Source organism: Mugil cephalus, chromosome 2, assembly GCF_022458985.1.
Source record: "Mugil cephalus isolate CIBA_MC_2020 chromosome 2, CIBA_Mcephalus_1.1, whole genome shotgun sequence".
In the NCBI taxonomy this organism is placed as follows: domain Eukaryota; kingdom Metazoa; phylum Chordata; class Actinopteri; order Mugiliformes; family Mugilidae; genus Mugil; species Mugil cephalus.
The window spans coordinates 10,936,918-11,009,006 of NC_061771.1; the positions used below are offsets into that span (position 1 = coordinate 10,936,918).

The 72,089-nt window shown below is 40.9% G+C and overlaps 3 protein-coding genes and 3 pseudogenes across 3 annotated transcripts; all 6 read right to left on the reverse strand.

Moving 5' to 3' along the window:
* Positions 1–7,810: 7,810 nt before the first annotated feature.
* Positions 7,811–13,883, reverse strand: LOC125003405 (perforin-1-like). Its single transcript, XM_047577349.1, has 3 exons — positions 13,831–13,883; positions 9,448–9,999; positions 7,811–9,314 (listed from the first exon to the last, which is right to left on the reverse strand). Exons 1-3 carry the CDS (start codon positions 13,881–13,883, stop codon positions 8,138–8,140), a joined length of 1,782 nt encoding a protein of 593 aa, XP_047433305.1. The 3' UTR covers positions 7,811–8,137.
* Positions 13,884–20,120: 6,237 nt separating this feature from the next.
* LOC125004518 (perforin-1-like) lies at positions 20,121–21,981 on the reverse strand. The gene is made up of 2 exons (XM_047579164.1): positions 21,431–21,981; positions 20,121–21,297 (listed from the first exon to the last, which is right to left on the reverse strand). Exons 1-2 carry the CDS (start codon positions 21,964–21,966, stop codon positions 20,121–20,123), a joined length of 1,713 nt encoding a protein of 570 aa, XP_047435120.1. The 5' UTR covers positions 21,967–21,981.
* Positions 21,982–23,894: 1,913 nt separating this feature from the next.
* Positions 23,895–25,972, reverse strand: LOC125003417 (annotated as a pseudogene).
* Positions 25,973–39,782: 13,810 nt separating this feature from the next.
* On the reverse strand, positions 39,783–42,172 carry LOC125004519 (annotated as a pseudogene).
* A 3,104-nt stretch (positions 42,173–45,276) lies between these two features.
* On the reverse strand, positions 45,277–47,501 carry LOC125004520 (annotated as a pseudogene).
* Positions 47,502–59,279: 11,778 nt separating this feature from the next.
* On the reverse strand, positions 59,280–62,370 carry LOC125004330 (perforin-1-like). Its single transcript, XM_047578859.1, has 3 exons — positions 61,464–62,370; positions 60,782–61,317; positions 59,280–60,648 (listed from the first exon to the last, which is right to left on the reverse strand). The coding sequence occupies exons 1-3, from the start codon at positions 61,620–61,622 to the stop codon at positions 59,484–59,486; spliced, it is 1,860 nt and encodes a 619-aa protein (XP_047434815.1). The 5' UTR covers positions 61,623–62,370; the 3' UTR covers positions 59,280–59,483.
* Positions 62,371–72,089: the final 9,719 nt, after the last annotated feature.

Here is a 72,089-nt window from a genome sequence, read left to right on the forward strand (position 1 = left end):
TAGAAAAGAAATTTATACTCTACATGGGCTATACAGTAAACATATGTGCTAAGGACAGTTTATACTGAATGCAGCCTTCATTAGAACAGACACATCAAACTGGGAACCAAAGTCATCTGTGTTGTGGTCTGAGCTAAAAGGTCAAAACGTTGCACTTGAACATATCACAAAGACTGCAGCCAATGACCAGGTGGTATGGCTGCTACCACATACGTTCTGCTTCTAAGTGGAAATAACTCTTCATACCAGTAGGTGGCAGTAGGAGAGCTACAAATACTCATAAGAGTTCGCACATTCACATTCAAATGCACAAAGATTTCCATTTCAACATAATCATCTAGAATGAATAAACTGTAGACCAACTGAATAGGTATAATAATGATGACCCACATATTCTTTGACTACATCCTGTTTAATTTCAGTAATATTATAGCAATATTCAATATTGTAGTGTATATACCTCCTATTCATTGATAATTGCCAGGTTGCCTCTGTACTTCCTGGTCGAGCACTCTGACTCTTTCTTACTATTCTGAGTTTGCCTGGCCCCTAGCAAGTTTGCCAGTTGTACATTTTTGTGGACTGCTTTTTGGATTTGTCTTTCTGCCTGCCACTTTTCTGTCTCATTTGTCTGATGCACTGGCAAACACCACAGATCTTCCACATTGTTTTCGTCTGGTGTCTGCAACTGAGACCTCACTAACTGTGTGAAGATTTTTCACCATGCAACAAAAGCAGGTGGACTCTTTTCATTACTGTCCAGTGGATGGTGCTGTTGACTTATACAAAAACATGGACCCAGCCCTCCTGCTGCTATGAAACTGGGTATAAAGTGCATTAAAAGACATTGCATATATTAACAGTATAAAATGTGAGTTTTGGCACCTTGATAGCAACAGAGTTGGAAAGTACCTTTGACTAAAGTGAAGTAAAGAAAAGCAATCTAATCATTTCTGCCGTTGTTAGATTACAGACACATCTGCCTTCCCAGTAACGACAAGACACAGGGTCTTGAGCTCTTGAGCTTGATGACAACGTTGGTGTTTATGCAGCATTGAAAGAGTTAATGCTATTTTATCTTGCACTCATAGTCTTTGCATGTTCTTTCTAAGAGGAGCAAATGAACGCACACATATATGAAAATAGTGCACGTATTAGTTTAGTCATGTCTAATGTTTGTACCTGTTTGTTGTGCAACACAATCTTGAACTGTGTTTCTAGTACAAGTATCATGTCTGATAGTAGAACTGTGCTTGAGGGTGTTGAAATGAAAATGGATGAGACTGTACACCATGACACCCTCTATGTGTAAGTTTGAAAAGGGTCACAAAGGGAGCTACCACAGCTTCCAGCACCACATCGAGCCCAAGGTGCTCAACTTGACCCCAGAGAATAGGGTCGTCTTTAAATGATTCGATTCTGCAGGGCCACATTTCTTACAGCTTGAACAGTTGGTGAAAGTGTTTCAAATCCCTCTGTGGTTGTAGCCGTTAAGTTTTATAAATCAGTAAATTGATTGTTTACCAAATCTGTCTTGTGTCTGCATGTACAAACGTTATGTGTGACAGTACAACTATACTTACGGGTGATGAAAAGAAGAAGAAAGTGAATCCTTGTGCACAGGACTTTGTGTATATACAGTATGTTCGTCTTGCATGTGCATTCTGCAACTACACTTCACATGCATGACTATTAAAACTCTACTACATGCTGACCCTGTACACTGCGGTAAAGCTTCGATGACTACTCTAAATGACACTATCTACTGGCTTCATGCACACCACAAAAAAAAAAAAAAAAAAAATCTCACTTCTTCCCACTCACTTCATGACTCAGCTGGTTGTTGTACATTTTCTAAATAAAAGTCTTAAATGTACTACATATACTGTTATTAGTACAGTTCACCTATGCAGACACATGTGTGACTTCTAATTCCCAGGGACTATTGCATTTATGCATGTATTCAATGTGCATCCTGCAACTGTACTTCACATGCATGTACGTGAGCAGTCATGGCTATTTACAAGCAGCGTCGTCTAAACCAAGAAAACCAAGTGTGAATGCATTTGTGGGTGTTCATATCCTTGTATCAATGTTCATTTTGTTTTTGCATGTTCTCTTGCTTAGATAGACATATGAATGCATACATACAGTATATATAAAATGTATAGATATTAGTGAACTGTATTCAATGACACTGTCTGTGTTGAAGTTTGAAAAGGGTCACAGAGGGAGAGACACTTGTACATAAATTAATTATTTACTGATAGTCTCTCATGTTTGTATGTACGAGCATTATGTGTGACAGTACAACTATGTTTACAGGTGGTGAAAAGAAGAAGAAAGTGAGTCCTTATACACAGGGCTTTGTGCAAAAATAGTTTGTTCGTCTTGCATGTGTATCCTGCAACTGCACTTCACGTGCATGACTATTAGTATTCAAAGTCATCTAAACTCTCCATCTCAGAAAACTAGGTTTTAATCTAAATGTGGACCATGTTCATAGTTCAGCATCAAATATTTTGTCATACATACATAAAACTGTATAGATATTAGCTTAATAGTGTCTTGAAAAGAAATGTATACTCTACATGGGCTATACAGTAAACATATGTGCTAAAGACAGTTTGTACTGAATGCAACCTTCATTCGAACAGACACATCAAACTGGGAACCAAAGTCATCTGTGTTGTGGTCTTACTCCACCTCTGAGTCAAAACGTTGCACTTGAACATACCACAAAGACTGCAGCCAATGACCAGGTGGTATGGCTGCTACCACATACGTTCTGCTTCTAAGTGGAAATAACTCTTCATACCAGTAGGTGGCAGTAGGACAGCTACAAATACTCATAACAGTTCGCACATTCACATTCAAATGCACAAAGATTTCCATTTCAACATAATCATCTAGAATGAATAAACTGTAGACCAACTGAAGAGGTATAACTATGATGACCCACATATTCTTTGACTACATCCTGTTTAATTTCAGTAATATTATAGCAATATTCAATATTGTAGTGTATATACCTCCTATTCATTGATAATTGCCAGGTTGCCTCTGTACTTCCTGGTCGAGCACTCTGACTCTTTCTTACTATTCTGAGTTTGCCTGGCCCCTAGCAAGTTTGCCAGTTGTACATTTTTGTGGACTGCTTTTTGGATTTGTCTTTCTGCCTGCCACTTTTCTGTCTCATTTGTCTGATGCACTGGCAAACACCACAGATCTTCCACATTGTTTTCGTCTGGTGTCTGCAACTGAGACCTCACTAACTGTGTGAAGATTTTTCACCATGCAACAAAAGCGGGTGGACTCTTTTCATTACTGTCCAGTGGATGGTGCTGTTGACTTATACAAAAACATGGACCCAGCCCTCCTGCTGCTATGAAACTGGGTATAAAGTGCATTAAAAGACATTGCATATATTAACAGTATAAAATGTGAGTTTTGGCACCTTGATAGCAACAGAGTTGGAAAGTACCTTTGACTAAAGTGAAGTAAAGAAAAGCAATCTAATCATTTCTGCCGTTGTTAGATTACAGACACATCTGCCTTCCCAGTAACGACAAGACACAGGGTCTTGAGCTCTTGAGCTTGATGACAACGTTGGTGTTTATGCAGCATTGAAAGAGTTAATGCTATTTTATCTTGCACTCATAGTCTTTGCATGTTCTTTCTAAGAGGAGCAAATGAACGCACACATATATGAAAATAGTGCACGTATTAGTTTAGTCATGTCTAATGTTTGTACCTGTTTGTTGTGCAACACAATCTTGAACTGTGTTTCTAGTACAAGTATCATGTCTGATAGTAGAACTGTGCTTGAGGGTGTTGAAATGAAAATGGATGAGACTGTACACCATGACACCCTCTATGTGTAAGTTTGAAAAGGGTCACAAAGGGAGCTACCACAGCTTCCAGCACCACATCGAGCCCAAGGTGCTCAACTTGACCCCAGAGAATAGGGTCGTCTTTAAATGATTCGATTCTGCAGGGCCACATTTCTTACAGCTTGAACAGTTGGTGAAAGTGTTTCAAATCCCTCTGTGGTTGTAGCCGTTAAGTTTTATAAATCAGTAAATTGATTGTTTTACCAAATCTGTCTTGTGTCTGCATGTACAAACGTTATGTGTGACAGTACAACTATACTTACGGGTGATGAAAAGAAGAAGAAAGTGAATCCTTGTGCACAGGACTTTGTGTATATACAGTATGTTCGTCTTGCATGTGCATTCTGCAACTACACTTCACATGCATGACTATTAAAACTCTACTACATGCTGACCCTGTACACTGCGGTAAAGCTTCGATGACTACTCTAAATGACACTATCTACTAGCTTCATGCACACCACAAAAAAAAAAAAAAAAAAAATCTCACTTCTTCCCACTCACTTCATGACTCAGCTGGTTGTTGTACATTTTCTAAATAAAAGTCTTAAATGTACTACATATACTGTTATTAGTACAGTTCACCTATGCAGACACATGTGTGACTTCTAATTCCCAGGGACTATTGCATTTATGCATGTATTCAATGTGCATCCTGCAACTGTACTTCACATGCATGTACGTGAGCAGTCATGGCTATTTACAAGCAGCGTCGTCTAAACCAAGAAAACCAAGTGTGAATGCATTTGTGGGTGTTCATATCCTTGTATCAATGTTCATTTTGTTTTTGCATGTTCTCTTGCTTAGATAGACATATGAATGCATACATACAGTATATATAAAATGTATAGATATTAGTGAACTGTATTCAATGACACTGTCTGTGTTGAAGTTTGAAAAGGGTCACAGAGGGAGAGACACTTGTACATAAATTAATTATTTACTGATAGTCTCTCATGTTTGTATGTACGAGCATTATGTGTGACAGTACAACTATGTTTACAGGTGGTGAAAAGAAGAAGAAAGTGAGTCCTTATACACAGGGCTTTGTGCAAAAATAGTTTGTTCGTCTTGCATGTGTATCCTGCAACTGCACTTCACGTGCATGACTATTTAGTAGTCAAAGTCATCTAAACTCTCCATCTCAGAAAACTAGGTTTTAATCTAAATGTGGACCATGTTCATAGTTCAGCATCAAATATTTTGTCATACATACATAAAACTGTATAGATATTAGCTTAATAGTGTCTTGAAAAGAAATGTATACTCTACATGGGCTATACAGTAAACATATGTGCTAAAGACAGTTTGTACTGAATGCAACCTTCATTCGAACAGACACATCAAACTGGGAACCAAAGTCATCTGTGTTGTGGTCTTACTCCACCTCTGAGTCAAAACGTTGCACTTGAACATACCACAAAGACTGCAGCCAATGACCAGGTGGTATGGCTGCTACCACATACGTTCTGCTTCTAAGTGGAAATAACTCTTCATACCAGTAGGTGGCAGTAGGACAGCTACAAATACTCATAACAGTTCGCACATTCACATTCAAATGCACAAAGATTTCCATTTCAACATAATCATCTAGAATGAATAAACTGTAGACAAACTGAAGAGGTATAACTATGATGACCCACATATTCTCTGACTACGTCCTGTTTTATTTCAGCAATATTATAGCAATATTGAATATTATATTGTATATACCTCCTATTCATTGATAATTGCCAGGTTGCCTCTGTACTTCCTGGTCGAGCACTCTGACTCTTTCTTACTATTCTGAGTTTGCCTGGCCCCTAGCAAGTTTGCCAGTTGTATATTTTTGTGGACTGCTTTTTGGATTTGTCTTTCTGCCTGCCACTTTTCTGTCTCATTTGTCTGATGCACTGGCAAACACCACAGATCTTCCACATTGTTTTCGTCTGGTGTCTGCAACTGAGACCTCACTAACTGTGTGAAGATTTTTCCCCATGCAACAAAAGCAGGTGGGCTCTTTTCATTACTGTCCAGTGGATGGTGCTGTTGACTTATACAAAAACATGGACCCAGCCCTCCTGCTGCTATGAAACTGGGTATAAAGTGCATTAAAAGACATTGCATATATTAACAGTATGAAATGTGAGTTTTGGCGCCTTGATAGCAACAGAGTTGGAAAGTACCTTTGACTTAGGGAAGTAAAGAAAAGCAATCTAATCATTTCTGCCGTTGTTAGATCACAGACACATCTGCCTTCCCTGTAACGACAAGACACAGGGTCTTGAGCTCTTGAGCTCGATGACAACGTTGGTGTTTATGCAGCATTGAAAGAGTTAATGCTATTTTATCTTGCACTCATAGTCTTTGCATGTTCTTTCTAAGAGGAGCAAATGAACGCACACATATATGAAAATAGTGCACGTATTAGTTTAGTCATGTCTAATGTTTGTACCTGTTTGTTGTGCAACACAATCTTGAACTGTGTTTCAAGTACAAGTATCATGTCTGATAGTAGAACTGTGCTTGAGGGTGTTGAAATGAAAATGGATGAGACTGTACATCATGACACCCTCTATGTGTAAGTTTGAAAAGGGTCACAAAGGGAGCTACCACAGCTTCCAGCACCACATCGAGCCCAAAGTTCTCAACCTGACCCCAGAGGATAGGGTCGTCTTTAAATGATTCGATTCTGCAGGGCCACATTTCTTACAGCTTGAACAGTTGGTGAAAGTGTTTCAAATTCCTCTGTGGTTGTAGTCGTTAAGTTTTATAAATCAGTAAATTGATTGTTTGCCAAATCTGTCTTGTGTCTGCATGTACAAACGTTATGTGTGACAGTACAACTATACTTACGGGTGATGAAAAGAAGAAGAAAGTGAATCCTTGTGCACAGGACTTTGTGTATATACAGTATGTTCGTCATGCATGTGCATCCTGCAACTACACTTCACATCCATGACTATTAATAGTCAATTTCATCTAAACTCTCCATCTAAGAAAACTAAACTACTCTAAATAACACTATCTAAAGAGATTTTCTTCAAATCTCTTTATCCTAACTTTATTAGGTTTCACTTCTTCCCACTCACTTTATGACCTCCTCTGGATGTTGTACAGTTTTCTGATGAAAACTCTTAGATGTTTGTGTGTCTACTGTGTTATTATATACATATATTGCATGTGCATGTGCATCCTGCAACGGCTTCACTTCACATGTATATGCATGAGCAATTGTGGCTATTAATAAGCAGCTTCAACTAAACCAAGAAAACCAAGTGCTAATGCAGATGTGGGTGTTGATATCCTGGTATCTATGTTCATTTATCTTGCACTTATTGATTTTGCATGTTGTCTTTCTTAGATGGACAAATGAATGCATACAAACAGTACAGATAAAAAAAAATTGCTGTTCACTCTGCTTTTCAGTGGCTCCTTCCATCTGAATGGCTGTGTAATGGAGCAACTTAAATTGTACGTTTGTGTAAAATTGCCTGTAATCCTGTCTGCTGGTAATTATAATTATAATAATAATGTAAAACAATCATTCTTCCAACCTCTCTTTCTCTCACTGCGTAGATACATGTTGCCACTGCACACTGTAGGAAAGTTTTGATGACTGCTCTACAAAAAAAAAAAAATCTTGACACATTAGTTTAGTTTATGGTGTCAACTTATGTTGTCACCATAACCCTTTGCCCACCCTTTATTTTAGGTTTTGTTGTCAGTTAGTTCCTCCCACTCATTATTTGCCTCGTGTTGTGGATTTCTTTAGATGTCGGTTATAATACAATTGTTCATTGTTACATACAAATGACTATTTTTTGCCCATTTTTTCTAAACTTTATTTCTAAAAGATATCTTATCCCTGTAGGGCACCTTGTTTAGGAAAGACACTTGAGAAAATTAAATGTATTTAATCCATTCAGACACTCGACTGCAGTGGCTTCAAAGGTTGGATCATCAGCTTTTCTACTTATGAATATTTATATACATGTTACACATAGACCACAAACGTACACACGCACACACAAATGAGACAAACACATGTATTGTCTTTGCTGATGCTTTATTGCCATATTTTGTAAGAAGGAAGAAGGAAGCATAAAACAGTGGATTAGAATTCTAGGTTCCACCAAATGAACATTTTGGGGAACCTAATTATATTTGCAGAAAAAGGTCAGAGAAAGAATGCTATGAACTACAAGTAAATATTTACTGTTAAATCAAATCCTTATTCACCTCATCTGACATCAACAGCTGTCTCAACCTGACTCACTGACTGATTTGGCAGATGAAGTGCCAGTACCTCCAGCAAGGACCCCATTTCTGGTGTAGAAGACCTTGGCCAAGAGTGCATTCATGGGAGAGGGATCATAATCCTGACACTGGTCACCACTAAGACTTGGTGCACACTCCACTATGTAGGAGAAGAAGAAGGTACCATGATTTAACATGCAGCTATCCGTATTGTTCCCACTATACAGATCAAATGAACACTTACCAAGCAGCTTTCTGATCCAAAAAATGTCCTCATCATAAACATGAAAACTGAGTTTGTTTTTCATGTTAATAGTAACTGGTCCAAACTGAAACTTCTCATGCCATGTAGGATTATCATTATTCGAGATAATAGCAGTACGCTTTGTCTGGTCACCATATTTAACCTCCACTGAACCATCTGTCTGACCAAAAATGTCACCATGCAAATCCTCTGCATAAAGATTGAATACCGTTAATGTAGCCAGACCTTTCTTAGCAGGACAGCAGTTTGACTTCACAGTCTGGCTACCAGTACAGACACAAGCACAAGGATCTCTTTTGTCAGACCTGTGACCAATCTTACAACTTTCTGAACATTTTTTCAACACTGCATTCTTCTTGATGTACTTCTCCACCTCTTGCTTCAGTCCAGACCTGGCAGGATGACTACTTGGTAGTATGGTGTGGAGAGGCTTTAAGTTATATCGAACAACATCAGGAATGGATTTCAGAGAATTAATCCAGTTGTTATAGACTGAGGGGTCTGATTGTCCCTGAAAGAGGACATCGGTCCCATCAATGTGTCCACCAATCACCTCTGTGCTCCGCTCATTAAATGTGTTGCTGAAACTTTGGTCATGGCCTAACTTTTTCTTATCTTGCTGACAGTGTTTGGTCATGGCCTTAACGCTGGCAGTGCTGGCAAAGCTAGCGGAGGCCTCAACTTCAAGACAATCCTTGACCTCTGTTTCCGACAGTCCTTTGAGGGTGGCTGCACAGGTTTTCACAGAAGTGATGGCCTTGATTTCTCCTCCTAGAGACACTTGTGTGATATAATGTGTACCGTATGTGTCAATCAAATCGTGATACAATTGCACAGTTGTAGGGGAATAGGAGGGAAGGGACTTCACAGCTGATTCAAACTCATGGCTCAATGGAGGATTTGTTGCCAGTCTGTAGCTGTGGAGTACAGAGAGTTATTAAATAAGTTACTATTTATCACAGATAATTTAATTTATATGAAAATAGCTGCCATTGTGGCCAACTTTCCAGAGCAGATCCAAATAAAACATATATTTGTCCATTTACTCACCCATAGTAGCTACAGTGGACTGAATGACGAAAGAAGGAGTAGCGGTCTTGTTTGGATTTCTGCATGGCAAACGTTGATTCTCTGGAGTGGGACCCTCCCAAACTAACCCCAACAGTGGCAGAAGGATCTACAGGGATGTCAAGGCCAACTTTCCAGTCATTGGACACAGACGATGTGGAATCATTGACAAGGGTCTCAACAGAATCATAGGCTGTGCTGGAGACTGTTAAACTGCATTTGGGGAGGACTCTCCAATCCACCACAGTGACCGGGACCTTCTGTTTCGCTTGATTCATGTAGGTGTTTGTGTACAACCTACAAGTGCCGTTTCTAAGTTTCCATGATTCAGTGTTGATGACATAAGCGCCTTTCCTCTCCATTGTGACGATGTCAAAGCCTTCTCCACCCAGATTGTAACCAGGGACAAAGGGAGCCTTTTCACACTCCTGTGGTGTACCAATGTAGCTAACAGTGGACGGAAGACACTGAGGGCTCCATGCCCAGTACAGAAAAATTAAAATCCATAGCCTCAACATCTGTATGAAAGTGTAAGAGACAGTGAGAGATGAACAAATGGCATCGAGAAAAGAAACAACAGTTTAACACTGCCAGCATTTAACTACAGTTTACCCATACGCTGAAGTAAATGATATTATGAGAATGGATGACTTCAGGGTCTTACCTTGGCTGTCAACAGCACACTCTGTTCTGTAGATTTCAGTCTCTGATCTTTATTAGGTGGAGGTGGAGTCTTGATTTCTAAGGTGATTACACATCTCAAACTGACTATATTTAACAACCACTGTAACACCCACAAAAAGTCTGTCATTTTTATTCTCTTCACACCAGTCTGTTGTTTTATAGCGACACTTAGAGTAAGCGAGTACTGTAAACATTCACAGTATTTTAAATATAGAATAAAGATTCAAATGCATCATACTTAAACGAGAACATTCACCCCAAATTTGTTCTGTACACTGTATACTATTTGTAAATATCAACCATTATGTAGTGTACTTTACTAAAGTTTGCCCAGGTCACTAACAAGCTAGAACCACCTCTTGGCAAAAATGTCCTCAAAGAAGTGTCCCTTGTCCTTCAAGTAGAGGTGGACCACAGAATCATTTCCTGATGAGATGATTTCTAATATTAGTAGTCTGTACATTCCTCATTGCACTAACTCTTGTAAATGAGATTGCTTTGTTTTATCTTGGGTGTTTTGTATCAAGTGTGGACAAGTTTCTGTCTCAGTGTGTGTGACGTGTCAAGAGTAATAAGTTAAAAATATAAATAAGTCGGGACAGTTAAAAATGTTAATCTGATTAGTTGGAAATATTTGATAAAAATGTTAAAATGTTACTCAAAAAAAAAGAAGTTGGAGAGTAAAAGGCTCAATCCATTTTAGATCTGTAATCGACCTTGATGGCTTTATAATCTGGGCTCTATTACTGCCGCCTGACCCCCACTCAAGGGAGAAAAACGCAGTAACTTCCTCACTGCGGATAAAGACCTGATGAGGAAAGACCATAAATCTCTTGTGGTTATTTCTTCTTGGTCAGGGCTGGATCATTTGGAGGCACCGCTGGGATGGTTGGCTTGAGGTTTATCCCTACACTGTGAGTGGAACCCTTGTGTTAATCATCCCTCAAAACTACCCGGCAGCAGAGGAAGCTCCGCAGCAAGGTGTATGGTCATGGGACAGTTGCTGGCGACTCGCATCCTGAAGTGCGCAGAACAACCACTAGGGAGAGCAGCAAACATCAGATAAGTCAGACTGACTTCCCCCTCTTCATTTTTTGTTGACACGCTTTCACTGCTAGATAAGATGGAGTCTGAATTGGAAAAGCTTCAGCTGGAAGTTCAAGAAAAATTATATGGCCTGGCCTCTCTGGACCAGTCAAAGAACATGTCATTAATAAAACCCGTACACAGCTCATTTCTCATATTGTAAAACATATTGAAAGGGAAGAACTAGCCAGGTTGGAGGATGAGGGTATGTCAGACCTACTCAGTGTAAAAGACATGCTAGAGAAGATGCAAATGGCCCAGGAAGTACAGGAAAGTGAGATTCAGAACCAATCACAACAGGAAAATCTCCATAAAGAGATGGAAGCACTTAGGCTTTCATTACAGGCAAAAGAGAAAGCAATGCAGGATTTAATGAACCAAAATCTGATGCCCCCTGTGCAACCTAGCACCCCTTTAAAGACTCTGGTTGCGATGCCCCATGATAGTTCAGTATGGTGTAAAGACTTTAAGATCCCTGGCCAAATCTGTGAGCCAGGTCCAAGGGATAAGTTAACATTTTCTAGTTTGGCCAGACAGAGAGTGGGCTTAGCAGAGGCTACCCAGGTCTAGATATTATTGATGCTGTGATTTGATATATCCCACCAGGTTTGCAACTGCGCAGTTATCTTGAGGAGAAGGAAAAACTTACACTCCCTGCCCTTCGTAAAATATTCAGGTATCACTACCAAGAGTGGGGCACTACAGATTTATACAAACAGCTAACAACTGTGCAGAATAGCGAAGAATCTCCCAAAAGAAGGTGAGTCAGGCTTAAAATATGATCCAGCCCTAGCTCAGAGTCTGTTCATGCACACTGTTTTAACTGGGCTTCAAAATGACAACATTAAAAGTGATTTGCAGCCCTGTCTCCTACAAACCAACACCTCAGATGAGCTCTTATTGGAGAAACTCAATATTGCATGTGCCAATGAGAAGGAAAGACAAGATAAAAAGAGACACAGAGTCCCAGCAGAGATTTGCCCCTCAGCATCACTACCCAGCACCCAGTCCACAACGCCGGTATTTTGCTTGTATTCAGGCAGGTGAAGGGTATTGCCAACATTGTTTTAGGTGTGGAAGTTCTGACCATTTCAAGGCAGGTTGTAGGGCAGAGAGGGTAGTTAAACCAACTAATCAGGGCCCTTTAAACTAGGTAGGGTTGCTCTCGTGGGACAAGGGGCACCCCAGAATGTAACAATGTCCCAGTCTGGTGCAGCATGTGGACAAGGAAAGGGAAGACAGGGGTTAAAGTGCTGTTCAGTTTGCAAGACTATTTTGTATTGTTCTAAGCAGTGCCAGGGAGCTCATTGGCCTGTCCATAAAAGAGACCGTAAACCATATGAATGTCCAAGTGTTAGGAAACAGGTGATGTAGCCACATGAGAAGAGTGCACAGGGAATACTGCAAAGGGGAAAACAAAGTCAGTGAGACAGTAGGGAAAAAGTGTCTGATTAAATGTTTTATGCATAGACAGAGAACAGAAACTCTTTGGGACACAGGCTCGCAGGTTTGTGCTATAGATGTGAGGTGGAAAGAGAGCTACTTACCCCGTACAGCTGAGGGACATAACAGAATTGCTAGATCCACTCCAACTCTTACAGCTTGAAGCAGCTAATGGGACAAGTATGCCTTATGTTGGCTGGCTGGAAGTGCAAAGGTAGGTTGTCAGTCAAATGCTGAGGGAGGAGTCAGAGTCTTTTTCTAGGTCTGATGACGACATCGGCTGCGTGCCCAGTTTGCAAATGAACATTTCATTAAAAGGTAATGAGCCACCTCTCTGTGCCAAAGACTTTGTATAAGGAAATGAAAGACTACTTAAAGGACTTGATTGCACAAGGATGGGTTGAAAAGTCCACTTCATCCTACTCTTCCCCAGTTGTTGGTGTAAGAAAAAAAGATGGAACCCTACGGTTGTGTATTGATTACAGAGAATTCAACAGAAAGACACATCCAGATCGTCATCCCATACCCAGAGTACAGGATATTATGGATAATCTGGCGGGGAACACCTGCTGCTTGACCAGGGTAAGGCATACCACCAGGGCAAGGACAGCAGACACCTAATAGCATTCATGACCCCCTGGGGGCTTTATGAGTGGGTGTGAATTCCATTTGGGCTCATGAATACACCTGCAGCATTCCAGCGATGTATGGAAGAGCGCCTGATGAAATGTGTGTGCCTTACCTTGATGACATTCTTTTGTTCAGCAGGACGTTAGAAGACCATGTTAACCACATCAGACTAGTGCTACAGCGACTTAGAGACCATGGGATAAAACTGAAGAAATGTGACCTGTTCAAAGCCGAAGTGCGAGATCTGGGACGGGTCGTGTCTGCTGAGGGAAACCGAATGGACCCTGCAGATATGGCTGCAGTACAGTCACTGAAGGACCGACAGCCCAAAAGCATGGGTGTGTTAAGAGCAATCTATTAAGCTATTATCGGCAGTACATTAAGGATTTTTCATATATTGCCAGCCCCTTCTATGACCTGCTCCAGGCCCCTTCGGAAACACCGCCACAGCCAAACAGAACAGATCAGACATGATCAGAGGACTGATCCAAATGTGGAGGCAATCATTCAGCACAAACTGACAGGACAGAGACCAACAGGCCCACAAATAAAATAACTTGGCCCCCAAGCATCATGTTTGTTAAGGGAGTGGGAAAAACTGGAACTTGAGGAAAATGGAGTCTCGTACAGTACAACAGCAACCAGGAAACAGTTGGTGCTCCTAAAAAAGCACATATCCACAGTGTTAAAGGAGTTTCATGATGGAATGGGTCGCCAAGGTGGGGACTGGACCACCTCACTAGTAAGAGACAGGTTTTATTGGCACCGTATGCAGAGAGAGATAGAGGATTGTGTTGCGATAAAATGTGTGTGTCTCAAACAGAAGAAGCCACAGCATGAGCAGAGTGCCAATAACAAACATTGTCACCACTCAACCCTTTGAGCAGGTCTCCATTGATTTCCTGCATCTCCATAAATGCTCAGGTGGCTATGAGTATATTCTTGTTGTCATTGACCATGTCATATGCTACGACTTCTAAATCAGGCAAAACAGCTGCAGACAAAATCTTTAATGATCATGCTTTGAGATATGGATTCCCCTCAAGAATACTACTAGATTAGGGCGGGGAAGTACTGTGGAGTCGCAGGGTCCAGAACCACCGCCTACCACTCCCAGAGGATGGAGAGGTTGAGCAGTTCACCGGACTTTGCTCCAAATGCTCACACTCACAGATAGACAAAAGAGTAGACAAAAAGAGTAATTAAAAAGAGTAATTAAAAAGACTCATTAAACAAACTGATTTACGCATACAACTGCACCCGCAACGAAGAAACCAGCTTTTCACCATTTTTCTTGTTGTTTGGACACTCTCCATAACTGCCAATGGACATGTTGTTTGGTCTGAACCCAGAGAAGGGGGACTGTAATCACCATGGTTACATGGAGAAATGGAAACAGGGCATGGAAGAGGCATATAAAATTGCGAGGGTAAATGCCCAAAAAGCTGGATTAAGGAGTAGGTGCCAGTAATAGTAACCTCAAAAGCTCAGGGAACAGTGGTACGTCAAGTGAATGAGGAGATCCCTGTGTATGAGATTAGACCTGAAACAGGGAAAAAGAGATCGAGGATCTTACATCGCAATCTCCTCCTCCCATGTGACTTTCTACCAGTGGAAGCCTCAGCACTGCCACAGAAAAGGAAAAGCAGTGTGAGCAAAAATGAGAAAGTAGAGGAGCGAGAGGAAGAGGATGCTGACGAGGATGGGTATCACCTTGTGTCACTCCCTCTCCATCTGAGGCTGAGAGTCCTGTATATACTGACACACTAGTGATGGAATGCACACAGTCAGTAGAGAATGAGGCATCTGAGGTAGAGGATGAACCAGGAGCGACAGCTGAGATGGAGCATCCTTTAGAGGCAGATGGCAGTTCTGTTGTGAGTTACCCTGTGGAAAATGTGCACTCACTTGCTCAAAGTGACTCCAGCAGAGACGGATATTGGCGTCCTCAAAGACCACACCGGCGTTCCAAAATGTTCACATATGATGGACTTGGCACACCCACATGTTACAAACTGAGTACCTGTCCCCACCACACAAACTTTAATGTGTCATGGACACATGCTGTGTATTCACACCACTTTCCTCAACACTATTGGCACATTTCCACTAGCACGGTACGGCACGCGATGGCACGGTTCGGGTTTCCATTACAACTGAGTACCATAGAGTACCTCCTCGACGTGGGCGTGTTTCCTAACACTGGAAACTGCCATGACGCCACTTACACCGCGCCAAGCCACACACAAAACTGGAAGACCAGAACAACAACAACAACATCAGTAACACAACAATGGAGGACGTCTGGACCTCCTCGACCGACCATGGCGTGGATTTCTTCTGTGTAGTCATTCTCTCATGTTTGAAGCAGTGTTGTCAAAGAGCAGCGGGGCTTTAAAAAGTGGTGGGGTCGAGTCTTGTGTTGACTTAAAATATGGTTGGTTGTCGCGCGCTTATGTGACACTCAGTGACGACACTCATCGGCCAACCAGTGGAAGGCAGTTGGCTGACGTCACGTTTTTTTATCGCTTCGGCTCACTTGGAATCAGGGTTGAGGCAATACCAAAATAGTACCTGGTACCAGGTACTACATGCTAGTGGAAACACGCAAATACCGTGCCATGCTGTGCCGTGTTGTACCGTGCTGGTGGAAACGCGCCATATGTGTATTGAACTGAGTAAATATACGTACAGTTCACTCCATATGGGTGGTGAACAATGGACAATCAAGACTGTGACAACATGGACACTGGAAAAAGTTAAGACAGACAATGGACAGGTGTTCTTTGTTTTCTCAGGTGAAAATGTACATATATATATGTATGAAAAGACTTTACAGTCTGTAACCACATGATGTTTGAATGTCACGTACCTCTGAAGCGTTACAGATGGTGTTATGCTACCTGTCTTGTGATCATTTGATCTGTTGACCTTTTGCACTTGTTGCAAGGTTTAAATGTTGAGGACAGCATTTTTTTTTCGCAGGGGAGTATGTGACGTGTTAAGAGTACTAAGATAAAAATATAAATAAGTTAAAAATATAAATAAGTTGGGACAGTTGAAAAATGTTAATCTGATTAGCTGGAAATATTTGATAAAAATGTTTAAATGTTGCTTAAAAAAAAGAAGTTGGAGAGTAAAAGGCTCAATCGACCTTGATGGCCTTACAATCTGGGCTCTATTACTTCAGCCTGACCCCCACTCAACGGAGAAAAACGTGGTAACTTCCTCACTGCGGATAAAGACTTGATGAGGAAAGACCATAAATCTCTTGTGGTTATTTCTTCTTGGTCAGGCCTGCAACTTCCATTGCTGTCATTGCTAGGTAAGCTAGCACAGGCCTCAGTGTCAGGACAATCCTTGACCTCTGTTTCCAACAGGCCATTGATGGTGGCTTAAATCCTGAGTGTAACTCTGAACATAACTTTATGAGGTAGTAAGAAGAAGGGGCCTAAAATTGTCTAATATGATAATGCGTTGACAAGTGCTTGAATCAGAACTTCATGTTCGAATAGTCCAAATACATGTTTACATTCGCTTACCACCTAAGGGCAAGGAGTCACATATGTTAAGTTCATAGATCTTGATTTCTTCATGAAAATGAAAATTTTTCAGTTTAGTCTTTCCTAATCTGGCCACAGCCACATTAAAATCAATTCACTGGCTCCCAGTATGTTTCTGGATTCTCTCTCTCTCCTTTTTTTTTTTTTTTTTTAAATGTATTCATTTTTAAACGTGTTCATGACTTTGCCCCACACTATCTGTCCGACCAGCTCCAGCCATCTCACGCTGTCTCAGGTTGGCAGATTAGTCATTGTTGGTTGCCACTAAGACAAAGAGGAAGTGAATATACACTAGGCAGGCTGACCCACTTCTTCTTTTTAAATCCTCTCTTAAAGACATTTTTTTTTCTCTTTCCCTTTTTAATCAGTTTGAGATGCTGGTTGTTATTGTTTTTATTGTTTAATTATTTCACAAGTTTAATTTTTTTTCTAAATATTTTATGTGTTTTATCTATTCTCATGTCTGTGTACCGCACTTTGGCCAACTGTGTTGTTTTATAAATAAAGACTGATTGATGTCTCACAGTCTGTACATGAGTCGCTGGTGTACATTTTGTTCATGTGAGTTGCCTGAATTATTGTTGAGGTGTTTCCTATGAATGTGTACAGACATTAACAATAGATCTCTGACTCACTGCTAGTAATCTTGCCATCTCAACACAGGATGCAAGTTCTGTGGGTGTGATAATGAGCTGTAAACCATAACTACCAAGCTTAACCGCTTGTTAACACTTAAGGTTGCAGGCAAAGATCTTTTCAGAAAATGAGCGCAGCCTTTAGCAAATCACACGCACACACACACACCAAAAGTTGTTGATGAGGCAACAGGCCTGAGGCAAGGAGAATGCTACCTTTTGGAGCGGCCTGTCCACACCGAGGGGTCCCAGGCCCTTGACCATAGATGTGCTGCTGCAAAGATCACCCCGACGCAGGTGCAGAGCATCCAACAACCCAGGCCGAAGGGACTCAATGGACAGCACCCCAGCGGGTAGACAGGAACTGCCCCCAGTGTGAGAGGTCCCCCACAAGGAAACACTGGAGAACTAAAAGGCTAAAACTGTAAAATGTGGTAAAAAAGAAAAGAAAGAAAGTAAAGAAAAGAACAATAATTTCAAAGGTAAATAAATAGGTTAAAGCAACCTTGATCCAGTAAAAACAGGTTATTTAAAATATTCTAAAACAGTGGAATAAAGTTATTAAAATATATGGCCCTGAGACTCTCCAGCAGACTGTTCTGCAGTCAGGGGCCATAATAACTCCTTTGTGTTCAACTTAGGTGAATCTAAGGCAATAATCATTTTTGGCAGTAGATGTCAGTAAAAGCTTTGAAATGGGAAGTGTTACAATCCTTCAGTGTGAGGTGCTGCTGTCATCACAACAGGATGAGAGTCAGGAAACCAGGTGGCTACAAGTCTCTCAACTGCATCAGAGGTGCTGATTTTTGGATGCTTCAGTCCTCCTGGTGGTGGTGGAAGGAGATAGAACAGTAACAACAGGGAGGCCATATCTTGATCAGAGGCTATGGACAAAGAGTCACAAGACGAAATTAACTGCAAATACTTCAAAATGTATTCCTTTACCAAAACACAACAAGTTTCAATGAAAACTATAAAGAAAAAGATCCTTTTCAGTGACCAAACATGGCATTGGTGTGTCAATGAAACACCACACCACACCAGTGAAAGACTGTGGTTAATGGTTCCAGCCAAAACTAGTTTTGACAGAGTTACAAACACTTCAAGCATGCATGAGACTTGGTAAATTGCAATGGATAATGCAGGAAACCGTTTTTCAGCGTGTTAATGTTTAATTGTGAGCTAGCCTTACAATCCCATCAGTGACAACAAAGCATAGAAAAGTAGTGTATATATTCTCCGTAGATATTTCATTTATACACCACGTTTCATTTAATATTATTCTTCCCGTAAGTTTGACTTACACTTACCGTCTGCGTTAAACTCTCCTTACAACACATCATTGATCAGTGGTGAAACCAACAGAAGCAGGAGTGGTGTTGTTTCATTTTTCCAATATTACTAGTCTGTACATTCCTTAACGTACTGACTTTCGTAAATGAGATTGCTTTGTTTTCTCTTGGGTATTTTGTATTTAGTGTGTGTGTGCTACCAGGTTTGTAGTGAACAGGAAGTGGTTCTCCGGCCTCATAGAGCATGATAGTGTTTGTCTTGTATTTCTCCTCCTCTCGGTCCAATCTGGGATATTTTTTCTTGTGCTTTTCATAAAAGGTCAGTTTGGATATCCACATGTTAGGTACACTCTGCTTTGATGCTGTAAGGTTTTGATGATGCCCAAGTTTGTGTGCAAGAGGATGGTGAGAATCAACTAATAGAAACTGGTCTTTGTGTGTGTTTCCTTTATCCTTTATAAACATGTTGCACAAGTGTAACTCAAACTATTTCCACTGATGTCTCTACACTTGCTATTAGTGTGTTTTTTAATTGGAAGAAGAATGGCAATTGGCGTTCATTAAATGTGTCAGTTAAACTGTGAGGCTGGACACTGGTCTCTTCACTGGGAGCATTTTTATTTGCTCAGTATTTCATATGGTCTGTTCTTGACACAGTTTCTCCATTCCTCCTTTGACCACTATCTTTTATTGAAATAACTTTCACTTCCTTAATCTTAGGTTGTGTTGTCAGTAAGTTCCTCCCACTCATTTTATGAAGTCAGCGAGAAGTTGGTTATAATACAATTGTTCATTGTTATATACAAATGACTATTTTTTGTCCATTTGTTCATTTTGTTCTAAACTTTAATTCTAAAAATATATCATATCCCTGTAGGGCACCTTCTTTAGGAAAGACACTTGAGAAAATTAAATGTATTTAATCCATTCAGACACTCGACTGCAGTGGCTTCAAAGGTTGGATCATCAGCTTTTCTACTTATGAATATTTATATACATGTTAGACATAGACCACAAAAGTACACACACACACACACACACACACACACACACACACACACACACACACACACACCACACAAATGAGACGATATGTTATGTCGATATGTTATCTTTGCTGATGCTTTATTGCCATATTTTGTAAGAAAGAAGAAGGAAGCATAAAACAGTGGATTAGAATTCTAGGTTCCACCAAATGAACATTTTGGGGAACCTAATTATATTTTGCAGAAAAAGGTCAGAGAAAGAATGCTATGAACTACAAGTAAATATTTACTGTTAAATCAAATCCTTATTCACCTCATCTGACATCAACAGCTGTCTCAACCTGACTCACTGACTGATTTGGCAGATGATTTGCCAGTACCTCCAGCAAGGACCCCATTTCTGGTGTAGAAGACCTTGGCCAAGAGTGCGTTCATGGGAGAGGGATCATAATCCTGACACTGGTCACCACCAAGACTTGGTGCACACTCCACTATGTAGGAGAAGAAGAAGGTACCATGATTTAACATGCAGCTATTTGTCCTTGTCCCACTATACAGATCAAATGAACACTCACCAAGCAGGTCTCTGTTCCAGTAAGTGTCCTCATCATAAATACGGAACCTGAGTTTGTTTTTCATGTCAATAGTAACTGGTCCAAACTGAAACTTCTCATGCCATGTAGGATTGTCATTATTCAAGATAATAGCAGTACGCTTTATCTGGTCACCATATTTAACCTCCACTGAACCATCTGTCTGAGTAATTCTGTCACCATACAAACCCTCTGCATAAAGATTGAATACTGTTAATGTAGCCAGACCTTTCTTAGCAGGACAGCAGTTTGACTTCACAGTCTGGCTACCAGTACAGACACAAGCACACGGATCTCTTTGGTTAGACCTGTGACCAATCTTACAACTTTCTGAACATTTTTTCAACACTGCATTCTTCTTGATGTACTTCTCCACCTCTTGCTTCAGTCCAGACCTGGCAGGATGATCACTTGGTAGTATGGTGTGGAGAGGCTTTAAGTTATATCGAACAACATCAGGGATTGATTTCAGAGATTTAATCCAGTTGTTATAGACTGAGGGGTCCGATTGTCCCTGAAAAAGGACATCGGTCCCATCAATCTGTCCACCAATCACCTCTGTGCTCCGCTCATTAAATGTGTTGCTGAAACTTTGGTTATGGCCTAAATTTTTCTTATCTTGCTGACAGTGTTTGGTCATGGAGTTAACCCTGGCAGTGCTGGCAAAGCTAGCGGAGGCCTCAACTTCAAGACAATCCTTGACCTCTGTTTCTGACAGTCCATTGATGGTGGCTGCGCAGGTTTTTACAGAAGTGATGGCCTTGATTTCTCCTCCTAGAGACACTTGTGTGATATAATGTGTACCATATGTGTCAATCAAATCGTAATACAATTGCACAGTTGCAGGGGAATAGGAGGGAAGGGACTTCACAGCTGATTCAAACTCATGGCTCAATGGAGGATTTGTTGCCAGTCTGTAGCTGTGGATTACAGAGAGTTATTAAATAAGTTACGATTTATCACAGATAATTTATTTTAGGAAAAAATAGCTGCCATTGTGGGTAACCTTCCAGAGCAGATCCAAATAAAAGATATATTTGTCCATTTACTCACCCATAGTAGCTGCAGTGGACTGAATGACGAAAGAAGGAGTAGCGGTCTTGTTTAGACTTTTTCATGGCAAACTTTGATTCTCTGGAGTGGGAACCTCCCAAATTAACCCCAACAGTGACAGAAGGATTTACAGAGATGTTAAGGCCAACTTTCCAGTCATTGGACACAGATGATGTGGAATCATTGACAAGGGTCTCAACAGAATCATAGGCTGTGCTGGAGACTGTTAAACTGCATTTGGGGAGGACTCTCCAATCCACCACAGCGACCGGGACCTTCTGTTTCGCTTGATTCATGTAGGTGTTTGCGTACAACCTACAAGTGCCGTTTCCAAGTTTCCACGATTCAGTGTCAATGACATAGGCGCCTTTCCTCTTCATTGTGACGATGTCAAAGCCTTCTCCACCCAGATTGTAACCAGGGACAAAGGGAGCCTTTTCACACTCCTGTGGTGTACCAATGTAGCTAACAGTGGACGGAAGACACTGAGGGCTCCATGCCCAGTACAGAAAAATGAAAAGCCACAGCCTCGACATCTGTATGAAAGTGTAAGAGATAGTAAGAGATGAACAAATGGCATCGAGAAAAGAAACAAAAGTTCTACACTGCAAACATTTAACTAAAATTTACCCATACACTGAAGTAAATGATATTAAGTGAATGGATGACTTCAGGGTCTTACCTTGGCTCTCAACATCACACTCTGTTCAGAAGATTTCAGTCTCTGATCTTTATTAGGTGGAGGTGGAGTCTTGATTGCCAAGCTGATCCTCGCAATATTACACATCTACCTTAATTTAACAACATTTAACCACTATAACACCCACAAAAAAATCTGTTACTTTTACTCTCTTCACACCAGTCTGTTGTTTTACACTTAGAGGAACCAAGACATGCTGCACGAGTGCAAATGTCAAACTATTCTGACTGATGTCTCTACACTTGTCAATTTATTAGTGTGTTTTTTAATTGGAAGAAGAATGGCAATTGGCGTTCATTAAATTTGACAGTTGAATTGTGAGGCTGGACACTGGTCTCTTCACTGGGAGCATTTTTATTTGCTCAGTATTACATATGGTCTGTTCTTGACACGGTTTCTCCATTCCCCCTTTAACCACAGTCTTTTATTGAAATGACTTTCACTTCCTTCCTCTTAGGTTTTGTTGTCAGTTAGTTCCTCCCACTCATTTTATGACTCGTGTTGTGGATTTCTTTAGAAGTTGGTTATAATACAATTGTTCATTGTTACATACAAATGACTATTTTTTGCCCATTTTTTCTAAACTTTATTTCTAAAAAGATATATTATCCCTGTAGGGCATCTTGTTTAGGAAAGACACTTGAGAGAACTAAATGTATTTACTCCATTCAGATGCTCGACTGCAGTGGCTTCAAAGGTTGGATCATCAGCTTTTCTACTTATGAATATTCATATACATGTTACACCTAGACCACAAAATTACACACAAACCCACAAATGAGACAAACACATGTATTGTCTCTTCTGATGCTTTATTGCCATATTTTGTAAGAAAGAAGAAGGAAGCATAAAACAGTGGATTAGAATTCTAGGTTCCACCAAATGAACATTTTGGGGAACCTAATTATATTTGCAGAAACAGGTCAGAGACAGAATGCTATGAACTACAAGTAAATATTTACTGTTAAATCAAATCCTTATTCACCTCATCTCATATCAACAGCTGTCTCAACCTGACAAACTGATTGATTTGGCAGATGATATTCCAGCAGCTCCGTTTAGCTTCTTCTTCTTCTGCGACTGACTTTCTTGGATGTTTTTGCTCCGGGGTCACACGCCAGCACAGTGGTTGTGGAGCATGGGCACATGCATTATCTGATTGGAAAACTGCAGTTACCACATACATACCGGAGAAAATCGAATTCCAATCGCATAATCTGTGTGTCCCATTTGGATAATGAGAATTTTAATTTCAAGTTAATGAGAATTTTAATCTGAGTAACGCGTTTACATGCACATTGGGAAGGCGAAGAGATGTGTAGGAAGAGAACAGAAGGAGTGTAACTACCCAAAAAATTGTTAAAAGGAAGATATATCTGCCATGGGTGGAGAAAGAAAGTCAAAGGGAATCAGAGTGGGTGAACTTAGTCAGCCTTTGTACTCTGGAGCCATGGGGCCTCTGAACATTGAAACAAACAACATTGAAATAACATTGAAATTGATTTGTTGTGCTGTGGGGCCTTGGACATGTATGTAACTGTTGGGACTGTTGAGGTCTTTATCTGTGGGAATTAATTCATGTTTTTAATTGATTGGAACATGATTAGCACATAACTGATAGTTTGACCTTCATTTCTTCTGTAGCGGACTCATTTCCTTTAGACCTTAAATATGTTTCTTCTACCCTATTATTTGAAATGATAGACTTGATTGTCTGTGTGGCGCCCAAATAAATTCAAACATTTGACCTATTTCGGCCTTTAGTTACACTACAATGTAAACGCACTGACTGTCCTCATCGTAAACATGGAACCTGAGTTTGTTTTTCATGTTAATAGTAACTGGTCCAAACTGAAACTTCTCATGCCATTTAGGATTGTCATTATTCGAGATTATAGCAGTACGCTTTGTCTGGTCACCATATTCAATCTTCACTGAACCATCTGTCTGAGTGATTCTGTCACCATACAAACCCTCTGCATAAAGATCGAATACCGTTAATGTAGCCAGACCTTTCTTAGCGGGACAGCAGTTTGACTTCACAGTCTGGCTACCAGTACAGACACAAGCACAAGGATCTCTCCTGCTGGAGCTGTGACCAATGTTACAATTTTCTGAACATTTTTTTCAACACTGCATTCTTCTTGATGTACTTCTCCACCTCTTGCTTCAGTCCAGACCTGGCAGGATGACTACTTGGTAGTATGGTGTGGAGGCTTTAAGTTATATCGAACAACATCAGGAATTGATTTCAGAGACTTAATCCAGTTGTTATAGACTGAGGGGTCTGATTGTCCCTGAAAGAGGACATCGGCTCCATCAATGTGTCCACCAATCACCTCTGTGCTCCGCTCATTAAATGTGTTGCTGAAATTTTGGTCATGGCCTAACTTTTTCTTATCTTGCTGACAGTGTTTGGTCATGGCCTTAACGCTGGCACTGCTGGCAAAGCTAGCGGAGGCTTCAACTTCAAGACAGTCCTTGACCTCTGTTTCCAACAGTCCATTGATGGTGGCTGCGCAGGTTTTTACAGAAGTGATGGCCTTGATTTCTCCTCCTAGAGACACTTGTGTGATGTAATGTGTACCATATATGTCAATCAAATCGTGATATAATTGCACAGTTGCAAGGGAATAGGATGGAAGGGACTTCACAGCTGATTCAAACTCATGGCTCAATGGAGGATTTGTTGCCAGTCTGTAGCTGTGGAAAAGAGAAAGTTATTAAATAAGTTACCATTTATCACAGATAATTTATTTTAGGAAAAAATAGCTGCCATTGTGGGCAATTTTCCAGAGCAGATCCAAATAAAACATATATCTGTCCATTTACTCACCCATAGTAGCTACAGTGGACTGAATGATGACAGAAGGAGTAGCGGTCTTGTTTAGACTTTTTCATGGTAAACATTGATTCTCTGGAGTGGGAACCTCCCAAACTAACCCTAACAGTGACAGAAGGATTGTTGGAGCCAGATCACGTTCTAAATTTATTTTTATATTTATAATTTCAAAATACGTAAACTTGTTTTCAGTTAAGTGGTATTTCTATTCATAAAAGAAATGATTATTTAGGAAATTATCGAGCCAGCGTGCGTCAAGATACTTATTTGTTCGTTCAATTTCAATGGAACGTGACGTGACGAATCCAATGCGCCTCCCACGGACAGTTGGCTATTTAATCTTTATGAATATATGTTTTGAAATGGTTAGGTGGCGGATCGTTAAAGTTTTCCGACCACACACTCTTTGTTTTGGAATCTTGTGTATTCAGTTTGTTTAATTTTGTTACGTTTTTGATTTATGTTCAATAAAAATTCAAACGCGGATGAGCGTCGTCTCTGCGCGTGCTTTCTGAAAAGAGTGACGGTAACTCTCCACCTAACATCAGTCAGCCAAAAGGAGATAAAATAAGGATTGGCCACTTCAAGGATCTACAAGGATGTCAAGGCCAACTTTCCAGTCATTGGACACAGATGATGTGGAATCATTGACAAGGGTCTCAACAGAATCATAGGCTGTGCTGGAGACTGTTAAACTGCATTTGGGGAGGACTCTCCAATCCACCACAGCGACTGGGACCTTCTGTTTCTGTCTATTCATATAGGTGTTTCTGTACAACCTACAATTGCCGTTTCCAAGTTTCCACGATTCAGTGTCGATGACATAGGCACCTTTCCTCTCCATTGTGACGATGTCAAAGCCTTCTCCACCCAGATTGTAACCAGGGACAAAGGGAGCCTTTTCACACTCCTGTGGTGTACCAATGTAGCTAACAGTGGACGGAAGACACTGAGGGCTCCATGCCCAGTACAGAAAGATGAAAATCCACAGCCTCGACATCTGTACGAAAGTGTAAGAGATAGTAAGATGAACAACATCTGTTACCAACAAAAGAAGCAAAGTAGAAAATGATATTAAGAGAATGGATGACTTCAGGGCCTTACCTTAGCTGTCGACAACAGGCTCTGTTCAGAAGATTTCAGTCTCTGATCTTTATTAGGTTGAGGTGGAGTCTTGATTGCTGAGGTGACTCTCGCAAATATTATACATCAATCTCAGTTTGACTACATTTGACAACCACTGTAACGCCCACAAAAAGTCTGTCATTTTTACTCCCTTCACACCAGTCTGTTGTTTTATGGTGACACTTAGAGGAACCAAGTACTGTAAACATTCACAGTATTTTAAATATAGAATAAAGATTCAAATGCATCATACTTAAACGAGAACATTCATTCCAAATTTGTACTGTATACTATTTGCTAAACAATGCCACAATATTTTTTATGTGGTGACACAATAGAGCAAGTCATATTAACAATAAGCATCAACAGTACTGGAGATTTAAAAATAAAGGTGAACCACATCTTCCTATTAAATACAAGACCATTTACCATTTACTCTTCAGTTCTGAACTGAGAACTAAAGAACTTGGGGGAGTGTCTTTTTTGGATATACTATCACTTGGACTTCAGAGAGGGGGTTTCCAGTTTCACTCCTTCTCCATACCAACTTTCTTGTTTGGCTAAGAGAGGCCGATTTCGATCAGGGCCAATGAGGAGGGCAGCGGGACAGAGGGGTGATCTTTCGCAGACCTCTACAGCAGAGTACTATGTCACTGTGAGAAATCTGTCAAATAAACCACAATTGACCCTTGACTGATGGGCAATGTAATGATTCTCAACTGCCAAATTAACACCATGGAGAAGAGGCCAAGGACATCAGTTTAGGAAAAAGAGAAAAAAAGGGGAGGGAAAACATCCAAGAGATAAAGGTATGCTGCTGTCATCTATTAGGGTTTGTACCAACTATTCCATATTACTGCTTTAACGCTCAACTGCTTAACACAGAGGAAGACAACTAGTCGCAGATTGCATCACACAGAATATGTAAGTCAGTCCTGAAATACAACAAATGTACTACTGCATTACAGACATCCTGTGGTAACAGAGAGAGTGAGAGTTTGCCAAGCCAAAAGTCACACAACATACAACATTAGTTGATCGCAGTAAAGTAAGGCCAAGGAGTCTGACAGTAAGGGCTACAGTCGACAGTAGGCCACGTTCAAGTTTCAGTTACCTTGCAAAAAAGCCTCCGTAGTTTCCTTTGTGTGACTTGCTACAAAGTGTATTCAGACTAAGAATTCAGATTTCATTACTGCAAAGCATTACTTTCTGCTGAGTTTTTAATGTGTGACATCATCAACTAGTCGGCTAGTTGTCAACTCGACTTTCATCACATATTAGTCGAGTTGAAGTTGTTCAAGCCTTACTATTTATGAATATGATGATGATGATGATTATGTATGTAATAATTAAATAGGGTAAATACTATAAATAGTATATACTATATAGGCCTACTACCATGTTAGCCTGTTGATGTGTCACTTGCTTGCTACACTCTTACATAGGGCGCCAGTTTTTGATGTCTGTCCAACCAGCACCCAAAACTGGATATAAATCTGTAAAATCTGTAAAATCTTCACGCCAAATTATTGCCTTAATCGGACTATAACAGGAGAACTTAAGTGCATGTAAACACGTTACTCCGATTAAAATCGGAGTTCTCATTATCCGATTGAGACACCCAGATAATGCGATTGAAATGGACTTTTCAATCGGTTAATGCGACCGCTGCGCTGGCGTGTGACCCCGGAACAAAAACGTCTAAGAAAGCCGGTCACAGAGGAAGAAGAAGAGAAACGGAGCCGTCTGAGGGATAGCGTGGATTTTACCTGCACCAGAAGTAGCGCGAACATTACGTACAAGATTAGAAAATGTACTAATATCCATCTGGTTGTTGTTTGAAATGCCGGTCTGCCGCATGAACGACTCTAGTTTATTATATCACGTAATAGGTCAACCGGAAATCGGGCCGTATTAACGTGGTATTAATCCGCTGAAAAGATACGTATCGCCACCTAGTGTGGAAGAAGAGAACATTTATTCGATTTTCTTGCCCTCCAGTAAACTAGGACAAGGACTGTGGCGAGAAAGTCAAATTTTGAGCATAGCTCAATTAAGCTTTGCATGTAAACGCACTGAATGGCAGTCCCACTCCCTCCTCCCCCATGTTAACGTGCTTTTTCAGTGTGAAAACAGATCAAATAAGCCATCTGGACAGTTTTTTGTTTTTTCTTTTTGGTTGATCAGACCGGTACAGAGTGTTGACTTTGGCACTGACATCTGACATCTCATCTTTTTCATCTATTGAGATACTCAACTGCACTGGCTCCAAATGTTGGAATGTCAGCTTTTCCACTCATGAATATTCAAATACATGTTTCACCTAGACCACAAAATTACACCTTACGCTGCCCCTCGATTTGAAATATTTTTTAAGAACCTGTTAATATTTCATTAATTATCTGTTAAAACCGCTGCATTAGTTGTCTGCATATAACAGGGGTCGGCAACCCGCGGCTCCGGAGCTGCATGCGGCTTTTTCGTTCCTCTGTTGCGGCTCTCTGCAGCGAGCGGTGCGGAGCAAGGATGCTGATCAAAGCCGTTCACTTTTTCACGCTAACTAACTACTTCAGAACAGCAGCAATTAGTGACTCATCAGTGAACGAGCGAGAGTTACACAACACAGAATGACAATGAATGCTAGACCACACTTATGGTTATAACATAAAAAAAAACAACCAAAAAACACTGAACTCCCACAGTGCATTGCAGCACATTTACTAGTTGCTGTCGAGTATTTAATTCAAATATATTTTTATTTTAGTGTGTTAGTTTTTTTTTAATATAATTCTAAATTTTAATTGTATTTCATTTTTTGTTGCGCAAAATGTACGCCACAACTGCCGACTCGTGACACCCGCCGGCAGGTCCAGGCCGCTATTTATTGAACTTTTCGACCCCAGGTAAGCCAACCGTGGATAAATTCCTGTTATGTATGCATGATGCAATTTGGTTTTCTCTGTAGCAGTTCTTTCATTTCACAAATGCAACACACTATAGGCCTAGAATAGAGGTGAAAACGATATATGCAGTGTTATCTTCATTTTAGATGTCAAAGGGGTTTTGTGGCTCCCAGTGTTTTCTTTTCTGTGGGAAACGGGTCCAAATGGCACTTTGAGTGTTGAGGGTTGCTGACCCCTGGCATATAATCACCTGATTATTGAAATAGATTCATTAAATGAGCTGAGATAACATCTGCAACAACTTCAAATTTGTTGTTTTCTTGTCTTTTTACATCAGTTACCCTCACTGTCTTTTCCTGTCTCAAACGCCTCACCCTTTTTCTTTTCACTCCCTTTCTCCTCCTCTCCCTCCTCTACCCTACTACAGTCAGTTCGTTTACATGCTCAAAATTCGACTTTCTTCTACCATCTATGTTTACCTTCTTCTTCTGCGACTGGTTTTCTTCATGGACTGTATATCATTGAGTGTACATATACTTGGATGTTTTTCTTCTGGGGTCATAAACCAGAGCAGCGGCTGTGAAGCATGCGCATATGCCTGGTCTAAATTAAATCTGATTAAAGCATACATATGCTGGGGAAAATTGATTTCCAATTGTATTATTTGGGTGTCTTGAAAATTCCCATACTAGTCGGAGTAATGCCTTTACATGCGCTTAAGTTGTCCAGTTGTCCAGCCTGATTAGCACTGCTGCCACCTACCGGAGGCTTGTTTACAACAGGTACGTATCTGGCCAGCAACAGGCCCTATGGCTTCTGATTGACAGCGTCTTTAGATGTTCCCAAACCACCACCAATGGGGCAAGAAATCATATTGGGTAACTTCTGCACACATTTTAAATTGCGTCCCTGTGCCACATAGTTACCTTTGTGATTTTCACCCAGCCAGTCATTGGAGATCAAGGAAACATTCTTCAGGTCAAAACAGTGTCAAATGGGGTCTGCAAGGTCCAACATGCATGAATCCTGAGTGTAACTCTGAACATAACTTTATTAGGTACCAAGAAGAAGTGGCCTAAAATTGTCTAATGTGATAATGTGTTAACAAGTGCCTGAATCAGCACTTCATGTTTGAATAGTCTAAATACATTTGTTTACCACCTAAGGGCAAGGAGACAAATATGATGAGTTCATAGATCTTGCTTTCTTTATTTAGTATTTCCTAACCTGGCCACAGCCACATTAAAATCGATTCACTGGCTCCCAGTTTGTTTCTGGATTCTTTTTTTCCTCTCTCTTTCTCTTTTTTAAAATGTATTAATTTTTAAACGTGTTCATGACCTTGCCCCACACTATCTGTCCGACCAGCTCCAGCCATCTCACGCTGTCTCAGGTCGGCAGATCAGTCATTGGTGGCTGCCACTAAGACAAAGAGGAAGTGAATATACACTAGGCAGGCTGACCCACTTCTTCTTTTTAAATCCTCTCTTAAAGACATTTTTTTTCTCTTTCCCTTTTTAATCAGTTTAAGATGCTGATTGTTATTGTTTTTATTGTTTAATTATTTCACAAGTTTAATTTTGTTTCTAAATATTATAAATATTTTATGTGTTTTAGCTATTCTCATGTTTGTGTACAGCACTTTGGCAAACTGTGTTGTTTTATAAATAAAGACTGATTGATGTCTCACAGTCTGTACATGAGTCACTGGTGTACATTTTGTTCAAGTGAGTTTGCCTAAATTTTTGTTGAGGTGATTCCTATGAATGTGTACAGACATTAACAATAGGTCTCTGACTTACTGCTAGTAATCGTGTCACACCAGGGTCCCAGGCCCTTGAGCATAGACGCGCTGCTGCAAAGAAAGGAAAAACTGGAGAAATGAAAGACTACAACAGTAAAACGTGGTAAATAATTTCAGAGGTAAATAAATTAGTTAAAGCACCCTTTATCCAGTAAAAACAGATTATAAAAGGAAATAACTAAACACTTAGATTTAGGGGGACCAGGGACAAAGGGAGCCTTTTCACACTCCTGTGGTGTACCAATGTAGCTAACAGTGGACGGAAGACACTGAGGGCTCCATGCACAGTACAGAAAAATGAAAAGCCACAGCCTCGACATCTGTATGAAAGTGTAAGAGATGAACAAATGGCATTCAGAAAAGAAAGAAAAGCTCCACAATGCAAATGTTTACCTACAATTTACCCATACGCTGAAGTAAATTATATTAAGTGAATGGATGACTTCAGGGTCTTACCTTGGCTCTCAACATCACACTCTGTTCAGTAGATTTCAGTCTCTGATCTTTATTAGGTGAAGGTGGAGTCTTGATTGCTGAGGTGATCCTTGCAAATATCACACATCTCAAATTGACTACATTTTACAACCACTGTAACACCCACAAAAAGTCTTTCAGTTTTACTCCCTTCACACCAGTCTGTTGATTTATGGTGACACTTAGAGGAACCGAGTACTGTAAACATTCACAGTATTTTAAATACAGAATAAAGATTCAAATCCATTATTCCTAAATGAAAACATTCACCCCAGATTTGTTCTGTATGCTATTTGTAAATATCAACCATTATGTAGTGTACTTTACTAAAGTTTGCCCAGGACACTAACAAGCTAGAACCACCTCTTGGGAAAAATGTCCTCAAAGAACTGTCCCTTGTCCTTCAGGTGGAGGTGGACCACAGAATCATTTCCTGATGAGCTGTGTTGAGTCAGACATTTGTAAAGGTGTTGTTTCATATTTCTAATATTGGTAGTCTGTAAATTCCTCAACTGACTTTTGTAAATGAGATTGTTTTATTTTCTCTTGGATGTTTTGTATTTAGAGTGGACAAGTTCTGCCTCAGTGTGTGTGACGTGTTAAGAGTAATAAGTTAAAAATATAAATAAGTCGGGACAGTTAAAAATGTTAATCTGATTAGCTGGAAATATTTGATAAAAAATGTTAAAATGTTACTAAAAAAAGAAGTTGGAGAGTAAAAGGCTCAATCCACTTTAGATCTGTAATCGACCTTGATGGCCTTACAATCTGGGCTCTATTACTTCAGCCTGACCCCCACTCAAGGGAGAAAAACGCAGTAACTTCCTCACTGCGGATAAAGATCTGATGAGGAAAGACCATAAATCTCTTGTGGTTATTTCTTCCTGGTCAGGGCTGCAACATTTGGAGGCACCGCTGGGATGGTTGGCTTGAGGTTTATCCCTACACTGTGAGTGGAACCCTTGTGTTAATCATCCCTCAAAACTACCCGGATGCAGAGGAAGCTCCGCAGCAAGGTGTATGGTCATGGGACAGTTAGTTGCTGGCTGCTCGCATCCTGAAGTGCGCAGAACAACCACTAGGGATGGATAGACTGTATAGGATAACATCAACACAGATCTGCGAACTCCACTCGCAATCAAAAAGGCTAAATTAAAATATTGAAATACCGCCAGAGTGGAGGCCCTAGAAAACTTTATCGACGAGTACTACCTGCGGTGCGTCATGGAGCTTTCTGACAATCCGGCCAAGAGAAAGAAAGCTGACTCCTCTACGGACACAAGCGACCTAATAACAGCTGAGGTAACAGTACGTGAGTCTATTAATAAAAAACTAGATCTGCTAAGCCTTATGCACCAGGAGGTCAAGGATCTCAAGACAAGCTTAGAGTTTTCTTACGATCAGATCGCTAATCTTCAATGAGATAACGCCGAGCTGCGAGCTGACGTCACCTCCATTACAGTGGCGGTAAACCAGCTCAAAAAAGAAAATAAACAACTGAAAGAGACTGTCCTGGACATACAATCAAGGAGTATGCGGGACAACCTAATTTTCTCAGGGATCTCAGAGAGCTCCCCGAACAATCCAGAGGCCCTGATTAAAAAATTCATGACCACCGCTCTTAAACTGCCAACGGAGACTGTGAATAACATCTAGCGTCCACCGGCTCGGAGCCCGAGGAGGAAACCGTCCGCGTCCCATCATTGCAAAATTGGAACATTTTCCACAGAAGGTACTTTTGAAGAGCAAAGGACGCGAACTCAAGGGCACCTCTTTCAGAATTAACGACCAACTCCCGAAAGAAATCAACGAGAGGCGTAAAGTGCTGTACCCGATCCTCAAGGATCATCGGCAGAGAGGAAAGAGGGCCGCACTTACAGTGGACAAACTTTACATCGACGGTCAGCTGTTCCGGGATGCAAACATCACCCCCTGGCTCTACTGACGGATAAGTATTAAGAAAAATAAGCCATGTATATTTGTTATTTGTATCTCATAAAGGTGTACATTTGTATATATAAATATAAATATTTAGAATAGGAAAAAAAAAATAAAAAAAAACATCAAAGAAAAACCTCACAAAACGTTAATGTATGTCACTTCCTTCTCCTTCTGTCCATGTCTCCCTGCCCTCCACACTTACCTCCACTCACCTCTTCACCCCTCCACATATCTCCGACACAATAATTTCCTTTCTCGTGGTGCTCATGTTATTAAGTCAACTATCCATTTTCCAGGAACTGATGCTATTGTTGATATGTTTGTATGACATTGTTTGTACCAGGTATAATCGATAATTCCAACACTCACCTCTTGATTTCTCTCCATTGTCTGTAATTCCTTTCATGCTGACAGAAGCAGACGACCCCGTAAAGACGTACAAAATCCTCTACCAACACAACATACAAAGAAGGACTGAATGCTTTCAACCTCAATGTCTCAGTTAACTATCGTCTCTTGGAATGTGCATGGCATTCGCTCGCAGGCAAAAAAAATTTAAAATATGGATTATATTTCCAACTTACAAGCCGATATCTTACTCATTCAAGAAACTCACCTACAAGATTCTGAAGAAAAATCTCTTACAGATCCAAATTTTAACCAAGTTTTCTCTTCCTGTTTCAATAGCAGACAAAGAGGAGTATCTATTTTGGTCCATAAGAGACTTGTACTTACCTTAAACAAATAGATAACAGACACAGAAGGTCGATACATCATCATTCATCAATCTTTAATAAATTATACACAATTGCAAACATTTATGCCCCGAATAACGATGATCCGGCCTTCTTTCACAAAGTCTTCTCGCAATTATCTGACATAGCCGTCACCCCCATTACAATCATTGGAGGGGACTTTAACACATTCCTGAATCCCTCTCTAGATAGGTCCCATGACTTGACACACACAAGAAAATCACAATCAGCCAAAATCCTCAAACAATACATGGATGAGTTTGGACTTGGCGATGGTTGGAGAATCAAAAACCCGACAAAGAGGGAATACACATTATTTTCCCCAGTACACCACTCCTTTTCTAGAATTGACTTTTTTTCTGACAAACAATTCTATTGTAAAAAGAATCAACACCAGTATACACCCTATCATAATCAGTGATCATGCACCGGTGTCCCTCCACCTTCAAATAGAACCCTCCCTAAAACCATCACCCACATGGCGCCTCAACACCTCATTACTGAGAGACCCTGAATTTGACTCATTAATAAGGAAGGAATGGAAGGGGTTTTTGGAAATAAATGACTCTCCAAATTTATCCCCATCTCTGATTTGGGAAACAGGGAAATCCGTAATCAGAGGCAAAATTATACTCCTCTTACAAGAAAAAACAGGACTAACAAGCAGAAAAAAACATCGAGGATAAGATTAAAGAAATAACAGAATAATACACCGCAAACCCAAATGAACAATTATGGACCCAACTACAAAATGCAAAACTACAATTAGAAAATATCTTGACAAAAAAACAGAATTCGTACTTCAACAACTTAGATACCAAAATTTTGAGCATAGCAATAACTCAGGCAAATTTCTTGCGAACCAACTCCAACACAACAGAGAAAAATCTCTTATAAATGCAATTCAGGACTCAAGTGGCAAACACACTCAAGCACCACAGGAAATTAATCATATCTTTTACAGCTTCTATAAAAAATTATATTATATATTATATATATAACAACTACCAACCCGAATCCTGACCACATTCAGGCCTTCCTCAAAAACCTCAATCTAACCCAACGGACGGCAGAACAAAGAAACATATTGGATTCGCCACTGACCATGGAAGAACTATTAACAGCATAAGAAAGCATGCCTTCGGGTAAGGCTCCTGGGCCAGATGGTTTCCCTGCCGAATTTATGAAACATCTCTGGTCAGATCTTGCCCCCTTGTTCCTAAGGACTGTTACAGAAATCAAAAACACAGGTTGCATAAGATCCCAAATGAATACTGCTGAAATTAAATTACTTTTTAAAACCAGATAAAGACCCAACACTCCCTTCCAGTTATTGCCCTCTGTCATTGATTAATACAGATATCAAAATTATTTCCAAAGCACTAGCATCTAGACTAGAGAAAGTAATTTCATCGATGATTCTCAATGACCAAACAGGTTTCATCAAAGGCCGACAATCTACAAATAACATTAGAAGGCTCCTTAACCTGATCAGCATGTCCCAGCGTAGAAACACAGAAGCCATTGTTTTATCACTAGATGCTGAGAAAGCCTTTGAAACTGGGCTTTCCTCTTTGCCACCCTTCAATATTTTGGCTTTGGAGAATCATTTATCCACTGTGTTTTTGCACTGTATAATTCATCTAAGGTCACAGTCACCATTAATATTATCACATCACAAAGCTTCACCTTACAGAGGGGAACCAGACAAGGATGCCCCCTGTCTCCCCTACTGTTTGCTATATTCATTGAACCGCTCGCATCAGCAATACGTCAGAACTCTAGTATCCAGGGTATCCACTCATCCGTCTCTGAACATAAGATCAATTTATATGCTGACGATGTTTTACTTTACTTGCAACAACCTCAGAGATCATTACATGAAGCTTATAATTGTATCTCGAAATTCTCAACCTTCTCTGACTACTCAATCAACTGGTTCAAATCGACAATATTACCAATAACGGACAAAGCATGGGATCCTGCAGACCATAAACCCCAGCTTCCCATAGGAAATATCAACTACCTGGGCATAAACATCTCACCTAAATTATCAGAGTTAGTGCAACTGAACTTTGATCCACTCCTGGAGAAAATATGTGATGACCTGAAGTGCTGGACCAATCTTCCCACCTCTCTGATGGGACGCATAGCAACAGTTAAAATGAAAATTTTGCCACAAATTAATTACTTATTTTCAAATCCACAGCAAAATGGTTCCAGAACTTAGATTCTGTAGTCACCAAATTTTACTCAAAAAACGAACAGACAAAAATTAGCCACACCATCCTTCAAAAAAATAAATCGGAAGGAGGACTAGATGCACCGAACTTTATAAACTACTACCTGGCAAATCAGCTGCAATACATAACCAAATGGATAAACCCAGAGGCAGATTACAATTTGTGGCTAGAAATAGAACAGACCGACTGCCACAAATATGCATTTCGGACCTGCCCTTCATTACAATCACCCTTAAGCGTCATAACTGCTTCCAAAACCCCATTATTGCCGCCACCCTTACCGCTTGGTGGAAGGGTCTAGAGACCAAAGGATCCCAGCTGGAACCCTGTGGGTTCTCCCCGATTTGGCAGAACCCTGACTTTGTAAATAACAAAGTCCCTCTTCGCCAGGCACTTGGAAGTTCCCCTCTTCCAGGGGAACTTACTTATGAATCACACAGATTTATTTGATACATTTGAAATAAGAAATGGAAATTTCCTTCGATACCTACAGGTGACCAAGACAATCAGAAAGAAAATCCCAGTGCTCCAGGACTGCATACAGCCACCACAATTCGTCACCAACATTAAAAAACTCACACCAAAAAATAAGAAAACCCTCTCTTTAATATATAAGCTGCTATCAACAGCCCATTCAATACATGTACCAATATCAAAACGGGAAGCCGATCTTTCCCTGTCTACAGATTTCTGGACTCAGATCTGCCAAAATATATTTAAAATGACAAAAAACTCGAATTTACAGCTGATCCAGTTTAAAATACTCCACAGATCACACACAACTCAAAACAAGATGCGTAGAATGGGCTTCTCCCAAATCTGACAAATGTACGCAATGCACCCAAAACAATTCAGATTCCTATTTCCACCCTCTCTGGCTCTGTTCTCCGGTACAGCACTTCTGGTCACTAGTAACACAGAAACTCGCGTTAATTTTGGACTGCAGAATCCCATTAACCCCTGACGTGTCCCTCATTGGTGACCTGGAAACAATCAGTCTTCCTCACCATCTGTCACAATCTGTCCTCTCACCATCGCCAAGAAAACAATCCTAATGAACTGGAAGAACAAACAGTCACTAAACATTTCCCAGTGGTTGAACCTTCTTTCCGATTATATATCACTGGAGAAAATATCTGCTACCCGAAAAAATCAATTGACTCTGTTTGCCAAAAAATGGTCTGTATTCTGCGACTCCCTCAACCTTAATTTACATCTTGACTTTGCCCGCTAGCTTTTGCCAATTCTGTTACACTTACTGTAATGCTATAATAATATTTCTCTTACAGTGATGACTGTTGTTACAGAAAAGATTTTGTTGCCCTCTTCATCCAGGTTCACTAAGGAGGATCCCCAACACCTTGAGCATGCATTAAGGGTGCCCTACTCTTTCTTACCCCTGGGTTGACTGGGTTGGCCCTGAGCAGTTTACCTGGTCTCCTGGTGGGCCGTGGCGGTCTGGGCTGGCGGGCTCCCTGTCCCCTCCTCTCCCTCCCTCCGCCCTCACTGGTTGGGGGGGCCTTCCTGGGGTCCGGGGGGCCCCGGCGGTCGGGGCCACGCCTGGCGCCTTGGGGTCGGAGCCTGAGGGTGCGGGGGCTGCCTGGATACCACCCTGGGCGTGTCCAGTCGCGCTGGGGCTGGGGGGCTGCAGTGGGTGGGGTCTCCATCCACCATGGGGGCATCCCTGCCACCCCGGGGGTGGATGGGGGAGTAGGCAATGCCATTGCTCGGCTGGTTGATGTTGGTTCTTTGGGGTTTCCTGGGGGTCTGTCGCATCCTGGTTGCTATGCTGGGCTGGGGGCAGGGGACTTCCTGAGTCCCGGGGGCCCTTGCCCCGTCTGTGGTTCCCATGGGCCGAAACACAACAAGTTTCAATGAAAACTAGAAAGCAAAAGATCCTTTTCAGCGACCAAACAGGGCATTGGTGTGTCAATGAAACACCACACCACACCACACCAGTGAAAGACTGGGGTTGTTGGTTCCGGCCAAAACTAGTTTTGACAGAGTTACAAAGGTGAGGCTTTGTTTTGCAACACTTCGAGCATGCATGAGACTTACTTACTTGCAATGGATAATGTAGGAAACTGTTTTTCGGCGTGTTAATGTTTAATTGTGAGCTAGCCTTACAATCCCACCAGTGACAACAAAGCATAGAAAAGTAGTGTATATATTCTCCGTAGATATTTCATTTATACACCACATTTCATTTAATATTATTCTTCCTGTAAGTTTGACTTGCACTTACCGTCTGTGTTAAACTCTACTTACAACACAGCATTGATCAGTGGTGAAACCAGCAGAAGCAAGAATGGTGTTGTTTCCTTTTTCCAATATTACTAGTCTGTACATTTCATAACGCACTGACTTTTGTAAATGAGATTGCTTTGTTTTCTCTTGGGTGTTTTGTATATAGTGTGTGTGTGCTACCAGGTTTGTAGTGAACAGGAAGTGGTTCTCCGGCCTCATAGAGCATGATAGTGTTCGTCTTGTATTTCTCCTCCTCTCTGTCCAACCTGGAATATTTTTTTTTGTGCTATTCACAAAAGGCCAGTTTGGATATCCACATGTTATAAGTGTTTGTCTGGTGTGGTTTTGTTCCTTCTCCTTACCTTTTGTCCTCGTAGGTACACTCTGCTTTGATGCCGTAAGGTTTTTATGATGCCCAAGTTTGTGTGCAAAGATGGTGAGAATCAACTAATAGAAACTGGTCTGTGTGTGTCCTTTATCTTTTATAAACATGTTGCACAAGTGTAACTCAAACTATTTCCACTGATGTCTCTACACTTGTCAATCTATTAGTGTGTTTTTTAATTGGAAGAAGAATGGCAATTGGCAATTCATTAAATTTGACAGTTAAACTGTGAGGCTGGACACTGGTATCTTCACATTTTTATTTGCTCTGTATTTATATGGTCTGTTCTTGACATGGTTTCTCCATTCCCCCTTTGACCACTATCTTTTATTGAAATGACTTTCACTTCCTTCATCTTAGGTTTTGTTGTTAGTTCCTCCCACTGATTTTATGATTTGTGTTGTGGATTTCTTTAGGTGTCGGTTATAATACAATTGTTGATTTTGTTATACACAAATGACTATTTTCGATAAATTTTCTATTTTCGACCATTTTTTCTAAACTTTATTTCTAAAAAGATATCTTATCCCTGTAGGGCATCTTGTTTAGGAGATACACTTGAGAAAACTAAATGTATTTAATCCATTCAGATGCTCGACTGCAGTGGCTTCAAAGGTTGGATCATCAGCTTTTCTACTTATGAATATTTATATATATGTTACAAATAGACCGCAAAATTACACACAAACCCACAAATGAGACAAACACATGTATTGTCTTTGCTGATGCTTTATTGTCATATGTTGTAAAAATAGAAGAAGGAAGCATAAAACAGTGGATTAGAATTCTAGGTTCCACCAAATGAACATTTTGGGGAACCTAATTATATTTGCAGAAACAGGTCAGAGAAAGAATGCTATGAACTACAAGTAAATATTTACTGTTAAATCAAATCCTTATTCACCTCATCTGACATCAACAGCTGTCTCAACCTTACTCATTGATTGATTTGGCAGATGAAGTGCCAGTACCTCCAGCAAGGACCCCATTTCTGGTGTAGAAGACCTTGGCCAAGAGTGCGTTCGTGGGAGAGGGAGCATAATCCTGACACTGGTCACCACCAAGACTTGGTGCACACTCCACTATGTAGGAGAAGAAGAAGGTACCATGATTTAACATGCAGTTATCTCTTCTTCCCACTATACAGATCAAATGAACACTCACCAAGCAGGTCACTGTTCCAGTAAGTGTCCTCACCATAAACATGAAAACTGAGTTTGTTTTTCATGTTAATAGTAACTTCTCCAAACTGAAACTTCTCATGCCATGTAGGATTGTCATTATTCGAGATAATAGCAGTACGCTTTGTCTGGTCACCATATTTAACCTCCACTGAACCATCTGTCTGAGTGCATCTGTCACCATACAAACCATGTGCATAAAGATTGAATACCGTTAATGTAGCCAGACCTTTCTTAGCAGGACAGCAGTTTGACTTCACAGTCTGGCTACCAGTACAGACACAAGCACAAGGATCTCTTTTGTCAGACCTGTGACCAATCTTACAACTTTCTGAACATTTTTTCAACACTGCATTCTTCTTGATGTACTTCTCCACCTCTTGCTTCAGTCCAGACCAGGCAGGATGACTATTTGGTAGTATGGTGTGGAGAGGCTTTAAGCTATATCGAACAACATCAGGAATGGATTTCAGAGACTTAATCCAGTTGTTATAGACTGAGGGGTCTGATTGTCCCTGAAAGAGGACATCGGTCCCATCAATGTGTCCACCGATCACCTCTGTGTTCATGGCTAAAACTTTGGCCGTGGCGTAAGTTGCTTTTCTTTTGCTTACAGTGGTTATACATGGCACTAATTTTGGCAGTGTTAGGAAAGCCAAATGAGGCCTCAACTTCAAGACAATCCTTGACCTCTGTTGCTGACAGTCCACTCATGGTGGCTCCGCCCAGTGCAGAAAGATGAAATGCCACAACCTCGACATCTGTATGAAAGAAATAAAAAACAGCAGATGGAAAATATAAAATGGCCAAGAAATCATTTATAATAATACCCACATTTATCTGAAGTACAAACTGAAAGGCATTAAACTTAACAAAAAGTACCAGCGTCACACTAGAAAGGTCTACATTACCCTGAGACTCAACAGCAGGTTCTGTTTAGGGGGTCACGAAGTCCAACTTAAAATACTGACATCCAGGAGGTGGAGCCTTGAATTTCACCTATTAAAGTTTTACATTTGACCAACGACATTCACACTTTCACGCTCACTCGGCACCCTGATCGTATCATCACACAAAACATCACACTGCTCCGCGCTTAGTCGTAAAGTCTTATGAGAACAAAATGCAGGTGTGTTCCAAATACTTTCCCCCGGACTGTTTTACCAACGGGGGCCAATGCAACAATATTTTTCAGATGACATTGTGAGATTTACAGTCCACAGTTTGGTTTCCTAACATTATTTGTATTTTGTATGAATTTGCTGTTATTGACACACTGAATTGATGCCAAAATAATACAAAACTAGTAAGATTAACGTGGTGGTTACAATAAGGTGGAAAGTGGAGCTAACCACAGGGCTAAGTTAACATGCTAATGCCATGTTAGACATGCTTCTGATATTTGGTTCACGGACACTCTGAGCATGTCTGTATGTTAGTTTGTATGTTAACCGACTGGTGTTTAGCTGTAGTGGTGTTTTCTGTTTGCCGTGTGTGCTACCGTAGAACAGTAGGCTAACAGATTTAGCCTGTTTTCTGCTAACTGTCACAGCTTTACTACGTCTTTGTGTAAAAATCTGATGACATATTTTAGTATTTAGTGCTTTGATGTTTGTGGCTTGAGCTTCAAGGTCAACAGTATGGACTGATGTAGGTTCAGAGCGCCACACTGCGGTACTGATAGACTCAACGGTTGCAGAGGCAACTATGAGACCCTGAGATGAATTAGTCAATTAAGTTGGGAAGTGGAGCTGATTGACGTATATCTGATCCGAGTTCAGATAGTGCAATGCAGTGTGATTTGTAGTATCAATGGTGTGCACACAAAATATTTGCATGCAAATTCTGATCGTTATAAAATATTATCTTGTGGGCTGTAAACAATACAGTTTGAGTTTGACATGTCTGATCTACACCATAAATATGCACATATGTGTGCTCTAGTCACATGCTGTTGATAAGTCTTCAGTTCACGACACAGCTGTGTACTTGGTCTTGCTAACATCGTTGAATGCCCACCTCGTTATCAAGGTACTTTAATCCTGCTACTTTAGTGAAGTGCTCTTTGATGAAGTCACCATCTGACAAAGGTACCTTTACTGCCTGCTCTAACTGGGCACCAGTGTAAGCCTGACATTTAGTTTCACAGTGTTGGCCTATATTATCGTTCATTACATATTAAAGTTCTTTCATTACAGCAACAATCCCATTGCATATCAGACACATTTCCCATTGTTTTCTGTGAAGACATTGATAAATTCTGCAATAGCTTTGGTGAGAGCAACTAAAATGAAGTGAAATGTATACTCTACATGTGCTATACAGGAAACATGTGCTAAGGACAATACTGAATGCAACGTGTTAACATGCACTTAGGTATATTTACCTAATATATAATATTTTGGCTTTGGAGAATCATTTATCCACTGTGTTTTTGCACTGTATAATTCATCTAAGGTCACAGTCACCATTAATATTATCACATCACAAAGCTTCACCTTACAGAGGGGAACCAGACAAGGATGCCCCCTGTCTCCCCTACTGTTTGCTATATTCATTGAACCGCTCGCATCAGCAATACGTCAGAACTCTAGTATCCAGGGTATCCACTCATCTGTCTCTGAACATAAGATCAATTTATATGCTGACGATGTTTTACTTTACTTGCAACAACCTCAGAGATCATTACATGAAGCTTATAATTGTATCTCGAAATTCTCAACCTTCTCTGACTACTCAATCAACTGGTTCAAATCGACAATATTACCAATAACGGACAAAGCATGGGATCCTGCAGACCATAAACCCCAGCTTCCCATAGGAAATATCAACTACCTGGGCATAAACATCTCACCTAAATTATCAGAGTTAGTGCAACTGAACTTTGATCCACTCCTGGAGAAAATATGTGATGACCTGAAGTGCTGGACCAATCTTCCCACCTCTCTGATGGGACGCATAGCAACAGTTAAAATGAAAATTTTGCCACAAATTAATTACTTATTTTCAAATCCACAGCAAAATGGTTCCAGAACTTAGATTCTGTAGTCACCAAATTTTACTCAAAAAACGAACAGACAAAAATTAGCCACACCATCCTTCAAAAAAATAAATCGGAAGGAGGACTAGATGCACCGAACTTTATAAACTACTACCTGGCAAATCAGCTGCAATACATAACCAAATGGATAAACCCAGAGGCAGATTACAATTTGTGGCTAGAAATAGAACAGACCGACTGCCACAAATATGCATTTCGGACCTGCCCTTCATTACAATCACCCTTAAGCGTCATAACTGCTTCCAAAACCCCATTATTGCCGCCACCCTTACCGCTTGGTGGAAGAGTCTAGAGACCAAAGGATCCCAGCTGGAACCCTGTGGGTTCTCCCCGATTTGGCAGAACCCTGACTTTGTAAATAACAAAGTCCCTCTTCGCCAGGCACTTGGAAGTTCCCCTCTTCCAGGGGAACTTACTTATGAATCACACAGATTTATTTGATACATTTGAAATAAGAAATGGAAATTTCCTTCGATACCTACAGGTGACCAAGACAATCAGAAAGAAAATCCCAGTGCTCCAGGACTGCATACAGCCACCACAATTCGTCACCAACATTAAAAAACTCACACCAAAAAATAAGAAAACCCTCTCTTTAATATATAAGCTGCTATCAACAGCCCATTCAATACATGTACCAATATCAAAACGGGAAGCCGATCTTTCCCTGTCTACAGATTTCTGGACTCAGATCTGCCAAAATATATTTAAAATGACAAAAAACTCGAATTTACAGCTGATCCAGTTTAAAATACTCCACAGATCACACACAACTCAAAACAAGATGCGTAGAATGGGCTTCTCCCAAATCTGACAAATGTACGCAATGCACCCAAAACAATTCAGATTCCTATTTCCACCCTCTCTGGCTCTGTTCTCCGGTACAGCACTTCTGGTCACTAGTAACACAGAAACTCGCGTTAATTTTGGACTGCAGAATCCCATTAACCCCTGACGTGTCCCTCATTGGTGACCTGGAAACAATCAGTCTTCCTCACCATCTGTCACAATCTGTCCTCTCACCATCGCCAAGAAAACAATCCTAATGAACTGGAAGAACAAACAGTCACTAAACATTTCCCAGTGGTTGAACCTTCTTTCCGATTATATATCACTGGAGAAAATATCTGCTACCCGAAAAAATCAATTGACTCTGTTTGCCAAAAAATGGTCTGTATTCTGCGACTCCCTCAACCTTAATTTACATCTTGACTTTGCCCGCTAGCTTTTGCCAATTCTGTTACACTTACTGTAATGCTATAATAATATTTCTCTTACAGTGATGACTGTTGTTACAGAAAATATTTTGTTGCCCTCTTCATCCAGGTTCACTAAGGAGGATCCCCAACACCTTGAGCATGCATTAAGGGTGCCCTACTCTTTCTTACCCCTGGGTTGACTGGGTTGGCCCTGAGCAGTTTACCTGGTCTCCTGGTGGGCCGTGGCGGTCTGGGCTGGCGGGCTCCCTGTCCCCTCCTCTCCCTCCCTCCGCCCTCACTGGTTGGGGGGGCCTTCCTGGGGTCCGGGGGGCCCCGGCGGTCGGGGCCACGCCTGGCGCCTTGGGGTCGGAGCCTGAGGGTGCGGGGGCTGCCTGGATACCACCCTGGGCGTGTCCAGTCGCGCTGGGGCTGGGGGGCTGCAGTGGGTGGGGTCTCCATCCACCATGGGGGCATCCCTGCCACCCCGGGGGTGGATGGGGGAGTAGGCAATGCCATTGCTCGGCTGGTTGATGTTGGTTCTTTGGGGTTTCCTGGGGGTCTGTCGCATCCTGGTTGCTATGCTGGGCTGGGGGCAGGGGACTTCCTGAGTCCCGGGGGCCCTTGCCCCGTCTGTGGTTCCCATGGGCCGAAACACAACAAGTTTCAATGAAAACTAGAAAGCAAAAGATCCTTTTCAGCGACCAAACAGGGCATTGGTGTGTCAATGAAACACCACACCACACCACACCAGTGAAAGACTGGGGTTGTTGGTTCCGGCCAAAACTAGTTTTGACAGAGTTACAAAGGTGAGGCTTTGTTTTGCAACACTTCGAGCATGCATGAGACTTACTTACTTGCAATGGATAATGTAGGAAACTGTTTTTCGGCGTGTTAATGTTTAATTGTGAGCTAGCCTTACAATCCCACCAGTGACAACAAAGCATAGAAAAGTAGTGTATATATTCTCCGTAGATATTTCATTTATACACCACATTTCATTTAATATTATTCTTCCTGTAAGTTTGACTTGCACTTACCGTCTGTGTTAAACTCTACTTACAACACAGCATTGATCAGTGGTGAAACCAGCAGAAGCAAGAATGGTGTTGTTTCCTTTTTCCAATATTACTAGTCTGTACATTTCATAACGCACTGACTTTTGTAAATGAGATTGCTTTGTTTTCTCTTGGGTGTTTTGTATATAGTGTGTGTGTGCTACCAGGTTTGTAGTGAACAGGAAGTGGTTCTCCGGCCTCATAGAGCATGATAGTGTTCGTCTTGTATTTCTCCTCCTCTCTGTCCAACCTGGAATATTTTTTTTTGTGCTATTCACAAAAGGCCAGTTTGGATATCCACATGTTATAAGTGTTTGTCTGGTGTGGTTTTGTTCCTTCTCCTTACCTTTTGTCCTCGTAGGTACACTCTGCTTTGATGCCGTAAGGTTTTTATGATGCCCAAGTTTGTGTGCAAGAGGATGGTGAGAATCAACTAATAGAAACTGGTCTGTGTGTGTCCTTTATCTTTTATAAACATGTTGCACAAGTGTAACTCAAACTATTTCCACTGATGTCTCTACACTTGTCAATCTATTAGTGTGTTTTTTAATTGGAAGAAGAATGGCAATTGGCAATTCATTAAATTTGACAGTTAAACTGTGAGGCTGGACACTGGTATCTTCACATTTTTATTTGCTCTGTATTTATATGGTCTGTTCTTGACATGGTTTCTCCATTCCCCCTTTGACCACTATCTTTTATTGAAATGACTTTCACTTCCTTCATCTTAGGTTTTGTTGTTAGTTCCTCCCACTGATTTTATGATTTGTGTTGTGGATTTCTTTAGGTGTCGGTTATAATACAATTGTTGATTTTGTTATACACAAATGACTATTTTCGATAAATTTTCTATTTTCGACCATTTTTTCTAAACTTTATTTCTAAAAAGATATCTTATCCCTGTAGGGCATCTTGTTTAGGAGATACACTTGAGAAAACTAAATGTATTTAATCCATTCAGATGCTCGACTGCAGTGGCTTCAAAGGTTGGATCATCAGCTTTTCTACTTATGAATATTTATATATATGTTACAAATAGACCGCAAAATTACACACAAACCCACAAATGAGACAAACACATGTATTGTCTTTGCTGATGCTTTATTGTCATATGTTGTAAAAATAGAAGAAGGAAGCATAAAACAGTGGATTAGAATTCTAGGTTCCACCAAATGAACATTTTGGGGAACCTAATTATATTTGCAGAAACAGGTCAGAGAAAGAATGCTATGAACTACAAGTAAATATTTACTGTTAAATCAAATCCTTATTCACCTCATCTGACATCAACAGCTGTCTCAACCTGACTCATTGATTGATTTGGCAGATGAAGTGCCAGTACCTCCAGCAAGGACCCCATTTCTGGTGTAGAAGACCTTGGCCAAGAGTGCGTTCGTGGGAGAGGGAGCATAATCCTGACACTGGTCACCACCAAGACTTGGTGCACACTCCACTATGTAGGAGAAGAAGAAGGTACCATGATTTAACATGCAGTTATCTCTTCTTCCCACTATACAGATCAAATGAACACTCACCAAGCAGGTCACTGTTCCAGTAAGTGTCCTCACCATAAACATGAAAACTGAGTTTGTTTTTCATGTTAATAGTAACTTCTCCAAACTGAAACTTCTCATGCCATGTAGGATTGTCATTATTCGAGATAATAGCAGTACGCTTTGTCTGGTCACCATATTTAACCTCCACTGAACCATCTGTCTGAGTGCATCTGTCACCATACAAACCATGTGCATAAAGATTGAATACCGTTAATGTAGCCAGACCTTTCTTAGCAGGACAGCAGTTTGACTTCACAGTCTGGCTACCAGTACAGACACAAGCACAAGGATCTCTTTTGTCAGACCTGTGACCAATCTTACAACTTTCTGAACATTTTTTCAACACTGCATTCTTCTTGATGTACTTCTCCACCTCTTGCTTCAGTCCAGACCAGGCAGGATGACTATTTGGTAGTATGGTGTGGAGAGGCTTTAAGCTATATCGAACAACATCAGGAATGGATTTCAGAGACTTAATCCAGTTGTTATAGACTGAGGGGTCTGATTGTCCCTGAAAGAGGACATCGGTCCCATCAATGTGTCCACCGATCACCTCTGTGTTCATGGCTAAAACTTTGGCCGTGGCGTAAGTTGCTTTTCTTTTGCTTACAGTGGTTATACATGGCACTAATTTTGGCAGTGTTAGGAAAGCCAAATGAGGCCTCAACTTCAAGACAATCCTTGACCTCTGTTGCTGACAGTCCACTCATGGTGGCTCCGCCCAGTGCAGAAAGATGAAATGCCACAACCTCGACATCTGTATGAAAGAAATAAAAAACAGCAGATGGAAAATATAAAATGGCCAAGAAATCATTTATAATAATACCCACATTTATCTGAAGTACAAACTGAAAGGCATTAAACTTAACAAAAAGTACCAGCGTCACACTAGAAAGGTCTACATTACCCTGAGACTCAACAGCAGGTTCTGTTTAGGGGGTCACGAAGTCCAACTTAAAATACTGACATCCAGGAGGTGGAGCCTTGAATTTCACCTATTAAAGTTTTACATTTGACCAACGACATTCACACTTTCACGCTCACTCGGCACCCTGATCGTATCATCACACAAAACATCACACTGCTCCGCGCTTAGTCGTAAAGTCTTATGAGAACAAAATGCAGGTGTGTTCCAAATACTTTCCCCCGGACTGTTTTACCAACGGGGGCCAATGCAACAATATTTTTCAGATGACATTGTGAGATTTACAGTCCACAGTTTGGTTTCCTAACATTATTTGTATTTTGTATGAATTTGCTGTTATTGACACACTGAATTGATGCCAAAAATAAACAAAACTAGTAAGATTAACGTGGTGGTTACAATAAGGTGGAAAGTGGAGCTAACCACAGGGCTAAGTTAACATGCTAATGCCATGTTAGACATGCTTCTGATATTTGGTTCACGGACACTCTGAGCATGTCTGTATGTTAGTTTGTATGTTAACCGACTGGTGTTTAGCTGTAGTGGTGTTTTCTGTTTGCCGTGTGTGCTACCGTAGAACAGTAGGCTAACAGATTTAGCCTGTTTTCTGCTAACTGTCACAGCTTTACTACGTCTTTGTGTAAAAATCTGATGACATATTTTAGTATTTAGTGCTTTGATGTTTGTGGCTTGAGCTTCAAGGTCAACAGTATGGACTGATGTAGGTTCAGAGCGCCACACTGCGGTACTGATAGACTCAACGGTTGCAGAGGCAACTATGAGACCCTGAGATGAATTAGTCAATTAAGTTGGGAAGTGGAGCTGATTGACGTATATCTGATCCGAGTTCAGATAGTGCAATGCAGTGTGATTTGTAGTATCAATGGTGTGCACACAAAATATTTGCATGCAAATTCTGATCGTTATAAAATATTATCTTGTGGGCTGTAAACAATACAGTTTGAGTTTGACATGTCTGATCTACACCATAAATATGCACATATGTGTGCTCTAGTCACATGCTGTTGATAAGTCTTCAGTTCACGACACAGCTGTGTACTTGGTCTTGCTAACATCGTTGAATGCCCACCTCGTTATCAAGGTACTTTAATCCTGCTACTTTAGTGAAGTGCTCTTTGATGAAGTCACCATCTGACAAAGGTACCTTTACTGCCTGCTCTAACTGGGCACCAGTGTAAGCCTGACATTTAGTTTCACAGTGTTGGCCTATATTATCGTTCATTACATATTAAAGTTCTTTCATTACAGCAACAATCCCATTGCATATCAGACACATTTCCCATTGTTTTCTGTGAAGACATTGGTAAATTCTGCAATAGCTTTGGTGAGAGCAACTAAAATGAAGTGAAATGTATACTCTACATGTGCTATACAGGAAACATGTGCTAAGGACAATACTGAATGCAACGTGTTAACATGCACTTAGGTTCTCCTGTTATAGTTCAATTAATTCAATAATTTGTTTTTGTTTTTTTCACGTGCATGTAAACTACACTGTGTTGTGGTCTTACTCCACCTCTGTCTGAGCCAAAAAGTTGCACTCGAACATACCACAAAGACTGCAGCCAACGACCAGGTGGTATGTCTGCTCCCTCGTACGTTCTGTCATTAAGAGGAAATAACTCTTCATACCAGTAGGTGGCAGTAGGACAGCTACAAACACTCACACAAACTAACAGTTCGCACATTCACATTCAAATCATCTAGAATGAATAAACTGTAGACCAACTGAAGAGGTATGACTATGACTATGATATATTCTCTGACTACGTCCTGTTTTATTTCAGCAATATTACAGCAATATTGAATATTGTATTGTATATACCTCCTATTCATTGATAAATGCCATGTTGCCTCTGTACTTCCTGGTCGAGCACTCTGAACCTTTCTTACTATTCTGAGTTTGCCTGGCCCCGAGCAAGTTTGCCAGTTGTACATTTTTGTGGACTGCTTTTTGGATTTGTCTTTCTGCCTGTCACTTTTCTGTCTCATTTGTCCGATGCACTGGCAAACACCACAGATCTTCCACATTGTTTTCGTCTGGTGTCTGCAACTGAGACCTCACTAACTGTGTGAAGATTTTTCACCATGCAACAAAAGCAGGTGAACTCTTTTCATTACTGTCCAGTGGATGGTGCTGTTGACTTATACAAAAACATGGACCGAGCCCTCCTGCTGCTATGAAACTGGGTATAAAGTGCATTAAAAGACATTGCATATATTAACAGTATAAAATGTGAGTTTTGGCGCCTTGATAGCAACAGAGTTGGAAAGTACCTTTGACTAAAGTGAAGTAAAGAAAAGCAATCTAATCATTTCTGCCGTTGTTAGATTACAGACACATCTGCCTTCCCAGTAACGACAAGACACAGGGTCTTGAGCTCTTGAGCTTGATGACAACGTTGGTGTTTATGCAGCATTGAAAGAGTTAATGCTATTTTATCTTGCACTCATAGTCTTTGCATGTTCTTTCTAAGAGGAGCAAATGAATGCACACATATATGAAAATAGTGCAAATATAAGTTTAGTCATGTCTAATGTTTGTACCTGTTCGTTGTGCAACACAATCTTGAACTGTGTTTCAAGTACAAGTATCATGTCTGATAGTAGAACTGTGCTTGAGGGTGTTGAAATGAAAATGGATGAGACTGTACATCATGACACCCTCTATGTGTAAGTTTAAAAGGGTCACAAAGGGAGCTACCACAGCTTCCAGTACCACATCGAGCCCAAGGTGCTCAACTTGACCCCAGAGAATAGGGTCGTCTTTAAATGATTCGATTCTGCAGGGCCACATTTCTTACAGCTTGAACAGTTGGTGAAAGTGTTTCAAATCCCTCTGTGGTTGTAGTCGTTAAGTTTTATAAATCAGTAAATTGATTGTTTGCCAAATCTGTCTTGTGTCTGCATGTACAAACGTTATGTGTGACAGTACAACGACACTTACGGGGGATGAAAAGAAGAAGAAAGTGAATCCTTGTGCACAGGACTTTGTGTATATACAGTATGTTTGTCTTGCATGTGCATTCTGCAACTACACTTCATATGCATCTAAACTCTCCATCTAAGAAAACTAGGTGTATCTAAACGTGGACCACATTTATAGTCTAGTTTCGATTAATGTCATTTTATCTAGTACATAGAGTCCTGGAAAGTTCTCCCAGCAACTTCATTTTTACATTAGTGTAAATTGCCTGCAATCCTGTCTGCTGGTAATTTTAACTATAATAATAATAATAATAATGTAAAACAATCATTCTCCCAGTCTCTCTTTCTCCCGCTGTGTAGATACATGCTGACACTGTACACTGCGGTAAAGCTTTGATGACTACTCTAAATGACACTATCTACTGGCTTCATGCACACCACAAAATAAATAAATAAATAAATAAAAATCTCACTTCTTCCCACTCACTTTATGACTCAGCTGGTTCTTGACTACTACCATGACTACGTGAGCAGTCATGGCTATTTACAAGCAGCGTTATCTAAACCAAGAAAACCAAGTGTGAATGCAAATGTGGGTGTTCATATCCTTGTATCAATGTTCATTTTGTTTTTGCATGCTCTCTTGCTTAGATAGACAAATGAATGCATACATACAGTATAGATAAAATGCATAGATATTACTGAACTGTATTTCATGACACTGCCTGTGTGGAAATTTGAAAAGGGTCACAGAGGGAGAGACACTTGTACATAAATTAATTATTTACTGATAGTCTCTCATGTTTGTATGTACGAGCATTATGTGTGACAGTACAACTATGCTTACAGGTGATGAAAAGAAGAAGAAAGCAGTTCAGCAACATTCTGCACGGAAAGCCTGGCTAATATGTTAGGCTTAGCAGGAAAATCAACAACTGTGTTGCTGGGAACAACGTCACAGGAAAGACCTATCAGGAGTACATTGTTATCCGGGCTTGAGGTGAGTGAACAGCCTTATTCCCTTACCTGAAGTCTACACTCAGAGCTCCATGCCGGTAACAAAGGACAACATCCCCACAAAGGAGGACTTATGAGAATGATCCTACCTCAGTGACCTTCAGTTACCACAGATAGTCTCTGATGTTGACCTACTCATTGGCATGAATGCAGCAAATGTGATGGAACCCTGGCAGGTGATCAACTCACAAGGAAGCGGGCCCTACACTGTAAGAACCCTGTTAGGATGGGTGATTAACGGCCCACTAGGAGGAAGCAGCAGTAAAGGTGTGGACAAGGCCCCAGTGACTGCCAATAGGATCTCCTTGGTTGATCTGCAGGAACTTCTGGTGAGACAATACGACACTGATTTCAATGAAAAGGTCTATGATGAAAAAAATATGATGTCAGTGGAGGACAAAAGGTTCCTGAACATTGCTAATGAATCGATTAAAGTCAAGGAGGTTCATTATTGCATAAATTTACCTTTTAAAACAGATAAGATCCTAATGCCTAACAATCGTGAGATTGCAGAGCAATGCCTTTTGAGTCTAAAAAGAAAGTTCAAAAGAGATCCAAAGTAACAAAGGGAGTATGCTGACTTCCTTGGCGATGTCATTCAAAAAGTCTATCTTGAAATTGTTCCCCAAGCACAAGTGAACAGAACTGATGGGAAAGTTTGGTATATACCTCATCATGGGGAGAAAACAATCAGGGTCGTTTTTAATTGTGGTGCATCATCCCAGGGGACATCCCTCAACTCTGAACTACTCCAACACATGCAGCTTTCCTCCTGAAGTAACAAGTACAATCGTGGAAAATTTTTATGTGGATCACTGCTTAAAATCTGTGCCCACCGAACAGGAAGCAGTGAAGCTGATCTCAAACCTCACCACAGTCTGTCATAAGGGAGGATTACATTTGGCAAAGTGGATAAACAATAGCAGAGCTGTCCTTGCTGCTGTCCCACCAGAAGACAGAGCTAAGGAGGTAAAAGAGTTGGACTTAAGCGAAGATCAATTGCCCATGGAACGAGCCTTAGGACTTCAGTGGTGTGTACAACATGACGCTTTCAAGTTCAACATCACCATTAGCAACCGTGCACATACCAGAAGGGGCATCCTATCAGTCGTAAGCTCTATATATGATCCCATAGGCTTTCTATGTCCACTTATCTTGCCAGTCAAATTACTGTTGCAGGAACTGTGCCGACAGAACTTTGGATGGGATGGAACCATTCCCCACATGCTAGTGGAGCAGTGGACAAAGTGAACCAGCAGTCTATCACAGCTTGCAGACTTTGAAGTTCCTCGCTGTTTCAAGCTGAAGGATTTTGGTGAGTTAGTGCACAGCCAGATACACCACTTCTCTGATGCTAGCAAGCTAGGCTATGGAACAGTCGGTTACCTCAGAATGACAAATACACAAGGAAAGGTCCATGTAGCATTCCTGATAGGCAAGGCAAGAGTAGCTCCTTTAAAGCGGCAGACCATCCCAAGACTTGAGTTAGCTGCAGCATCTTTATCAGTCAAAGTGGACAGACTGCTCAAAGCAGAATTACCACCACCAACAGACAAATGTGTGTTTTGGTCTGACAATACCTCTGTCATAAAATACATCTCAAATGATCACTCTCGCTACCACACCTATGTTGCCAATAGGACATCTAGAATTAGAGAAGCCACACAACTGTCCCAGTGAAGACATGTTGGCACAAAGCTAAACCCTGCTGGTGACTGCTCTAGAGGTGCGAGTGCAGAAAGGTTCATGCAAATCATCAGTGGACCAGAGTTTCTCTGGTCATCAGAAGAGGAATGGCCAAATGAACCAGTACGCCGTATTCAACTTTGTGCTGACCCAGAGGTCAGGAAGTCCATAACAGTGAACTCAATTCTGCAGACCTGTGAGGAAAGGCCCACAGACAGGCTACTCAATTACTTTTCAGACTGTGGCATGGATCGGGAAGGTGAAGGATGCATTAAAACACAAGATAAAAGACAGAAAGCACCAGAAGAACACAACAAGAAACATACTGCAACCAGAATGTATACAAGGTTGGTTAAGGATAACATGAAAGGATCAATAACAGTTGGCGATCTAAAAAAAAGCAGAGAATGCAATACTTACATAAGTACAGAGACAAAGTTTCCCACAGGAGATCAAGATGCTGCAGGGGGGAGCATCCAGTGTGAAAAAAGGCAGCAGCATCTACAGGCTGGATCCAATGTTGGATGTTGGCATCCTCAGAGTGGGTGGGCGCTTGAGAAGAACGGCAATGCCAGAGGAAAGGAAACACCCTGCCATTCTGGCCAAAGACCACCACGTGTCCACTCTGATCCTTCGCCACATCCATATTGAAACTGGAAATGGAGGAAGGAATCATATGTTATCCCAGGTACGAAAATCACACTGGATTACTAATTGTAACTCTGCTGCACGAAAGGTTCTCTCTCACTGTGTGACCTACAGATAGGACAGAACTAGGCTCGGTGAACAATAGATGGCTGACCTGCCAAGTGAAAGACTTGCTGTGGATTTACCACCATTCTCAAACGTTGGTCATGACTACTTCGGCCCTTTTGAGGTGCGGAGAGGAAGAATCACCCTAAAAAGGTGTGGCGTCATCTTTACCTGCAATGACCAGCTGAGCCGAGCATTTGGAAATGGCCTGTTCTTAACCACAGACTCATGCATCAATGCCATAAGAAGATTTCTGTGTCAAAGAGGTCAGGCACAGCACATAAGATCAGACGATGGCACTAACCTTGAAGGTGCAGAGAGAGAATTGAGAGAAGTGCTGAAGACTTTACACCAAAGAAAGTTCTACCAAACTATAATGAAAGAAGGAGTTCAGTGGAGCTTCAATCCCTCCACTGCCTCTCACCACAGTGGGTTCTGGGAGCGCCTCATCAGAATGATAAGGCATGTCTTGAAGCAGCAAACATTAGACAAAGAAGGCCTAACCACTGTTTTCTGTGAAGTTGAAGTAATTCTAAACAGCCGGCCTATTACAAAAGTAACTGATGATCCTCAAGATTTAGAGTCCAAAATGTATACTCTACATTGACTATACAGTAAACATATGAACTAAGGACAGTTTGTACCAAATGCAGCCTTCATTAGAACAGACACACCAAACTGGCAACCAAAGTGTTGTGGTCTTCCTCCACCTCTGTCTGTTGCACTTGAGCATACCACAAAGACTGCAGCCAACGACCAGGTGGTATGGCTGCTACCACATACATTCTGCTTCTAAGAGGAAATAACTCTTCATACCAGTAGGTGGCAGTAGGACAGCTACAAACACTCATAAGAGTTAACACATTCACATTCAAATGTACAAAGATTTCCATTTCAACATAATTATCTAGAATGAATAAACTGTAGACCAACTGAAGAGGTATGACTATGATGACCCACATATTCTTTGACTACGGTTTTATTTCAGCAATATTATAGCAATATTGAATATTGTATTGTATATACCTCCTATTCATTGATAATTGCCATGTTGCCTCTGTACTTCCTGGTCGAGCACTCTGAACCTTTCTTACTATTCTGAGTTTGCCTGGCCCTTAGCAAGTTTGCCAGTCGTACATTTTTGTGGACTGCTTTTTGGATTTGTCTTTCTGCCTGCCACTTTTCTGTGACTTTTCTTTAGCAACAGAGTTGGAAAGTACCTTTGACTTAGGGAAGTAAAGAAAAGCAATCTAATCATTTCTGCTGTTGTTAGATCACAGACATATCTGCCTTCCCTGTAACGACAAGACACAGGGTCTTGAGCTCTTGAGTTCAATGACAACGTTGGTGTGTGTGCAGCATTGAAAGAGTTAATGCTATTTTATCTTGCACTCGTAGTCTTTGCATGTTCTTTCTAAAAGGAGCAAATGAATGCACACATATATGAAAATAGTGCAAATATAAGTTTAGTCATGTCTAATGTTTATACCTGTTTGTTGTGCAACACAATCTTGAACTGTGTTTCAAGTACAATTATCATGTCTGATAGTAGAACTGTGCTTGAGGGTGTTGAAATGAAAATGGATGAGACTGTACATCATGACACCCTCTATGTGTAAGTTTGAAAAGGGTCACAAAGGGAGCTACCACAGCTTCCAGCACCACATCGAGCCCAAGGTGCTCAACTTGACCCCAGAGGATAGGGTCGTCTTTAAATGATTTGATTCTGCAGGGCCACATTTCTTATAGCTTGAACAGTTGGTGAAAGTGTTTCAAATCCTTCTGTGGTTGTAGCCGTTAAGTTTTATAAATCAGTACATGGAATATTTACCAAATCTCTCTTATGTCTGCATGTACAAACGTTATATGTGACAGTACAACTATACTTACGGGTGATGAAAAGAAGAAGAAAGTGAATCCTTGTGCACAGGACTTTGTGTATATACAGTATGTTCGTCATGCATGTGCATCCTGCAACTACACTTCACATGCATGACTATTAATAGTCAAATTCATCTAAACTCTCCATCTGAGAAAACTAGGCGTATCTAAATAACACTATCTACAGGATTCATGCACATTCTCGCACCTAAAGCCTAAATTAATAAGCAGCTTCAACTAAACCAAGAAAACCAAGTGCTAATGCAGATGTGGGCGTTGATATCCTGGTATCTATGTTCATTTATCTTGCACTTATTGATTTTGCATGTTGTCTTTCTTAGATGGACAAATTAATGCATACAAACAGTATAGATAAAATGTATAGATATAAGTTGTGTCTAATGTTTGCTATTCACTCTGCTTTTCAGTGGCTCCTTCCATCTGAATGGCTGTGTAATGGAGCAACTTAAATTGTACGTTTGTGTAAAATTGCCTGTAATCTTGTTTGCTGCTAATTAGAATTATAATAATAATGTAAAACAATCATTCTTCCAACCTCTCTTTCTCTCACTGTGTAGATACATGTTGCCACTGCACACTGTAGGAAAGTTTTGATGACTGCTCTACAAAAAAAAAAAAATCTTGACACATTAGTTTAGTTTATGGTGTCGACTTATGTTGTCACCATAACCCTTTGCCCACCCTATTTGATTTAAATCTCTTCCTTTTCTTTAGGTTTCACTTCCATGCACTCACAGTGTGACTCCTCTGATTGTCATGTGCTTAATTACCATCTCTCCAAAGCTTCGTACTTGTGGGGATTCAGTTGTTTGTTACATCTAAACCACAATATCACAAAGAAAAATAACAACTTGCAGGTTTCGTATTTGCTGATGCTTTATTGCTTGAAGTAGGAACAAAGCGCAAGAAAACATTAAAAGCTTAATGATGCTAGGAACTCCCAAAGAAAATGTGAATTAAATATGAGAACTTTGAAACACACCTAATAATATTTGTTGCTGAAACTTTGGTCATGGCCAAACTTTTCTACGCTTTATATATGGGATTATTGCTGGCATTGTTGGCATTGCTGTCATTGCTAGGTAACTTAGCAGAGGCCTCAATGTCAAGACAATCCTTGACGTCTGTATCTGACAGTCCATTGATGGTGGCTGTGCAGGTTTTTATCGAAGTGATGGCCTTGATTTCTCCTCCTAGAGACACTTGTGTGATGTAATGTGTACCATATGTGTCAATCAAATTGTGATATAATTGCACAGTTGCAGGGGAATAGGAGGGAAGGGACTTCACAGCTGATTCAAACTCATGGCTCAATGGAGGATTTTTTGCCAGTCTGTAGCTGTGGAGCACGGAGAGTTATTAAATAAGTTACCATTCATCACAGGTAAAAATAGCTGCCATTGTGGGCAATTTTCCAGAGCAGATTCAAATAAAACATATCTGACCTTTTACTCACCCATAGTAGCTACAGTGGACTGAATGACGAAAGAAGGAGTAGTGGTCTTGTTTAGACTTTTTCATGGCAAACGTCGATTCTCTGGAGTGGGAACCTCCCAAACCAACTCCAACAGTGACAGAATGATTTACAGGGATCGACATCTGTATGAAAGTGTAAGAGACAGTAAGAGATGAACAAATGCCATTGAGAAAAGAAACAAAAGTTCTACACTGCAAACATTTAACTACAGTTTACCCATATGTTGAAGTTAATGATATTAAGAGAATGGATGACTTCAGGGTCTTACCTTGGCTCTCAACAGCACACTCTGTTCAGTAGATTTCAGTCTCTGATCTTTATTAGGTGGAGGTGGAGTCTTGATTGCCAAGGTGATTGTCGCAAATATTACACATCTCAATTTGAATACAGTTAACAACCACTGTAACACCCACAAAAAGTCCTTCAGTTTTACTCTCTTCACACCAGTCTGTTGTTTTATAGCGACACTTAGAGTAAGCGAGTACTGTAAACATTCACAGTATTTTAAAAATAGAATAAAGATTCAAATGCATTATACTTAAACGAGAACATTCACACCAAATGTGTTCTGTATACTATTTGTAAATATTAACCATTATATAGTGTACATCACTAAAGTTTGCCCAGGACACTGAACAAACTAGAACTAGACAAAAATGTCCTGGACCACAGAATAATTTCCTGATGAGCTTTGTTGAGTCAGGCATTTGTCAAGGTGTTGTTTCGTATTTCTAATATTACTAGTCTGTACATTCCTCATTGCATTTAATTTTGTAAATGACATTGCTTTGTTTTCTCTTGGATGTTTTGTATTTAGTGTGTGTTACCAGATTTGTAGTGAACAGGAAGTGGTTGTCCATCTCATAGAGCATGACAGTGTTTGTCTTGTATTTCTCCTCCTTCTCTGTCCAATCTGGGATATTTTTTCTTGTGCTTTTCACAAAAGGCCAGTTTGGATATCCACATGTTATAAGTGTTTGTCTGATGTGTTTTTGTTCCATCTCCTTACCTTTTGTCCTTGTAGGTACAGTCCTGTGTGTTTCCTTTATCCTTTATAAACATGTTGCACAAGTGTTACTCAAACTATTTCCACTGATGTCTCTACACTTGTCAATATATTAGTGTGTTTTTTAACTGGAAGAAGAATGGCAATTGGCGTTCATTAAATTTGACAGTTAAACTGTGAGGATGGACACTGGTCTCTTCACTGGGAGTATTTTTATTTGCTCAGTATTTCATATGGTCTGTTCTTCACACAGTTTCTCCATTCCCCCTTTGACCACAGTCTTTTACTGAAATGACTTTCACTTCCTTCATCTTAGGTTTTGTTGTCAGTTAGTTCCTCCCACTCATTTTATGACTCGTGTTGTGGATTTCTTTAGATGTCGGTTATAATACAATTGTTCATTGTTACATACAAATGACTATTTTTTGCCCATTTTTTCTAAACTTTATTTCTAAAAGATATCTTATCCCTGTAGGGCACCTTGTTTAGGAAAGACACTTGAGAAAATTAAATGTATTTAATCCATTCAGTTGCTCAACTGCAGTGGCTTCAAAGGTTGGATCATCAACTTTTCTACTTATGAATATTTATATATATGTTACAAATAGACCGCAAAATTACACACAAACCCACAAATGAGACAAACACATGTATTGTCTTTGCTGATGCTTTATTGTCATATGTTGTAAAAATAGAAGAAGGAAGCATAAAACAGTGGATTAGAATTCTAGGTTCCACCAAATGAACATTTTGGGGAACCTAATTATATTTGCAGAAACAGGTCAGAGAAAGAATGCTATGAACTACAAGTAAATATTTACTGTTAAATCAAATCCTTATTCACCTCATCTCACATCAACAGCTGCCTCAACCTGACTCACTGACTGATTTGGCAGATGAAGTGCCAGTACCTCCAGCAAGGACCCCATTTCTGGTGTAGAAGACCTTGGCCAAGAGTGCATTCATGGGAGAGGGATCATAATCCTGACACTGGTCACCACCAAGACTTGGTGCACACTCCACAATGTAGGAGAAGAAGAAGGTACCATGATTTAACATGCAGCTATCTGTCCTTGTCCCACTATACAGATCAAATGAACACTCACCAAGCAGGTCTCTGTTCCAGTAAGTGTCCTCATCATAAATACGGAACCTGAGTTTGTTTTTCATGTCAATAGTAACTGGTCCAAACTGAAACTTCTCATGCCATTTAGGATTGTCATTATTCAAGATAATAGCAGTACGCTTTGTCTGGTCACCATATTTAACCTCCACTGAACCATCTGTCTGAGTGATTCTGTCACCATACAAACCCTGTGCATAAAGATTGAATACCGTTAATGTAGCCAGACCTTTCTTAGCAGGACAGCAGTTTGACTTCACAGTCTGGCTACCAGTACAGACACAAGCACAAGGATCTCTTTTGTTAGACCTGTGACCAATCTTACAACTTTCTGAACATTTATGCAACACTGCATTTTTCTTGATGTACTTCTCCACCTCTTGCTTCAGTCCAGACCTGGCAGGATGACTACTTGGTAGTATGGTGTGCAGAGGCTTTAAGTTATATCGAACAACATCAGGAATTGATTTCAGACCGTCAATCCAATTTTTATAGACAGAGAAAGAGAGTCCCTGAAAGAGGACATCGGCTCCATCAATGTGTCCACCGATCACCTCTGTGCTCCGCTCATTAAATGTGTTGCTGAAACTTTGGCCTAACTTTTTCTTATCTTGACAGTGTTTGGTCATGGCCTTAATCCTGGCAGTGCTGGCAAAGCTAGCGGAGGCCTCAACTTCAAGACAATCCTTGACCTCTGTTTCCGACAGTCCATTGATGGTGGCTGCGCAGGTTTTCACAGAAGTGATGGCCTTGATTTCTCCTCCTAGAGACACTTGTGTGATGTAATGTGTACCATATGTGTCAATCAAATCGTGATACAATTGCACAGTTGCAGGGGAATAGGAGGGAAGGGAATTCACAGCTGAGTCAAACTCATGGCTCAATGGAGGATTTGTTGCCAGTCTGTAGCTGTGGATTACAGAGAGTTATTAAATAAGTTACCATTTATCACAGATAATTTATTTTAGGAAAAAATAGCTGCCATTGTGGGTAACTTTCCAGATCAGATCCAAATAAAACATATATTTGTCCATTTACTCACCTATAGTAGCTACAGTGGACTGAATGACGAAAGAAGGAGTAGCGGTCTTGTTTGGATTTCTGCATGGCAAGCATTGATTCTCTGGAGTGGGAACCTCCCAAACTAACCCCAACAGTGTCAGAAGAATCTACAGAGATGTCAAGGCCAACTTTCCAGTCATTGGACACAGATGATGTGGAATCATTGACAAGGGTCTCAACAGAATCATAGGCTGTGCTGGAGACTGTTAAACTGCATTTGGGGAGGACTCTCCAATCCAGCACAGCGACCGGGACCTTCTGTTTCACTTGATTCATGTAGGTGTTACTGTACAACCTGCAAGTGCCGTCTCCAAGTTTCCACGATTCAGTGTCGATGACATAGGCGCCTTTCCTCTTCATTGTGACGATGTCAAAGCCTTCTCCACCCAGATTGTAACCAGGGACAAAGGGAGCCTTTTCACACTCCTGTGGTGTACCAATGTAGCTAACAGTGGACGGAAGACACTGAGGGCTCCATGCCCAGTACAGAAAAATGAAAAGCCACAGCCTTGACATCTGTATGAAAGTGTAAGAGATAGTAAGAGATGAACAAATGGCATCGAGAAAAGAAACAAAAGTTCTACACTGCCAGCATTTAACTACAATTTATCCATACGCTGAAGTAAATGATATTAAGAGAATGGATGACTTCAGGGCCTTACCTTGGCTGTCCACAGCACACTCTGTTCTTTAGATTTCGGTCTCTGATCTTTATTAGGTGGAGGTGGAGTCTTGATTGCCAAGGTGATTGTCGCAAATATCACACATCTCAAACTGACTACATTTAACAACCACTGTAACGCCCACAAAATGTCTGTCATTTTTATTCCCTTCACACCAGTCTGTTGTTTTATGGTGACACTTAGAGGAACCAAGGAGTACTGTAAACATTCACAGTATTTTAAATATAGAATAAAGATTCAAATGCATTATACTTAAACAAGAACATTCACCGCAAATCTGTTCTGTATACTATTTGTAAATATTAACCATTATGTAGTGTACATTACTAAAATTTGCCCAGGACACTGAACAAACTCGAACCGCCTCTGTCAAGGTTCATTGTCTGTCTTTTATTTTGTGATCATGTTTTGAAGTTCCCTGTTTTATTTTGTCAAGTTATCTCGTTTCCTGTCTGTCCTGTCTCCTTGTGGTTGGTCATGTGTGTCTGGGTCATGTATTGTGTTTCCTGTTTTATTTTGTTAAGTTTCTGGGTTTCCTGTTAGTGCCTCCTTGTCTCGTGATTGTAAATTGGTTTCACATGCGTTGATTGCCCTCATGTGTCTCACCAGTGTCTTGTCATCCCTCAGTCCTCATGTGTATATATATCGGCCTGCCTTTCCCTTTGTTCCTTGTTGCATCCTTAATGTTAGCTCCATGTCTTCATGCCATGTTCCATGTTTCCACGTCATGTTCCAGTTTCCATGTTTCCATGTCATGTTGATTTCTTTTGATTTTTTCGATTTTGTATTTTCCTGCCATGCTTGCAGAGCATTTTGTTTGTTATTAAATACTTGTTTGAACTTCGTGCCTCATCTATCGTCCTGCATCTGAGTCCTCAACAACCCCCATCCTCCTGACAGCCTCTGGGCAAAAATGTCCTCAAAGAACTGTCCCTTGTCCTTCAGGTGGAGGTGGACCACAGAATCATTTCCTGATGAGCTGTGTTGAGTCAGACATTTGTAAAGGTGTTGTTTCGTATTTCTAATATTACTAGTCTGTACATTCCTCATTGCATTGACTATTGCAAATGAGATTGCTTTATTTTCTCTTGGATGTTTTGTATTTAGAGTGGACAAATTTCTGCCTCAGTGTGTGTGTGACGTGTTAAGAGTAATAAGTTAAAAGTATAAATAAGTCGGGACAGTTAAAAATGTTGGTAACACTTTCTATGAAGGTTGTATTTATAATGCTCTATGAATGCACTCATAATGTTTTATAAGGTGTCTATAAAGCATTATAATGGTCATTATTACCATCTATACATATTCACAAGTCGTCATAACCAACTTCATGATGCATTATGACAACTGGTTACGAATGATTATAATTGTAATCTGAATAGTGCATTATAAATATGTCAATATCTGCCTAGTCACTTGTTAGTTTTATAATGCATCATAACTACTTTGCTTTGCTAAATGTGTATAGTGATGCATAATGACTTTTGACTTCGCCTACAGTGCTTTATGTCTGTAGTTATAAGTATATGTAATAAAGTTATAATAATGAATACATCTCCCTACAGCACACTATTATAAACAGCCATGCAATATCATAAGTGCTATTTGTCAGCGCTAAGTAAAGTGACAAGAATATGACACTATTATTGACAGATATAAGTTACTATGAGTAATTAAAAGGTGCAATGAACTAAGTCCTGAGTCTGGCATCTTTACCCCATATGCACAGTGTTAATATCATAGGTGTTATTTGTCAGCTTTAGGTAAATTAGAGCAAATGAAATGCCTGGACAGTAAAGACAAAAGAAATGCATTTAGTTCAATTTATTTTCATTTAAACCAACACACATAATCAGAATGATTATCAACGCTCTGAGCACATTACACAAACACATGAAACAGGCCACAAATGTGGCACGGCGTGGTCCTAGAGATGTGGCTCTTAAAAGTGCCTTTGGGTTGGTGAGGTGATTCAGGGTCGGAGGTCAGGAGATGGTTTGACAGCAACTACAAGAAGAACAGAGGCAAATCTTTAGTGCTCTAGCTGGGTTTGTTTTTTATGCAGAAAGGTTTGATTGAAGACAAATAAACAGATCACGTTTTTTTTGTTTAAAGCAGCCTAATGAAACATTATGTTACCGCATATCGTGCAGGCAGCGCAGATTACTACACTAGCAGGACAGAAAGACGACCTACCTGTCCTGGAGAGGACTCAGCGGAGAAAGGAAAGAAAAGCCGCTTTACGACTAGTACATACAGTCAATGCTTTACGACAGTGGGAGGAGCTGGGGACGGAGGTGGGTGGGGTCAGAGGTCAGGGGTCATGGACTAAGGAATGACATTTCTACAATAATAATAATATTAATAAAAAACGATATCAAAATAATATCTGACGGCATTCAATAAATGCGGACATTTCTAGCGACCCTTTATAAAGAAGCGATGTCACGGTGGATGTGAAACTGTCACGAAAATTAATCTATTGTTTGGTGCCTGCCGATTTTTCTCAAATTTTCATGCCGCTCGAAACGAATTTCAAACTGATGTATTTCAATTGGAAGTTATTTCGTGCTATGAGGACGACTGTCAATGGGACACTGCGCAATAAAGAGGTTTGATTTTATTTCATTTAGACTGGATTTGTAATGGTCTTATTTCGGTTTTTATATAACGTCAATTTTGCTGCAGGATTCGGCACTTTGAGATTCGAAAAAAAATTAATGGTTATTTGTTATATCGGTCTCTTATACAGGATCGCTAGAAATGTCCGCCTTTATTGAATGCCGTCAGATATTATTTTAATATCGTTTTTATTAATATTATTATTATTGTAGAAGTGTCATTCCTTAGTCCATGACCCCTGACCTCTGACCCCACCCACCCACCTCCGTCCCCAGCTCCTCCCACTGTCGTAAAGCATTGACTGTATGTACTAGTCGTAAAGCGGCTTTTCTTTCCTTTCTCCTCTGAGTCCTCTTCAGGACTGGTATGTTGTCTCTCTGTCCTGCTAATGTTTTGTGAGCATGAAGCACATCGTTTATATATTAAAGCAATAATTTCGAATGGTTTCAATCATTAAACGCAAGAATATGAAAACGATCTAATTTGTGAATTAAAACTAGCCGTGTCTGGTAACTTTCGTGTAGCTAGCTTAAGCCACCTACGGGTAATCTGCGCTGCCTGCACGATATGCGGTAACATAATATCTCATTAGGCTGCTTTAAACAAAAAAACGTGATCTGCTTATGTGTTTTCATTCAAACCTTTCTGCATAAAAACAAACCAAGCTAGAGCACTAAAGATTTGCCTCTGTTCTTCTTGTAGTTGCTGTCAAACCATCTCCTGACCTCTGACCCTTAATCACGTCACCAACCCAAAGGCACTTTTAAGAGCCACATCTCTAGGACCACGCCGTGCCACATTTGTGGCCTGTTTCATGTGTTTGTGTAATGTGCTCAGAGCGTTGATAATCATTCCGATTATGTGTGTTGGTTTAAATGAAAATAAAGTGAACTAAATGCATTCCTTTTGTCTTTACTGTCCAGGCTCTCATTTCATTGTGCCTCATATTTGTTTATAATAGTCTTATATCCACAACACCTCATTTGCACTAATTTACCTAAAGCTGACAAATAACACCTATGATATTAACATTGTGCATATGGGGTAAAGATGCCAGACTCAGGACTTAGTTCATTGCACCTTTTAATTACTCATAGTAACTTATATCTGTTAATAATAGTGTCATATTCTTGTCACTTTACTTAGAGCTGACAAATAGCACTTATGATATTGCATAGCTGTTTATAAGTGTGTGCTGTAGGGAGATGTATAGAATTATTATAACTTTATTACATATACTTATAACTACAGATATAAAGCACTATAGGCGAAGTCAAAAGTCATTATGCATCACTATGCACATTTAGCAAAGCAAAGTAGTTATGATGCATTATAAAACTAACAAGTGACTAGGCAGATATTGACATATTTATAATGCACTATTCAGATTAAAATTATAATCATTCATAACCAGTTGTCATAATGCATCATGAAGTTGGTTATGACGACTTGTGAATATGTATAGATGGTAATAATGACCATTATAATGCTTTATAGACACCTTATAAAACATTATGAGTGTATTCATAGGGCATTATAAATACAACCTTCATAGAAAGTGTTACCAAAATGGTAATCTGATTAGCTGGAAATATTTGATAAAAAAATTTTACTTAGAAAAAGAAGTTGGAGAGTAAAAGGTTCAATCCATTTTAGATCTGTAATCGACTTTGATGGCTTTATAATCTGGGCTCTATTACTGCCGCCTGACCCCCACTCAAGGGAGAAAAACGCAGTAACTTCCTCACTGCGGATAAAGACCTGATGAGGAAAGACCGTAAATCTCTTGTGGTTATTTCTTCTTGGTCAGGGCTGGATCATTTGGAGGCACCGCTGGGATGGTTGGCTTGAGGTTTATCCCTACACTGTGAGTGGAACCCTTGTGTTAATCATCCCTCAAAACTACCCGGCAGCAGAGGAAGCTCCGCAGCAAGGTGTATGGTCATGGGACAGTTGCTGGCGACTCGCATCCTGAAGTGCGCAGAACAACCACTAGGGAGAGCAGCAAACATCAGATAAGTCAGACTGACTTCCCCCTCTTCATTTTTTGTTGACACGCTTTCACTGCTAGATAAGATGGAGTCTGAATTGGAAAAGCTTCAGCTGGAAGTTCAAGGAAAATTATATGGCCTGGCCTCTCTGGACCAGTCAAAGAACATGTCATTAATAAAACCCGTACACAGCTCATTTCTCATATTGTAAAACATATTGAAAGGGAAGAACTAGCCAGGTTGGAGGATGAGGGTATGTCAGACCTACTCAGTGTAAAAGACATGCTAGAGAAGATGCAAATGGCCCAGGAAGTACAGGAAAGTGAGATTCAGAACCAATCACAACAGGAAAATCTCCATAAAGAGATGGAAGCACTTAGGCTTTCATCACAGGGAAGGGAGAAAGCAATGCAGGATTTAATTTAATTTAACCAAAATCTGATGCCCCCTGTGCAACCTAGCACCCCTTTAAAGACTCTGGTTGCGATGCCCCATGATAGTTCAGTATGGTGTAAAGACTTTAAGATCCCTGGCCAGGTCCAAGGTGAGCCAGGTCCAAGGGATAAGTTAACATTTTCTAGTTTGGCCAGACAGAGAGTGGGCTTAGCAGAGGCTACCCAGATCTAGATATTATTGATGCTGTGATTTGATATATCCCACCAGGTTTGCAACTGCGCAGTTATCTTGAGGAGAAGGAAAAACTTACACTCCCTGCCCTTCGTAAAATATTCAGGTATCACTACCAAGAGTGGGGCACTACAGATTTATACAAACAGCTAACAACTGTGCAGAATAGCGAAGAATCTCCCAAAAGAAGGTGAGTCAGGCTTAAAATATGATCCAGCCCTAGTTCAGAGTGTGTTCATGCACACTGTTTTAACTGGGCTTCAAAATGACAATATTAAAAGTGATTTGCAGCCCTGTCTCCTATAAACCAACACCTCAGATGAGCTCTTATTGGAGAAACTCAATATTGCATGTGCCAATGAGAAGGAAAGACAGGAAGATAAAAAGAGACAGAGTTCCAGCAGAGATTTGCCCCTCAGCATCACTACCCAGCACCCAGTCCACAACGCCGGTATTTTGCTTGTACTCAGGCAGGTGAAGGGTATTGCCAACATTGTTTTAGGTGTGGAAGTTCTGACCATTTCAAGGCAGGTTGTAGGGCAGAGAGGGTAGTTAAACCAACTAATCAGGGCCCTTTAAACTAGGTAGGGTTGCTCTCGTGGGACAAGGGGCACCCCAGAATGTAACAATGTCCCAGTCTGGTGCAGCATGTGGACAAGGAAAGGGAAGACAGGGGTTAAAGTGCTGTTCAGTTTGCAAGACTATTTTGTATTGTTCTAAGCAGTGCCAGGGAGCTCATTGGCCTGTCCATAAAAGAGACCGTAAACCATATGAATGTCCAAGTGTTAGGAAACAGGTGACGCAGCCACATGAGAAGAGTGCACGGGAATACTGCAAAGGGGAAAACAAAGTCAGTGAGACAGTTAGTGGGGAAAAAGTGTCTGATTAAATGTTTTATGCATAGACAGAGAACAGAAGCTCTTTGGGACACAGGCTTGCAGGTTTGTGCTATAGATGTGAGGTGGAAAGAGAGCTACTTACCCTGTACAGCTGAGGGACATAACAGAATTGCTAGATCCACTCCAACTCTTACAGCTTGAAGCAGCTAATGGGACAGGTATGCCTTATGTTGGCTGACTGGAAGTGCAAAGGTAGGTTGTCAGTCAAATGCTGAGGGAGGAGTCAGAGTCTTTTTCTAGGTCTGATGACGACATCGACTGCGTGCCCAGTTTGCAAATGAACATTTTATTAAAAGATAATGAGCCACCACCTCTCTGTGCCAAAGACTTTGTATAAGGAAATGAAAGACTACTTAAAGGACTTGATTGCACAAGGATGGGTTGAAAAGTCCACTTCATCCTACTCTTCCCCAGTTGTTGGTGTAAGAAAAAAAGATGGAACCCTACGGTTGTGTATTGATTACAGAGAATTCAACAGAAAGACACATCCAGATTGTCATCCCATACCCAGAGTACAGGATATTATGGATAATCTGGGGGGGAACACTTGCTGCTTGACTAGGGTAAGGCATACCACCAGGGCAAGGACAGCAGACACCTAACAGTATTCGTGACCCCCTTGGGGCTTCATGAGTGGATGGATACGTAGAAGGATTAAGGGATGAAATGTGTGTGCCTAACGTCAGCAGGACGTTCGAAGACCATGTTAACCACATCAGACTAGTGCTACAGCGACTTAGAGACCATGGGATAAAACTGAATAAATGTGACCAGTTCAAAGCCAAAGTGCGAGATCTGGGATGGGTCGTGTCTGCTGAGGGAAATCGAATGGACCTTGCAGATATGGCTGCAGTACAGTCATTGAAGAACCGACAGCCAAAAAGCATGGGTGAGTTAAGAGCAATTTTGGGACTATTAAGCTATTATCAGCAGTACATTAAGGATTTTTCACGTATTGCCAGCCCCTTACATGACCTGCTCAAGGCCCCTTCGGAGACAGGAAGCTTTGTGTTATCGCCTGTGGCTCCGGGATTTTAGCTGGAATTTAATTGGAATTTCTTGCACTCAAATGGGCAATCACAGAAAAGTTTAGAGATTATTTGTATTATGCGCCATCTTTCACAGTTTATAGTGACAATATTCCACTTACCTATGTGCTGTCCACTGCCAAACTAAATCCAACAGGGTGCCGATGGGTCGCAGAACTAGTCGATTTCCGCTTTAGCATCAAGTACCGCCCTGGCAAGGAAAACATAGACGCACATAGCTTTTCCAGAATGCCTGTAAATATAGACGCTTTCATAAAGGCATGCTCGGAGGAGATGCCCTACGATGTGATTGGAGCAGCCACACAAGCAGTGGAAAATCAGAATGAGGCAAATGTTTCGTGATCCATGGGAGTGTCAGTGACACCTCAGCCAACACACCCATCATCCCGCTGACAACAGAACAGATCAGACATGATCAGAGGACTGATCCAAATATGGGGGCAATCATTCAGCACAAACTGACAGGACAGAGACCAACAGGCCCACAACTAAAATAGCATGTTTGTTAAGGGAGGGGGATAAACTGGAACTTGAGGAAAATGGAGTCTCGTACAGCACAACAACAACCAGGAAACAATTGGTGCTCCCAGAAAAGCACATACACACAGTGTTAAAGGAGCTTCATGATGGAATGGGTCACCAAGGTGTGGACTGGACCACCTCACTAGAAACAGGTTTTATTGGCCCCGTATGCAGAGAGAGATAGAGGATTGTGTTGTGAGAAAATGTGTGTGTCCCAAACAGAAGGAGCCACAGGATGAGCAGAGTGCCAATAACAAACATTGTCACCACTCAATCCTTTGAGCAGGTCTCCATTGATTTCCTGCATCTCGATAAATGCTCAGGTGGCTATGAGTATATTCTTGTTGTCATTGACCATGCCATATGCTACAACTTCTAAATCAGGCAAAACAGCTGCAGATAAAATCTTTAATGATCATGCTTTGAGATATGGATTCCCCTCAAGAATACTACTAGATCAGGGCGGGGAAGTACTGTGGAGTCGCAGGGTCCAGAACCAACCCCCTACTACTCCAAGGGGATGGACAGGTTGAGCAGTTCAACCGGACTTTGCTCCAAATGCTCAGAACATCCACAGATAGACAAAAGAGTAATTAAAAAGACTCATTTCACAAACTGATTTACGCATACAACTGCACCCGCAACGAAGTAACCGGCTTTTCACCATTTTTCTTGTTGTTTGGACACTCTCCACAACTGCCAGTGGACATGTTGTTTGGTCTGAACCCAGAGCAGGGCGACTGTAATCACCATGGCTACGTGGAGAAATGGAAAAAGGGCATGGGAGAGGCATATAAAATTGTGAGGGTAAATGCCCATGGTTCTGTTGTGAGTTACCCTGTGGAAAATGTGCACTCACCTGCTCAAAGTGACTCAAACAGAGACGAATATCGGTGTCCTCAAAGACCACACTGGCATCCCAAAATGTTCACATATGATGGACTTGGCACACCCACATGTTACAAACTGAGTACTGTCCCCCACCATACAAACTTTAATGTGCCATGGACACATGCTTTGTATTCACATCACTTTCCTCAACACTATTGACGCATTTCAACTAGCACGGCACAGCACGGTTCGGGTCTGTTTCCATTACAACTGAGTACCATAGAGTACCTCCTTGACGTGGGCGGGGTCGTCCTAACGCGGCTGCGCGAAACTACCATGACGCCACTTCGCCACTTACACCGCACCAAGCCACGCACAAATCTGGAAGACCAGAACAACAACAACAACATCAGTAACACAACAATGGAGGACGTCTGGACCTCCTCGACCGACCATGGCGTGGATTTCTTCTGTGTAGTCATTCTCTCGTGTCGAAGCAGTGTTGTCGAAGAGCAGCGGGGTTTTAAAAAGTGGTGGGGTCGAGTCTTGTGTTTATTTACAGTCTGGTTGGTTGTCGCGCGCTTATGACGCTTCCGGTGACGACACTCATCGGCCAATCAGTGGAAGGCAGTCGGCTGACGTCACATTTTAGTATCACTTCGGCTCGCTTGGAATCAGGGCTGAAGTGATACCAAAATTACATGCTAGTGGAAACACGCAAATACCGTGCCGTGTCATACCGTGCTGGTGAAAACGCACCATATGTGTATTGAACTGAGTAAATGTATGTACAGTTCACTCTATATGGGTGGTGAACAATGCCAAAAAAGCGTTGAATAAGGTCAGCTGTGTCCAAGGTGTCCAAATCACACAACACACAAAAGGTAAAGAACGACAGAAACGCAAATTCCAGGTTTTGCTACCTAGACTAGAGGAAGAAGGATGACCACACCAGGCAGCGGGGCATCCAGGAGAAGTGGTTCCAGAACCTATCACACAGAGAACTCACGCAACCAGAGAATGAGATCCTGCCTGGCCAAAGGACTAAACTTCGCCATAACACCAGAACAGATTCCAGTGGTAGACCTCATCACTGCAACAGAGTCTGCCATCAAGAACAACAAACTGACAAACACAGAAGCCGAACAATAATAACATCAGCCCTCGCCAGTGCAAAAACACCATCATCGAACATCACCCCCCAGGAAAGGAAGGCGCTAGTATCACTGCAGAAAGACCAGGACATCACGATCCTGCCAGCTGACAAAGGGTAGATGCACAGTGGTGTTAAACACAGTGGACTACCACACAAAAATGGACAACCTCCTCAATGACAAGGACACGTATGAGACACTGAGACGTGACCCAACCAACATCTACAAAACCAGAATAATAAACTACCTACAACAGCTGGAAAAGGAGAAGGCCATCGACAGACTCCTTTATTACCGTCTGTACCCAGGGGAAGCTACACCGTGTATTTATGGACTCCCCAAAATACACAAGGAGGGAGCCCCACTCAGACCCATTGTCAGTAGTATTAACTCTGTCACAACATAACATCCATCCTGTCCCCATTAGTAGGCAACACCCCACACCACATCGAAAACTCCAGGGACTTTGTGAACAAAGTCAAGGACGTCACACTGGACCCAGAAGAAACCATCGTGTCCTATGATGTCACCTCACTGTTCACTTGTATCCCCACGAGAGAAGCCACGGATGTAGTAAGGAAAAGACTACAAAAGGATGACACCTTGGCCTCAAGAACCAACCTCACCCCAGAACAAGTCTGTGTGTTACTCGACCTGTGCCTGACCACCACCTACTTTCAGTTCAATGGAGGTTTCTACAGGCAAAAACACGGCTGTGCAATGGGGTCCCCAGTGTCACCGATCGTGGCCAATCTCTACATGGAGGAAGTAGAGACCAAAGCTCTGGACACCTTTGCAGGTTCCACTCCCACCCACTGGTACAGATATGTGGACGACACCTGGGTTAAAATCAAGACAGAGGAGGTGGAATCTTTCACTAAACACATCAATGCAGTGGACAGAAACATCA

What these genes read in the sequence shown, in the direction of transcription:
- LOC125003405 (XM_047577349.1), bottom strand. Translation starts at nt 13,883, where the DNA reads ATGATGCTTGGGGGCCAAGTTATTTTATTTGTGGGCCTGTTGGTCTCT. An exon ending in GGCCTGTTGGTCTCTGTCCT is followed by an intron (nt 10,000 to 13,830) that starts GTCAGTTTGTGC and finishes TCTCACTGTCTC; the next exon opens with TTACACTTTCATACAGATGT. An exon ending in GTCCACTGTAGCTACTATGG is followed by an intron (nt 9,315 to 9,447) that starts GTGAGTAAATGG and finishes TGTACTCCACAG; the next exon opens with CTACAGACTGGCAACAAATC.
- LOC125004330 (XM_047578859.1), bottom strand. Translation starts at nt 61,622, where the DNA reads ATGACAGACATTTTGTGGGCGTTACAGTGGTTGTTAAATGTAGTCAGT. An exon ending in GTGTGCTGTGGACAGCCAAG is followed by an intron (nt 61,318 to 61,463) that starts GTAAGGCCCTGA and finishes ACTTTCATACAG; the next exon opens with ATGTCAAGGCTGTGGCTTTT. An exon ending in GTCCACTGTAGCTACTATAG is followed by an intron (nt 60,649 to 60,781) that starts GTGAGTAAATGG and finishes TGTAATCCACAG; the next exon opens with CTACAGACTGGCAACAAATC.
- LOC125004518 (XM_047579164.1), bottom strand. Translation starts at nt 21,966, where the DNA reads ATGTCGAGGCTGTGGCTTTTCATTTTTCTGTACTGGGCATGGAGCCCT. An exon ending in GTCCACTGCAGCTACTATGG is followed by an intron (nt 21,298 to 21,430) that starts GTGAGTAAATGG and finishes TGTAATCCACAG; the next exon opens with CTACAGACTGGCAACAAATC.